General features: G+C 42.3%; 1 protein-coding gene across 2 annotated transcripts; it reads left to right on the top strand.

The window, feature by feature from the left end:
* Positions 1-17,638: 17,638 nt before the first annotated feature.
* GLCE (glucuronic acid epimerase) lies at positions 17,639-55,583 on the top strand. 2 transcript variants are annotated; one of them, XM_078862141.1, is made up of 5 exons: positions 17,639-17,870; positions 43,916-44,559; positions 45,842-46,084; positions 46,712-47,322; positions 48,566-55,583. In XM_078862141.1, exons 2-5 carry the CDS (start codon positions 43,929-43,931, stop codon positions 48,971-48,973), a joined length of 1,893 nt encoding a protein of 630 aa, XP_078718267.1. In that variant the 5' UTR covers positions 17,639-17,870; positions 43,916-43,928; the 3' UTR covers positions 48,974-55,583. The 2 variants fall into 2 exon arrangements, with proteins under 2 accessions (XP_078718267.1, XP_078718268.1); XM_078862142.1 differs by having other exon boundaries at positions 48,581-55,583.
* Positions 55,584-72,089: the final 16,506 nt, after the last annotated feature.

The raw sequence follows: 72,089 nt of genomic DNA on the forward strand, positions 1-72,089 counted from the left end.
TTTCTAAGCCATACACAAGTTTCCCTTTTGATTCGTGGGAGGAATGAGCTTTTTGTGGCAATCTCCTCGCATCGCCACTGTTTTTTTTTAAGGATTGTGTTAAAATCGAACAAAAGACAATTGACGGCGTTGCTCTATTATACGGCCAAATGTCCCCGAGGCACGCTGCGGTGCAGAAGTTGTGACACGCTGGCAGGAGCAGACACATACGGCCCCCGTATGTCACCAGAGCCGAGTGGGCCACAGTAATGCATGCTCGTGGTGGCCGACACAAGAGTGATGATAATGAGGATGCCAATAATTTACAGGCCAGCATTTCTTCACTGGTTGTACCCCGCAATTTCCTTTAATTGCGTGGCTGTTTATGAGCCTAAGATGTCCGTAAAATACTCCGTGCTGGCATATTGCCTATAGAGATTTACAAACTGTATCAGTAAATCATACAACAAGGCTTGATTATTATTCCTCTTGTTACTTGCCCTGAAATATTCCCACACCGTTGGAATTTTAACATGAATTATGCAAAAAAAACCCCTCCTGAATTGATGTGTCGGTACAAATAGTACATTTCAGCCGTTATGGATATTTTATAATATTAACAGAAACGTGTGCTGGTTCAATTAAAAATATATATTTTTTATTGCGAATGCTTTCAAGCATACAGGTAAACAGTTGTTTAAGTTGAAAAAAATAAAACCGCATTGCTTATTTGTTTTTAACTGTGCATTTTGTCTGCAAAGTAACGTAAATGTTTATTTATTTATTTCCGATGTGTTCTATTCGGTGAAGTGACACTTTTATGACAATATTCCCTCCATTATGGCGGTTATGTTATTATGAACTGCCAACATATTTTGTCGTTTCAACAAAATATAAACTTCTTCCTTGTCTGTTGTATAATCGGGAGCAATTAACAACGCACGTGAACTTGCATCACAAAAGCACATTGAACGGATGGTTACTTTGTGGGTAATGCCCATATCCAAGCACGGAGCGGGCACAGCTGAGACATCCGATTCGAATGTGGGCAGCCACCAGATATGATGTGATGAATCGTTCTTTCGATTGAATATTAAAATTGGTCCAGAGTTTGCTTGTAGAAAAGCCATGCTGCTGAAATTATACACTCCCAGGATGCTTTGCGCCCGATGGGATGTCTAAAAAAAAAGATAGGTGAAGGAGGCGAATTGTCTGCTTATTTGTCATCTATTAAAACAATTATGCCCACGATACACGCATACAACTGTGCATTTACACATCTATTATGGTTTATGCAAGTAATATGCTAATGTTACCAGATGGTGGGATGATACTGTTTGGGCATATCTCGGAGGTCACGTGTCTCCAGTGCAGCAGCCGCAGCTGCGGGATCTGGCAGAGAGAGAGGACAGCTTTGGCAGCGATATGCTGGTGGTGACAGCCACAGCGTTGGCCACGATGACGTCTTCATGTTGAACGTTGCGTTTAGGTTAATGGAGCAAACCAGACTACAAATGTGACGTAAAAAGCGAGAGATAAAATAGTATTTAAAAATATGTGTGTCGGTACTACAAATTTTGAGAATAATAAAGCTGGGGGCGGGGGGGTGAGTTACGTTTTTGGAGTAAAGCAAATTGATGGTCTCGGTCTGATGAGCAGCAGTTTTACTAAATATGTGAAATTTAGTTTACCACTCACTTCACGTACTTCAGCATATCCTCCTAGATTTTGAGAATGTTTTAAAATAACAAAAATATAGAGCCTATTACTGTCATACAATAAACATGCTTTACACAACTTGAAGGCTTGACGACATGTCATCTGGTACTGCGTTCTGTGAGATAGGCCCAGAGAATTGTAGTTATTTCCAAGTCTTACTTTGGTGTCATATTCGACAGTGATGTGCTGCTAGCTGTGAGAAATGTTAAAAGGCCATTTTGTGTTACGATACAGATCTAGAAGTACTAAAGAGAATATTGAATGTGCATCTGTCAATATTCGTTAAACGAAAATTAATATTGCATGAGCTGATATGTAATTCTCAGATGCATTTGTTTTGTTTTAAAAAATTGCATTGCTATTAATTTAAATGTCATAATTGTACCTGTATTCCCCAGATAATTTAGGAATCCGTTACATACATCCATGTGTTTTCATTGGCATCCATAATTTTGTGATATTTTTTTATTTCAATGTAGATTATTGATATTGAAAATCCTACATTGGTACGAACTCGGATTACTTCGGTAGAACATCCTGCTCGGAAATCCGACGTAGACGCATTATCGTGGGTGTGTAACACAATAATACATTCGAAGAACAGGCCGTTCGTTAATCATGCATCATGAAGCAGTGCGTACATATTTTGTGATCCTCTTCTGGTCTCCAAATAGCCATCTGGCCTGCACGAATGTAAAAGTGGCTTACCAGGGGTTTTTCCGCGATAAGAATGGGGGATTGGAATGGCGTTGACCGTGAGTGCTCCACTTCAGGCAAACCATTCTCTAATAACCCTTCGCATTTGCAGGGACTGCCCGAGTGTGCGCGCGCGTGCCTCAGCGTGGTGCCATTACGCAGTCACCGTGTGCATTGTCGTTGGATGATGTACAGTGGTAACTCTGACCTTCAGTGACCCAAAACAAATGCATTTAGAACCGACGAATTATGTTTAAAAAAATGTATACAACACAAAGAAGACGATGTATACGGCGTTTGTAAATTCCATACAGTAAGAAACAAAAACGCCCTGGAAAGTAAGAAGCGTCCTGAACCTGTCCGGTGTGAAATAAGATATACAAATCATACACACACCTGTCAGATCATAAGACGCACCCGAAATGTTAAAATGCAAGAGTGAGCAGTGCATCTTATACGGAGAATGCAGGATTTATAATTGAACGGCCATGTGTGCTGCGTATTTCCAAAATGTACAACGTCGGCACGAGTTGGTTTGTGATCATCGTGGTATTTTACCAGGCAGCATCTCGAATTCTCATGGCATGTGGAGAACGATTATACACTTGACATTAAAATGGACATAATTTACTTTTTCTGTTTTTGACGGGTATTCATCTGACATCGCGATACCAAAATAAGTAATTGAGGAATATGTTTTAAGTATTTCAACCATGTAATTAAAAACTTCAAACTGCTATCTTCTTCATTATGAGACCTCCTTTGCCAGTACCAAAATATAAGAATAGGTTTTTCCCCTTTTTTCTGGCAACAAAACTGAAACCTTTTTACATGGAATCATGCCTCCATTAACCACAATAGTTGTGGCAAAATGCAAATGAAAAACATACTTTGATAATATATACATTGTCCTTGAAACTGATTGGTCCACACCAGAGACAACTTTCTCTTGAGCCTCGTCTCAAACGGTGCTAGACCAGAGGACGCCAAAAGGCTTTCAAAAGAAATCTGTCTCTGGTGTGGACCAATCAGTTTCAAGGACAATGCATATATTATCAGAGTATGTTTTTTGTTTGCATTCTGACCACAAGTATTGTGGTTAATGCAGACATGATTCCTCGTAAACGAGGTTTCAGTTTTGTTGCCAGAAAAAAGGGGAAAAACCTATTCTGCTATCTTCTTATAATTCTTTCGTAGTTAATAACACCTTTATGGATACCGTGCATAATTCCGCAATGATCCCGTTAACATTTGGTTGTTAAAATATACTGTTGGTTTAATTTCATCTTTAAATGTTTAAAAATGCGGATTTGACCTTTCCTCTCATTTCCTCTGGTAGCCAATACAATTTTGTTAACTTTATTTCTGTCAAATCTAAACTGCATGAGAACTGGAAGCACTACCACTGGATTTTTCATACCAAATTCTATAATGCTGTCCTATACCAGGTTGTCTTGTCAAAATGTTGATTAGAGGATCATATATGTTGGCAAAAAAATATGACATGAATGTGGATGACTGTACCTCAAATATCACTCCATTGTGAACAAACTCTCTATCCCCTCGAGCTAATAACCGTGGTGGTGTTGGTCCATCGCCCAAAGTGGATTATATTGTGGGGGTTCCCCTCCCCTCTTTCAATTTACAAACTACTAATGAGAAAAGAGAAGAGATAGACAAGCGATAGAGATGTAGTGAGATGTGAGAAAATCAGACAAAACTTGGAGATGGTAGTCAGATTCGTTCGTTTCTCAGTCCGCTTGTCCTGGTGAGGGTCGCGGCGGCTGCGTGTTGAGTCGGGTGGTCCAGACCTCCTTTTGCCTAGCGACGGATGCCAGCTCTTCCTGTGGAATTCCCAGGCGTTGTTCCCAGGCCAGCCAAGGGACATAGTCCTGCCAGCGTGTCCTGGGCCGGTCCCCGGGGTCTTCGCCCAGTGGGACGTGCTGCCCAGTAGAGTTCCAGGGGGAGCCTAGCGGGGGGGGCATCCTTACCAGGTGCCCGAACCACCTCATCAGTCAGCTGAAAAGGATTAATTGGCAGTGTTTATTAACATGTGAATTGAAACTGATATATGATGCAACCCTAGATTGCTTTCATTCATCCAGGTCCTTTTCACATGCTTGGGGGCGAAATATTTTGCTGGGTTTTTGTTGTGCCAAACGCCACCACGAAACCAGATGTTATAATGGGTTCGTGGATAAAATACACGAAGACCTGCACCTCAAATCAGTCAAAAGATAGCTTTCGTCTACGTCTGTGATCACTGAATAACTCCATATTACCATAACTAAACGGCCATACCCCCATCACGGTCTTCACAAGCCAGTACAGCATATCTGCAATTATATTTTGGGAGAAAAAAAAACCTGTCGCAAATAAAAAACAACAACAACATGTTTTAACGTCGCATGAAGTAATGTATTTGTACAAGTGATGTATACAGTCAAACGTGATCAATGCCACATGGACGTATGTCACACGGAAGTTATGGCTGTAGAAAAAAATTGACATTGAGATATGTATGGTTTTTTTCCCCCCACCCTGAACTCGAGGAGAGACGGGTTTCATAGCATATTGCACGTGCATGAAAGTAAGCATCCTTATTTACACAGTATGCACTTTTAGGAATTGTCGCTTAATTCATCTGTCATCGTCCATGTTTCTAGATTTGAAGCTTTCGTGACTGCAAGGATTCATATTCATGGGTGTTTTCAGTAACGTCACGTCGGTAAAAAATAAAAATAAAAATTAATAAAAGTAAAATAAAATAAAAATCACGACGTTTCGGAGGCAACACAAGCTTCCGTCTTCAGGTGGAACCGTCACAGCACGCTTGCTGTATCAAGTAAATGATTTTATTTTAAGTAATTTATTTTATTTTACTTTTATTAATTAAAATTTTTTACCTACGTGACTTTACCGAAAAAACCCCAAGAATATCGTCTATGTTCTATCCACTGCCGGATGAATTCCTCCCCACATAGTCGCCATTCCTCAAGGTCCTGCTCACGGCCGTGTCGTCTCCTTTGGCAGCTATTCTGTGCGTCCCCTAGAGTGGCGTGTCCCGCCGAGGCACGCTTCTTAATGGTGAATATGAGGTTTCTAATTTGCACGTGTTCTTCAATTCATACGTTGCTCTTAGCGTGTCTCAGCATAATACCAGGGCATGCATCTCTCCGTGCAGCTTTGCACACAACTTCCAGTCGTTCCATCATCTTTGTAATTGTCCATATTTATGAACCACGTGTCAAGGCCGGTAATATGCATTCATTGAAAACGTTCTTATTGAGTCGCTATGTTAGGTTCTATTGAAGACAGGTGAACATTAGGATGTGCCACATGCTGTAAAAAATAATGAGAGTGCTGATTAATGGAATAAATTCACGCTTCCGCTCAGGACCTACACATCTATATTCTTAAAAAAAAAGAACTACGGCTCGTGTGTATATTAACCACTGTACTTATATAGCAGGACTACCGCATTGCTGACTTTCACCTGTTTGGCTGATACTGCAATTGCAAAAATGGTATTTGAGAAGAGCTAACGCAGTCGTTATCCTAATCAAAAAGTAACGCTTGGCTGTAATTGCCGTGCATTATCGGTGCACGTGCGTGTGCACGTAACTTAAAAAAAGACACACATTTAATTGAGGTTTTATAAGTCGTGTGTATTGGTTTCACAAACTCTTGACCTCTGGGCCTCTCTCACCTAACTGACCTGTGAGTCTGAAATATTGCCAGTTCAAGAGCGTACAGCTCGAGCCCTTTGTGCCATCAATTTCCTCTGCATTGCATTGAGCTCACTTCAGAAGTGCCAGAAAATGGCCTTGCCTAAGATAAACGAACCAAATCCCATCTTATGCTTGCACATGCGTCAACTGTCAAGGCATACACCACTGCTAATTTTCCTCTCCGGGTGAATAATAATGTTCACGAAATTGAATGCCAGCACTTGAAAGCTCTGCCTTAGCACTTGCTAAAACCTCTGTTTAATCGCCCATGCTGCTAATGGCAGCCTTACTTAACAGCTTTCACAATTAGCTGAATAGAGGTATGGACCTGTGCACTTGTGCTTGAAAGCAAAGCTTTAATTCAGAACGCAGCTAATTTATGCCATTTCTTGCAGCCATTTATCTTGCTCCTGTAAGTAGCTGCCATCTCTAGGATTTAAGGTAATGAGGGCGTTATTTATTTATTTGTGCGTTCACAAATAAATAAATAACGCCCTCATTTATGTTACATGTTACACACGTGCCACGTGTCACGCGGCACGTGTGTAACATGCAAGCACAGTCGGAACATTAGAGAGCACATTTCGATTTAAAGCTTTCGTAACTGCAAGGATTCATCTTCTTGGTTCTTTCGGTAAAGTCACGTAGAATGGAAGTAATAAAATAATAATACAAATAAAAACGTCATAAAATTATTCTCACGACGTTTCGGCCACAACGCAAGCAGCCGTCCTCAGGTCGAGAAGACAGAGTACTCTGTTTTCTCGACAGACCTGTTCTCCACCTGAGGACGGCTGCTTGCGTTGTGGCCGAAACGTCGTGAGAATTATTTTATTACGTTTTTATTTGTATTGTTATTTTATTATTTCCATTCTACGTGACTTTACCGAAAGAACCAAGAAGATGATTAGAGAGCACCTTGCGTTCATGCCACCTTTTGTGGAGGCCCTTGCGAGGGGTGGGGGGGAGTGCTTTTCCGAATAATTTGAGGATGAACAATGCAAGAGAGCCTCGCTCGCCGGCAAGGAGAGTGCCGGTTAAAATTTTACGAATGACGGGTATTTTCGCACAAGCTCATAAATGTTGCAACCATGTACAGTACGATGTGACGTTGTAGTTACTTGCAAAAAAAATGAGCCGCCGCTGATTAATTTGCAACCACACGTTGAGATGGAAATGGATGACAATTGTTTTTTAAAAGCAAGCGGATTTTTAAGCACCGTACTTACAGATGATCATTTTTTTTATTTTTCTACATTTTAAAACGGATTTTTCAGTAGTGTGCCTGGAGCTGGCAGGGAAATGAGACACTGTGGGATGTATATGAAGAACAAAGTTGAAACATTTGCAGGCACTTCCGTGTGTTTGGAGTATTTATTCTCTCACAGCTTTTGCGAAGTGGTATTAAAGAGCAGATTATTTAAATGCGTTCCTTCTCAAATCTTTTTAAAAGCATGTCCTTGACGATTTGAAATACTCCCCCACCTGCAATGAAAAACAAAATTGCTTTTTCTTGAACCCTTTAGCCTGTGCTATGATAAGCGAGTGCTAATGTGAACGACAAACATAATCCGCATGAGCTATACAATGTGTTTACTTTAATCACACCGAATCAAACCAATTGATTCCGCTCTTGATGTTGTTTTAGAGTATTAAACTGTTGTGCGTTTATAAAATACCTCAAGCATTCGGACTTAATGAGGCTAATGTTTAGGACATCTTTGAAGTGCATGATGTATGAATAATTAAGCACCCGCCACGAACTGTTCCTCGGCATATAAAGCCCATGTTTTCCATTTCTTTCTCGCACTGTAATTAAGAAATACAAGCTGTCGAAGGACATTCTGTGAATATATGTGTCGTCTAAATCTTTGTTTACTTTAAATAAATTCTAAAATGTGTACACAAAAAATTGCATGCATGCCATTTCTCACTTTTGCCGACATAAATGAAGGTGTAAATGTTGTGGATTTGCTGTCCAACACACCGGGGTGCTGTACTGGTAACGAATTGGCCACGTTCTGTTTGCGTGACAAATCTTTCTAATTGGCTGTGTCGGGTGGTAACGGGTTTAACGACACTTTTATATTTACGCGATATAACCCAACAAAAACCTATATTATGGATAAATGATGCTGCTTTGTCGGACAGAATCGTACAAATTAGCACCGCTTCATGTTTTTTAGACTCTGATACTTTGCCATATTTGAATGCATAGCCTGCATGTATTCCAGCAACACCTACACATCCATTTGGCTACATCATTAAGATTCACGTTTGTCCTCGATATGACCACAATTTTACGGCAGAGGATAAAGGGAAATTATGAATTATGCTTCGTCTGTGAATATGATCAAGATTGAAATAGGCAATTATGTACAGATGCACACGGCTTAATCAGCAAGTTACAAGTACCCATTACATTAATTAAAAGCTGAGGTAGTCGCTCTTGGCCATTCATATTATTTCAACACATTGTAGGCCCCGGATGATCTCGTGTGCTTTCATTAACTATAATAGTCATCACTCACCAATGATTTTAATGAACTCGCAGAGAAAATGTAGCCGATTTCAGCACTTACTGCTCTATTTTGTAAATGAAAAAGAAAGACTAAAATTGGTATACAATCTTGCATCATTCGAGCGTGTTAGTGTAAATGTGGGCAGATGGAATATCGTATGGGTTTGCAGAATTATTCTAACACTGATTAGACACAATGCTGCATTGCCACGACTGTATAAAGGGCATGCATTTCTTGTAAGAGAAAAAAAATCCATTGCCATGCCAAGGCTAAATATATGAAAATGGCTTTGCAAAAGCTAGAGGCAAGCTGGATTTAATGTGTTTGTGATGAAATAATTCCCCTGATTGCAAGTACATTACTGTTAATGAGAAAAGAATGGTCTCACGTGCACGCTCTAACAGAGCACACTGCTCCGTTCGGGGCACGTAATCATTTACAGCCCTAAACATCCATTTTTAATATAAATTAAAAACCAAACTTTTTAAATTCTTGCAGCGGAGACTTCTAAGCCTTTTTCTTATTCTTCATTACAATAGAGTAATTATTTTTTGCCGTGGTCCGAAGTACGAAAGAATGGCGACGTGGTTATATTTAGTAGACGATCGCCGTTTCTTATACACTTCATTGGGTAGAGCCAGGGGGCTAAATGAGGTCACGTAAAGTGTCCATCAAAGGACACTGACAGGGTCGGCCATTAAACAGTCACCGATTGCACTGGAAATAATACCACACACTTCTAAAGAAAGGGCAGTTCATCTTCTTGGTTCTTTCCGTAAAGTCACGTAGAAGGGAAGTAATAAAATAATAAAAATAAAACATAATAAAACAATTCTCACGACGTTTCGGGCAGTTGTTCACCATTTTTTTCGTGAGTTCGTTTTCAAACTCTGGACTCTCTGAGGGAGGGGGGGGGGTGGTGGAATCTTCATTTAATGTTCTTTTGAAAGGTCACAGAGCTCCCAATTGCGCGCGCATCGTAATGCAGAATAAAACTGACCTTGCAAATGGTGTTGAGAAATAAAGATATTTAGAGTGTCGGATTCTTCAACAAATCTGACTTGTATAATGTACTCTGATTGTAATGCGACAAAATCTCTTAAAAGCTTTTAGCAACAAAAAAAACCTGCAGTTTTCCAATGTGTTCCTCAGTAAGTCTTTGCTCTATGAGGTTGTTTCATGTTATATAATTCGTGCACTTGGGGACTCTTTGTGAGAATGCGTGACACCACATTTCCCAACAACTGTCAAGTGTTCAAAAGTCAGCTGATATATTTCCTTAATTTTTGCCTTTACTCGGATAAAAACAAAACACTAGTATCGAGCTCTCATGCTTTATCCTCAGACGTTATTTGTGTAACATTTAATGAGATTAGTGCAACAACAGCTTTCTAGTTCACGTCGTTACAAAAACTACTTGTATTATTAATGGTGAATGCAGCTTAATTGTGTAATTTTTTCAGAGTTCTTCATGCCCTGTGTGTTATTCCACAGTGTTTGACAAACTCGCACAACAAAAGCTGGTGCGGTTTTAAAAACATAATTATTATAAACTCATTATGCCTCCTCAAATTAAATTTCTTACACATTTGAAAAATGTAATACGCTATTTTTTCATTAAAATGCAGTTCTATGAGCCGGCACTTTCAACCCCACCCTCCCATTGTTCATGATTTTTCGCAAATTGGTGATAATGTGGTCAGTCGGATATCGGGATTGAACACACACACTCACACATGCACGAGCACGCGTGATGCCAACACTGCCATTATGGTACAAGGGCAGAAAGAATTTACGGCAGGATGGTAAGGTCATGTTTTCTAAGGTTGGTTAAGGACGGTGAAGCGAGTGAAGAATTTAAAGTTGTTTTTCCCTGTGGGTTGAAATGGGACTGGTCCAGAAAGATGAATGGATTTATCCTGAAGCCACTGAACAGAGGATGTGAACCAGCTATTCATCATGGATGTGACCAGACAAAAGCACACTGCATAAGTGAAGCGGTGTGCATTACTGTCACGGAGAAGACAAGCATTGCTTAAACACAGAAGTACCTTTTTAAGGATGTGGTCATTTTGGAAATTGGAGGTGAGCAAACCAATCAATGGGGACGATAGGCAATTTCCACACCAGAAGTTGATTGATGTTGCTGCCACCTATGGAAAGGAGTAAGAAAAATTAGAAAGATGAAGGTGGCATGGGCATACCAAGGATGGCTGTTCCCATTGCCTCGAAATGAGGCAATTTCTTTAACCAATTGGTCGCATGGACTGTGTTGTTATTCACGTGTGCACGTATGCATACTAGTGTGTTTGTGAGAGTGAGTTGAAAATAATACTGGGGAAAAAATAAATAATGCTTGCGTAATGCGATGCTTATTCTCAAACCCCTTCATGGATTAGCATAAAATACTGCATATTTGATGTTAGCAGAGACCGTATTGAAAAATGAAGTAATTATTGCACCATGCGCCTGTATTTAATTTGAAAATCTCATCCGTATTTTCTCGCGTAATAGTATATGTGCATGCATGTAAGATACTGTATTAAAATACTTTGCATAAAAGCGCATAGCATAACATTGTTGCTTACACTGCCATGGATTAAAACATCCACATGACGGCAAAGTAATACAAATAACACGATTTCTTTGTATTGCATATTTTAAAAAAACACGTCAGTTGACAATAGTGTTAGTATAGTACGTAAAATACGGTACAGCAATGTCAAAGAAATGTTCTTAGAGCAATAATTGTATTGTAAACATCATCCTGACGAAAAAAATCGTTCTCAATAATCAAAGTTTGTTGAGATAACATGCCAGGCAGATCGATACAGCCAAGCACCGGTGCCCATGAGAAAGAATAATAATAATGTTGGCCGTTGCTTGTAAATTTGTACAGGGATTAATTTACCCCCCTCCCCCCCATCGGTGAGCCAAACCAGTTTTCACGGTCCTACTTAGGAATCAGCAGCTATTTTCACCGTTCTGCAGAAATAACTAAAATCCGATTCATTATAAGTCAGGTCATGTTGTGTGTGTGTGTGTGTTACTTTTCTGCATACAGCTGGTGTTTTATTACAAAAAATGTTGAACAGCATGCCCATTTATTTATTTACACCACGCATGACCCGCGCTTAGCTTAGGCAGTGCTACGGTTGGATAGCCATGTGTGTAGAATGGGTGGAAGAGAGAGGTCTTTTCATGAAAGGTTATGGATTCATAAATGTTATGAGAAATAGCAAAATGTACAGATTGAAGTGGTCTGTTCAAACATTCGGAAAATAAAGGTTAAGATGTGACATGGCCCAGAAAAAGCGGTATCACAGAACTGCTTGGAATGATCACATTGTGTCTGGGTTGCATTTTTAAGCTTTGGTCACCATTTTACGAACGCATTATTGAGGTATAGATAGGCGGTATGTTGCAATAAAGCAAATATCTTTACCAATTTTTTTCCCTCCAAATTATTAGGTGTATGAAGCCAAAGCTAGCGATTACGATTGTCGTCGTCTGCCATGATCGATACAATTCATCATCAGCCCCACAATCGATCTGACCTCTGCACATGAGCTGATCTCGTCGCTCAATCTCCACGATGGGTGCCCTCTTGGGCGCGTTCCCTCCTTTGGCTGCCACTCCGTTCTTCGTCTCGGACACCGGCCATCGTCCCTTCTGGCGAGGCGTCATGCCCAACGCGTCATGCCCAAGTCCACTTGTAAGGGTCAATATGATGTATCTGACTTGTATTTCGATTTAAAGCTTTCGTGACTGCAGGGATTCATCTTCTTGGTTCTTTCGGTAAAGTCACGTAGAAGGGAAGTAGTAAAATAATAAAAATAAAACATTATAAAATAATTCTCACGAATATAGAATTGTAATGTATTACTTACTGTTAGTAGCTCAGCTTATTGGAGAGTATATTTAGTATACTGATGATACTATGTAGTTTATACTTTAGTTTTTTACGTGGTTGTTTAGTTACTGCAGCTACATACTATTAACATTCCCTTTATTAATGCTACCCCTATCCCCTCCCTTTGATGCTGCTAATCCTGCATAATGCACGGGAATAATATGACTTTGAAACCCCCCCACCTCCTACGCATTTCACAAGTAGTACTAATCACATACCTGCATTTCCCATAAATATGCTAAATTCCTCTTGATATGCAAATTATTTTGTCAAGGCGCCCTTCCCCTCTTCCAACCCAGCTTAAATATACGCTCCAAGCGTGGTGGTGTTTCATTCAGACGCTGTCTCCCCGACAGACCTGGTCTTCACCTGAGGACGGCTGCTTGCGTTGTGGCCGAAACGTCGTGAGAATTATTTTATTATGTTTTATTTTTTTATTATTTTATTACTTCCCTTCTACGTGACTATCTGACTTGAGTTTGTTTTATACATCTCCGATTAGCACGGTTGGCTACGTATGTATGTATGTTGAACTTATTTTGCACCGTACGTAGCCACTTAACTAAATACAAACATCAGTTCAGTACAGTGCGAAATAAGTTCAACAGTGTAATTGCAAACATGCACCTATCCACATGTCTTTACACACTTTTCAGCTTTTGTACCATTTTTCTCTATTTTGTATCCATGTTTCCAATCCCATTCTCATCGCAGCTAATATGCGCTGACTTAAAACTGTATTCTTAAAGGCACATTTGCATGTCACTTTTCCTTATCACATTCTTTGTAACATTTCCAGAAGCACTCCAACCTTGGATGCCACGATGGCGAAATCGAATGCTGTAATGGAGTGAGATATGGCCTAGTGCCCTAGTACATGGTGCGATTTCCCCCCTGAAATATTTCAGGCAAAGAAACAAATAATCCCTCTGTGAGCATTGTAATTATAGTAATTTATGGTGCATTACAACACATAATACACAAAAGGTATTAAACTTGATTTGAAGCTTTTGTGACTGCAGGAATTACTCTTTGGTTCTTTCGGTAAAGTCACGTAGAAAAAAATAATAGAATACGACATTTCGGTTGCAACACAAGCAACTGTCATTAGGTATGAATGCAAGCTCGGAGAAAGACACACATACACAGAGAGAGAGACAAACACAGACAAAGGTATTGTTTAAAGTTTGTTTTGCAACGTACAATGCATTCCACCAAATGAATGCGTCACCACCGTCTCAATAAATATATTTCACAAGACTATACATTTCAACTGAAGGTTAGGCTGACTCATCAAAATCTGTTCAGGTAAGCACGAACATTACAAATGCGGAGCTTTTGAGGTTTTGCTGGATGGATCTCTTTGTATTTTAGGGTCATTCCATATACCATGATGTCCGACGTTTCGCGCCACATGCTAGGAATTCTTGAAGAAGCTCCCAGCTCATGGTGTCACACTTTGGATATAATTCCAGATGTTTACCTAAAAAAATCCTCACCGAGTCTCATGGCTCCTTTACAGGAGGGTCCTGCAAGGTTTTCGTCGGAGGGCGCGATGATGCAATGTTTATTGCAATTGAGTACGGTAATTTGCGGAAAATGTTTCAATGTTGGCAAATTTGGACCGTGACGCAGGCACACAATGGGCGACTCTCGCAATGGCGTCACTGGATCTTTAACGTCCTCTGCGAAGCAGATGGCGCGCATTTTTACGGTTAAAACACCCGCAGGATTAATCGGGACAGCACAACTGTTAAAAACCCACGCCGTTGCTCTACGACCTCTGGCACACAAACCGTGTGAACCCAGAAAGTTTCTCCATGCACACAAAGTGGCTCCACACGTCACCTTTAAACCAGCAGCACCACGACTTCTGGTGTGCCACCCTGGATGGCCGCACCGTTTTCTCTAATCCAGTGTTTCTCAAACCTTTTAGGTCCGCGGACCACCCAGCCCCCCCCCTCGCTGGTGACAAAACGCATTTACTTATCTCTAAATACCAGAAATACTAAATTATTAATATTACGGGAGAATCAACACTTTTTTTAATGCAGCTATGTGTTTTTTTTATTGGAGGGGGGGCATTTAAGTCTTAGGGTAGCTTAATCAGGGTAGTTAATCTAACTTCATTTTAAATTTAAATATCACAAGTAACATTTTAATTCCCGAAACAAAACGTATAATAAACATTGTCATTTTTTCCCGGATCAACCTGCATTTGCATCACAGCCCCGCGGATCATTTGGAGGGCCGTCGCAGACCACTGGCGGTCCCCCACTCACACTCTGAGAGCCACTGCTTTCATATAATCCTCACAGGGGGCAACTACCGTATTGCAATACCCAACAATGACCTTACTCTTCCTGTCCACGTTTCACTGTTTCACTTTGGGGCATCAGATATTATTCCCAGAAATACGCGGTACAACGCAAAAAAAAAAATCACACAAACATGAGTGTAAGCACGTACTAAGAGGGTAAAGCAAGTGCTTGATCAGGACCGATTTGGCACATGTTGGGTTAGAAGTCTTATTTTTTTTTTACCAAACATCACTTTGTCACACCTTCACACCCTGGTGTCTGCAAATGCCAGGGCAGCTGGCATGCATTTCAGATCCTCAATTTGTACCTGGGAGAGCTACATGTGAAAAACGACACTGGCTTGTAATAATACTTCCAAAGTCTCAAAGGTCAGACTTGGGCATGGTGTATTAGCATATTTGTAGTCGTAAATGCATCAATTGTAACGGATTATAGTGTTGTGCATGTACTGCCATTTTCGTAAATCCACTGCTGGATGAGGGCCTCCCCCATGCTGTGGTGGGTCATTGAGTATGTTTTAGCATACTTCACCATGCTGGTCAGTTCGGGTTGATAAATGTCGATATTATTGATTCGAATTATCATCATAAATTACCCACGGTATCGCCCTACATCCTTGTATATTATCTCCATGGGTCTCAATGCCCAACATTTGAAGGGTGCCAGAGCTGATTGAGCAAAACGAGGATGAGCACAGTTGGCTACGTACGGTGTGAAAGAAGTTCAACGTACATAATAACATTACCGTACATGGTGTATTCACCAGATGCAGTGCTGTACAGTTGACACGTATATGTTAATTCAGAAGGAACTTCGCAAGAGACATTTTACAGTGAGAAATTAGATATAGATACAATGGTGCGCTGCTCATTGTTTCTTTTCAGTTTTAATAATGTTTGCCTTTCAAGGATGCGTTAAAAAGACTACTACAGCACTAATTACCAGTGGCAACCAATGTCTTGGGATACAAAAAAGAGAGTTTAAAATGTCATATTTTTATTCTTAGGTTTTTTCGTTAAAGTCACGTAGGTAAAAAATGTAAATTAATAAAAGTAAAATAAAACAAAATAAAAAATCACGACGTTTCGGAAGCAACACAAGCCTCCGTCTTCAGGTGGACCGTCACAGCCACGACAGCTGTATCAAGTAAATGAGAGATCACAAAATGAGAGATCACATGTCATATGTTGCACGTTGTTTAACTTCGTCATGCTGCTTTGCTCGTATTCTGGTTTGTTGATTTTATTAAGACAAATCGCAGGAGTGCAATAGACAACACTACACATGCAACTTATTTATAGCATAGATCTCTTCCCCCCCCGAACCCAATAGACGAATAAACCATCTCGCTACTAACGTGGATGATTGTAGTGTCAAACAACATCCAGGAGTATTACATGGCATCATTATTTTAAAATTGAACACAAGTAATTTATGTAGCAAATGGAGTGCGTCACTCTATGCCAACATTTATCTATGTTGAGCTGTATGGTTTTTGTTTGAAACACAATCAATACTTTATTTAAAGGGCATCAGTCAACCAATAAATCATGTAAGCTGGAGAGAGTTCATTGAGACTACATGTTGTATCTTGTGCAGGGAAGCCTCGTTCTAAGGCACATGGATTAGAATTGCAATGTGCAAAAAAAAAAGAAACTGGACGACAAAAAAAACAAGCCAACAATTGAAACGTAACATAAAAAAAACAATGTAAGTCTAATATATCGTATATGAAAACACTTAACAAATGCTAAATTACATTAAAAACCTACTCACCGTATTAAAAATAAGCCATCACAACAAGTTATGCTGTGGCTCAACATATGCTATCCAAAGCAATACAATCAAAATGTTAAATATAAACCCACAAAATGTCATGAACAGAACACAAATACAGAAAACCTAAGCAGTAATTAATTACTGTCGTTTAATACAGAACAACACAACATATGTACACAACACGCACGTTATACTTCATCACGATTGATGAGATATAAAATGATACTTATGTTTTTGAAGACCCAGTAATCTAGCTACAATGGCTGCTTTGCCTGGGGAAGTTCTTCCGTTATGCTTTAAAAAATAAAAACTTTTTTAAAAAACACGCTTTAATGAAATGTACCCTACTATTAATGGAAGAACTCCACGACTCCAGGAATAGTATTGTCATCAGTATGACATAAGTATACCAAGTTTGCAGTCGATACCACATTGGGAAGTGGGTTAAAATTGAGTTACAATATTTGAGGATACAACAACGACAACAATAGACAGAGCGAGTTAATAAAAAGCGTGTACAAATAATTAGCTCATATTTGATCATCATTACGAGAGCTACAGTGACCCCCTCCCCTCCCCACCGTGTTACAGACAGAAATGCTGCCAGACAGAGATCATGGCACCAACGCTTTCCAACTCGGGGAGCGAAATGAATGGGAAGCACGTGTGGGTAGCACCCAACCTGGGGTCACACGAGGGGGGCGGGTGGGAGGAGGGTGGGGGCGGGTGGGAGGAGGAGGGGGGTAACTCTTAGCCCCGCCCCTCAAGCCCGGTAAGGGGGGAGGGGAAAGACGAGGTGGGCGTGTCCTATCACACACCTCCCTCTCTTTCTCCCTCTCTCATTGGCCCATGGCGTCGTCACGCCTCCGCATTCGTGCAAGTCGCCGCGCCATTGGCTGTGACCGCCCCGGCTCGCGCCAGTGATCCGCTCCGCTATTGGTGGAGAGCGGCATTCGGAGTGGTGGTGAGGTTGGGGGGGCGGGGCGGGGCGGTAGTGGTGGTGGGCTGTGGAGGCTGAGGCGGTGGTGGTGGCGGTGGTCACTGACGACGCGGGGTCGGGACGGGGTCCCCACCGCCTCCGCCTCCTCCTCCTCTTCTTCTTCTTCCTCCTCCGCCTGCTCCTGCTCCTCCTCCTCCACGCTGACCGAAGGCACCGGCATGCTCGGCGAGAGAGACCCGGCCGAGCAGAGACGCGTGCGGCTTCCTGGAGGTGAGTGTCGCCCCGTGCCTTGCGCGATGTTTACGTGGGGGGCGTGGGGGGGTGGCTGGCTGCTGCTGCTGCTGGTGTTGTTGTTGTTGTGGTTGTGAAGTGGTCAAGCGAGGTTGCTTGCCCTGCCGACCTGGCCTCAACGGTAGTGTGGTGTTGGGTATTTTGTGTCTTTGTTTTGTAAGTGTGCACGCCGGTGTGAGCGGGCGAGACGGCCTGTCAAGTGTTGTGGGAACAACCCAAGTCTCCCACAATTGACAATTTCTTTTTAAAAGCCCGACAACCCTGACACCCCACAACCTGCGTCCCGCAAGCCCATGTGGCCATGTAACAACTTCACCCATCACGGAGCATTAATTACTGTGGTTTAGGCTAGGCTCACGTTTCGGGGGCGAAAGTGGTCCTCATTTGCAGAGCGGAGAATTGTTTTGATGTGTTGCGTATGTTGACCGGGCTCACGGTGGAAGATGTGCACTTTGCAAACGCTGCGGGAATTTGACGGAAGTAAGTTGACGACATGAACAGATTATAACTGAGAGTGGTGGTGGCAGTGGTGCTTCTGACCTCGGCAACACAAACCAGGGGGACATCGGCCCCGAAATGTTATCGCGCGACGCGTTTTCACTTCTTACAAGCCATAGAATTCATCGCAAAGTGGATGTGGCTGTAATGTTTTACGTGCGATTTGTGCGTGACTGTCATTTGTTCTTTCAGTATCCAACGCATTTTGGTGATTTAAAAACAGCCCTTGGTGTGATGATTTATGTCTGACAATTATCATGATAATTTACGTTTGTAAGGCGCGCTCCATCCGTAGTGGATCACGCAGATCAGGTTATATCCGTATAAGACACTCCAAGCAAAAGCATTGGGTTCCGGAGGGAGACATTACAGCAAATACACTTCTGACGGGACCGTCTGTGGCGACTTTTGTGTCCGCTTGTAGTGTGTGTGTGGCTTGATATACACAAATTTGATAATTGGTTTTTTACCCTTTTATCTGGCAACAAAACTGACAGATAAAAGCGTAAAAAAACAATTATCATATTTTTCTACTGGCAAATGAGGTTCCAATAATACACAAATTTGGGCCAAATGTCCCCAAAACAAGGCTCTTAAAAAAGGGGGTTTTGAAGTCTTCGAGTGTAAAAATATGAAGGCAAAAATATTTTCTGAATTGCTTTGGGTTCCTCGCTAGGTCAACGTAACCCAAGATGAGAAAGTGGCGAGTGCAGCGTGCTGGTTAAAAAGGCACTGGCTTTGAGAAGGCATCTCTCTTGAGCGTGGTGCTGGCATCATCAGACATTCGTACTTGTTGTGCCGACACCTTTGTCAGGGGCCATCCATTTAGTAGGTACGCAAAAATCTGTCAACTTGACCCTCCCCCCCCCCCTCTCTGTACGCACGCTCACTTTCTACCCCCCCCCCCCCCGAATCATATAGAACGGCCGATATTTAATCCACGCAGAAACGATCAAGGATTAATAATATTAACGTGTTTAAACAAACAGATAGTCCACCGCCGGACTGTCTAACTCATTTGAAGGCCAATGTAGACAAATTATTATCGAGGCTTCACCCCCCCCCCCCCGTTTCCAATGCGTACGTACTAAATGGATGGCCCCTAAGTGCTTTGCGAACAGCACTTGGCCACCCGGTGCTAAATGGGGAAACTTTGTCTTTGGGTTCGGGTCAAATGAGAAGTGTCCGCTTTTGGAGGGTGACAGGTGATAACTTTTAATTATAGCCACAATGGGAAAAAACTGCAAAACAAACTTAAGGCTATAAGCAAACAAAACTATAAAAAGCAGTCTGCAGTGAAGAAATGGCCAACCATATATGGTTGGAGGCTGTGTTCAAAAGTGGATTTGCAGACCATTTAAAATGAATGTCTTTATTTAACCAGATTACATGTTGAGATCGTGTTGCAAAGAGAAGAGTTTCACACTGATAACACAGCTATTTCCAAATGCTTAATTACTTACATTACTCCACAGTTTGTAACTACCCGCAGAAATTACCCAGACTCAAAATTTTTCCGCACTGTGCAAAATGCCTCAGTGGTCCAGGGCACGATAACGCATGATTATAATTATAAAGAGTCATCCTTTTCGAACTACATTTCTCTTACTGCTTCTATTTTACAGCTGATTCACACAGCGTCCGTGAATACGCATTGTGCGACACAGTAATTTCTCAAAAGCTGTACCCTGTACACTTATGTATGTTATACCAGAAGGGACATGTAGTTAAATGGACTCTTGCATAGTTATCAGTCAGGTAATGATTAATTTAATTCACTAAATTGCTTGCGGCTTTCGATGATCAATTTAGCACAGAAGGCCCAACACTGGTGGTCGTGGATAATAACAGAGGTCCACTGTTTGCATCATGTGTGTTCTCATTGTGCCTTCGTTTCCTGTATGTTGTTAATATCGAGAAGTTATCGGAAAGGGCTGACTTGGAGTTGTCCCTTTTCACATCCAGAGCTCGCTCATGTGCATCGGTTTTATGGCCGTGCAACTACTGCAGTATACTCTGATGACGCTTGTGTGTTTTGTAGGTCTGTGTCATTGGGGATTTTACGGGGGTGGGTGGGGTGGAACCAAAGTTTGCTTTGAGTTGAACTTGCGTACTTTTTTCTGAGCTTTCACCAGCTTATAAATACTGTAAACGAAACCTACTTACCCTACCTATTTGGGTGAGTGACGGTCAATGCTTACGTGATATAATCTGGCGTGGTTGCTAAGATGCTCTTGTGCAGAGTTGTTGGCAATGTTCCAGGTATGCATATTCAGTGTTGCCTTTACGCTTATCTGATTTCCTCTGTTGTAGTTTAAAAAAAACAGTATTATCTCTACTTTTCATTTTGCTTCTTATTGAAAATCGCCAGGAGTGGAGAAACATAGAAAGGTCTTTCAGGCTCCGGCAGCCAATTTTTCACTTCATTCGCAAATATCAAATTGTAACTGTTATTGGTTTAGTAATCTATGCTTAGGAAAAAAAACCTGTACTTGAATGTATGATTTTGCATGCGACTTGGATATATGCAAGTCAACAATATTACAATCGTTAATATGTAAAATGCTTTGCAGAAGTGAATCTTATACCCGTGCTTATCATTAGGAATGCCATTTTTGAGAATCATGTTACATTCTAAGTTTTGTGTTATCTTACATTTTCTATGGCATCATAAAAAAATACATATTTTGAATGTTGGACAATGAGCGTTCAAAGTAATTGACAGGCCTATAGGATTTCTAGTACTGCATTGATTTCCAATGACAATTATAGTTGCGTTTGTTTCTATAGTGTTCGGAATAATAATTGCTAAACTTGTTTTAAATGCCGAATTCTATTTCATTATATGGTTGTAAATATCCAAAGAATACATGTTTTAACCCAAAATTTACGATGCAAAAAAAGCAATCCCAGCTTTGCTATTGAAACTCGAGGCAAGATAATAGCGACCACATCAACAATTGTTTCTCTTTTGTAATGTATTAATTGTACCATTCTGCCTCGACGACTCTAGTATTGTCCATGTTTACTGGTATTCTTTAAAAATCAACAGATTTGCAGCTTTTTATAAATCAATAAAAAAAATGTCAGGACAGTACACAACACGGTTATTAAAATACTATTGCTATAATCTCCACATTTGTTTTGTTTTTATATTCTTTATATATAAATTATAATGTTCATTACGAAATATAATGCTTCCGTTTGCTGTAATTATTATTGTAAATCACAAATGTTGATTGAAATCAGGGGATTTTCATATATGTTAACACATAATCTCACCCTGGAATTTAAATTGGGATTATTTTTGCTCATGTTAAAAGCAAATGCTTTGTAATTCAACGATTGGTCGCAATATGACACCACCTACATAGCATACCTTATGCAGCAATACTCACAATGGTTTGTCAGCTGAGACTTTGGCAGACTTGTATTTTTCATTATTCATGCCATTTGAATTCCTTTTATAGCTAGCTTGCCTTTTTAATCTACAAGTAGAATATTCATGTGTCTGCACTACAACTGCTTTGTGCTATTAAGTACTTAAAATGCTATGCTGGAAAGACATTGCTTTGTATTTTGTCCCATAGTATCCAAAACAATTGTTTAAAAAACGCAAGTATCCTACGTCGTAATTCACCTTTTCACAAATTGACTCCATTCATATTTTAACTGACTCCTGGATGCACACTGATCACTAGTGAAGTATTAACTTAGACTTCTGCATGCAACGACAATGATTATATGTTTTAGCAGAATTTAACACCTCTCTCAGTTTACAGGGCCTGAACTTTCAATTGTAATGTCTGCAATGTTTATGAATTTGGTTAAAATGGATTTGTTCATGACAAAAAATATGGATACACTTTCCACAATTACTGTCGACATTTTGTACAGTGTTTTGTGATATTTCAGGTTAATTAAATTTATGACAGCTGCAATATTGTAATCTCTGCCAGGTTTTTAAAGTGGTGCATCTGTTGCAATATGGTAAAATAATTTCCAGGGATTGAAACGTTTTAACTATTCAAATATCATCCACATTTTAATACTTTTTCATTAAAAGTGGCAATTATCAAGTCAGGAAGACTAAGGTTAGTTTCATTGCTTTTAAAGCTGTGTCGGCTGCCCTCGGCAGATGCTTGCCAAGAATGGGTGCATTATTCCACATGCAGTTGAAAGAAAAAAAGATTGACAGGTATGGCGTCACAATCTCTTTTCTTGTTTCATACAGTGCTTAAAAACACCTTCGTAGCACTTTCACCATGGTCCTTATGGAATGTCCGTGTTTCATTAATAAACTTTAACATGCTACCATTTGTTCCATTTGTTAAGGCTAAAGTACAAAATATGCCTTAATTGATTTTTAAAGTAAAAAATTGTGTTCATCTTGTCACTCGGGGTCTTTAATAATGTTCATTTGCTAATAGCAGCATTTTGTGAATGGCAGTCGGCAGGTGGTGTATTTAAATATGCTTTAAAGTAAGCCGTATTTAACAATTGCCAATGCTCACACCTGGGTCGTCATGCAGGTGGTGTTTTCTTACTGGGCCTCCACAGATCCCAGTGGACCTAGTGACACGGCCTCCAGTGTACGGGATATGCAATGCAGCTGCTTCTGAGAAAGTGAGCTGATTCCATTGCTCGTTTGAGGTTCACTGACTCTGTGTACACTTCAGTAAACTGGGAGCACCGTCTGCTATCTGTCACTGTCATGCCATTTGTTTTGCCTTTTTTTAAGAGCCTGCGTCTCAAAGAGGTCCATTCTGCCTTTTACTGTAACGAAGGGCAAGCGAAAAATACGTCCCCATTCTCCCATGGTTTTGCTAAGTACTTGCTTATTTAGGCTCAGTCCTTGCCAGCTGTCATCATTTTAGTGTTAAGGGCTATGACAATGATTTCATTCCTGTGATGATGAAAATCTTTTTTTTGTCATGGAAGCTCAAACTTTGTCTTTTATTGTATTCTTCACCTTGTGTGTCTGCTGAAAAGCCTGTGTGTGTACGAGCTGTTGTTATGCGTTCACACGGAAATACACACAGGAATAAACATGCGACACACAATCCACATAGAGGCATGAAACAATGCTGCAGTGACTCCACACGCAATCGATGCTTATGCCCACATATACATTACCTTAAATTGTGCATGCACTGGTGTATGCAAATTACAGGCTAATGCAGTGAAAACACTGAATACACGAGACACCAATATTTGAAACGATACTAATGAGAGAAGTATGTATTCTTTAATCCAATCGTTCCCGAAAATCACGACAATGCATCAATTTACTGCGAGAAATAATTGCTTTGTATTCAAGAACCTACAAAGTGTTTTCGCATAATTTTTTTTTAGATTTTCAAACATGAGTTGGGTTCGGATTGCTTTTAAATTGGAAACGTATTCGATTAGTGCCACAGTGCTGCCAACTGTTGTTGGAGAATTATTACTTGGCTGCATTAAACATACAGGACTGTGTAACGGTTATAACCCATACATAGTACACGTTTCCCATGCTGCAAACTGCCTGATGCCTGAAAAGCCGAAGGTTTGAGCCATATATGTTAGTGAGTGTCAATATTTTTGCTTGTAACAACCTTGCCAAAGCGCAATTTGCATAATTTATGTAGCACACATTTGTGCTCGTGTTAACCATATTTTCTTTTTCTCCAGACTAATGTTATATTTTGAATAAACACGTTTCTCTTCAAAACACCAACAACAACAACCTCATAAGCATTAAAATTCTGTGCACAAGTGACCATAAAGGGAGGTGAGAAGGTCGTGAGTTTGGTCTACTGTCGTGTTAATGATTTATGCTGTGGTGTTTGCTTTATGTGATTCGGTGTACAAAAGTTTGCTTTATGGTGTATTTATAATGTATTGAAAACATACATGGCTCTGCATGTCAATACATGGTTCTGCATATTGTGGTTACACGATGTTTTCATCATATTACTGTTGAATAATTGTATGGTTTTCACGATGACATTATGAATGCAGAATTTGCATCTGATATCGTATAGTTCTACTTTCACATTACTGGACTGTATACACATTGAGCGTATGTATATTGTTCATTCTTTCGATTGTTTAGGATATATATCGGATTTCAGATTCTGCTCGAATAGATAAAAACACTTTAATGTTAAATACACTCCCACTGTAACATTGGATAATACATAACACATCAAGCAAAAAAACACTACTGAGAAAAAACGAAGATTTGGGTGGCTGTACAATAAGAGTAAGAGTCATGTTGGTATCCACCACGTAGGGTTGCTTTTTAGTTTTTTGGTTTGAGAACTTACAGATGTACATGATGACATGTACACTGTGCGGCCCTTCTGTCAATCCACTGCTGGATGAGCTCCCCACACCGTGCGGGTCATTGGTGGTTTGGTGAAGGCGGGAAACGTAGAGATGTGTGACCGTAGAAGTGAAGTGCCATGGGATTTCTGCGCATCCAAACTCTGAACACACAAAACACAATTGGCTATCGTACAAAAATAACATTGGAAAGAATATGATTGCTCACCCGTAGAATTTGGATACGGTCAGGAATAATGTGGTTAATGTTACCGTTTAAAAAAAAATTCAACGAATATTTTCACACATTAAGATTTGATATTCTTTATTTAAACCAGTGGGTTTCTATTGCGATGCATAGCTCTATTGCAAAGGAGACTGGTAAAAAATACAGGGGAAATGGAGGCACATTGGTATATTGAGCACAGCTAACAAAAGTGCTGTAAAGAGCAGCAAATGCAATTGCACTGCAAACGAGTTTATATAGATAGGGCTGAAATGTCTATATACAATCTATGGTACAATGTTTACAGATTTAGTTTTTTACTCTTTGGAGCAAACATGAAATGGAATTTTGGTAATTTGTCCTTGTTTCGAGTCCTATCAAGCTGCATCTTTGGGATTTGGCCCTGTAAGGCTATAAGCTCACAGACAGGCCAAGATGCATGAACTTGCGCCTAGAGACCATGATGATTGCAGTCCCAGTGGAGCACCCTGACCCAGCTCTTAAACTCATATTGCCCGGTAGCGTCACTATCTTGTGAGACCCTTCCTTATGACAGTGAGAGGCTCGATGGAAAAGATGATGTGGATCGTAATTATGATGGTGGCAGATGATTCTCGATGATGCTTCATGCCGTAAAAGCATTGCTACGTGAACGCATTTTTATTTAGACGGTGTATTCTCTGTTTACTTCGAGTGTTTTTGTCGCTTTAAATTAGTACATCAAAATACAAAGGGGGGTGGTTATTTCCCCACTTTTGTCTCACTTGGTAAAATTATTTTCATAATATTCTCTCCATGCTGTTTGTGATTGCACAGAAAAAGGATTGACATTACTGCACATTTCCTTTTGATTGCATATTGCATTTATGCTGCCATTACGTGATAAGTGATGTCAAGCAGAGTGGCTTTATGACCTGCTGTGTTGCTCTTATATAAGGTATGATCACCTTGGCAAAAATAAAAATGTGCCATTTATGACTCTTCTTAGCAGTTCAGGAGATGGTGATGAAAAAGTGCACAATAGAGTTGCCCAGGACTATGAAGATATGTTTTTTTCTTGCATTTTAGAAATATCTGATAAAGGTGGTTGGTGTTGATTTGGCTTGGGGGCACTGAGAGGGATCAGTCGATGGCATTACATTGTGTAACGTGCAGCATTGAGGAAGCTGTTTTCATCCATAAAGGACATAGATGTTGATTGGCTCTCTTACCGAGAACATCTACCAATTGCCGTGTAATGGGGGGTGGTCTCAATCGGGGCTTCTGACAACCGATTTCTAATTAATAATTGACGACCTTAGAAGGAGCCAGCTATTTTTAGAAATACTTCCACGTACATTTATGTATGAACCATAGTTTAAAGATGTATTTTTCAAGGTCGGTTTTGGTTTGCTGAAATAATATTAATCACAGACTACAATAAAATGTTTAATCTTGAATACAGTTGGCTGATACATTTTCGTTTAGAATGTGTTGTGTTTTATTTTATTTAAGCGATGAGCTTTGAGTAATATCATAGTGAGACTAGTTGAGGTGGGGGTTTTTTTGTTCTTACCATTCCGTGTTCAAAATGTAGAGCAAGTCGATGACACGGATGGTCGCTATATTCGAAATTTCATTGTGTTTTGGCATAGTTAACTTATTTAGCTGTTAAGCATATTTCTCCGGTACGAGTGCCAACCCAACCCTGCCAAGCTTATTGAGGACAGGACCTCAATGTCCCTCACAGTCCAGCTCTAGTCATGTCTGTCAGGTTCTTAATTGGATGTTGTAACACGTGGTGCATGTATAATCAAGGTTTGTGTTTCACATCATACCCGCCTTAGGGTACACCAAAAAGCCAAGTTAACATTGGATCAGTTTCAGGTGATCGTAAAATAAATGCATTTTTTGTTCACCGCAGGGGCTGATTGTGTTTGTGTGCCTTATGCCTAGGTAGAGCTGACAGAAATAGCTGCTGATATAAAATGATTGTTAAATTCTGTCCCCATAGGGAGCTGGCCCAAAACAGCAGTGAAATGGGGATGCTATTAATGCACCGCCGTTATTGTGGTAAAGGTTTTTCATTTGTGTAAATTAATGCACTTGGCCGAGATGAACGAAAATCAACAGGCATAATGCACACACGTGCTGTGTTTATGGCCCTTGCTGTGATATTTTTTCTGCCTTATAGTATAGATGACCTGTCAAGCAAGGGTCATAATGATTTTAGGTTTTTTGCCGTGCCGAAAATGCTTTATATTGCTTGTAAAACACGCATTTCATTTAGTTTTTAAATTACCTTTTATCACAGTGCTTTTTATTTATTGCATTTCTCACTTTTCACATGGCTGAGATTTAGTGTTCTGTATCGGACACGTCTGTACGGTTTTAATGGGAAGCATAACAGTCATGGTTCATAAGTCGAGCAGATGTGTAAACCCCCAGAACGTGAATTGATTACTTCACCGCGTCACACCTATGCTAGGTGCTACTATTAATTTTTTGGGGTCAGCGTGTGCAGGAATGTGGCAGCTAGGCACCGGTTGGTGTACGAGGCCTCCACTGCAGGCAGCTCCCCATGCATTGCGTCTTTTCCACTCTCCAACAGTGCCCGCCCCTTTTCAGTGCGTTTGGCTGCATGTGAATTCATGCAAGCAGACCAATCATATCTGTCTCATGCCTTTACGAAATACATGCTACATTATAGATATGAACATTGTTTTAAAGTTTCTTTCTTCTGAAAAGGGAAACAAAAAAAAACATGTGGTTAACTGTAAGCATATGAGCAGGAAAACATCTGCACATAGTTTCTCCTGCCATGGCAACTAAACTCATTAATTAAAAATAACTGCCTCTTGTTATTATTTTAAAGTGACGTGAATTATTCTGTTAGACTGTATTTTAAACAGCGGGGTTTAAAGTGCTAACATCTATTATGGCTGAGTGCATTTTAGTTTTATTCATAATACAAAACACATGTACAAATCCTTCGTGAGCATTACAGCCAGGCCCACAGTAATGTTTAAATGTAATTAAATTGACTGTGTATGCCAGTATTTAAAATATAAAATCAAGAATATGTTCAATATTAACAATCATACTAACATATTTAGTCTATAAAAAACCCCCACAAATACGTTACAAAGAAAATAATACATGTCTGATCTGACATTTTAAAATGAAATATTACTCATTTCATGTACTCCAATGGATATGATATCATAAGTGCGTTTAAAAAGATGATATTCCACTTTTGGATAATAATTTGCCGTGTTATCCAGCTCTTGAGAAGCCATTTACTTCTCTCATTCCTTATTTTCATTGCTAAGACCAACCAAATCAAGAGTAAAAACAGCTGTTTTAGAGGGGATGGAGGTTTCTTGCATTCATTCAGCTGAGACCTTCAATCTCAGAACATAGAAGAGCTCTTTCAGAGAGGCGAAGCGACGTTAATTTTTTGCTTGACCGCCTGGGCTTGAACCCGGGGTCTCTGAGGTTCTGGGAAGTACACTGACATGAGTATTAACCCTTGGAGCCACAGAACGAACCCACTTGTAGACAATGCCTATCTTCGGGATTTAGTGCATAAAAAGCGTTCTACTATCAATTCGGTGCATTCGTTTGATAAGGGAACCCATTTTTTTTAGTCTGAAGTTACTTACCCTTAGAGCTGCACTGATTTTTTTTGTATCTAGTGCTACCGTTAAGATGGCAAATCATGTTTTTTGTTTGCATTGCGGTGTATTGGATTGCATTCAGATGTGGGAATGGGGATAGATTGGTATGTAAAGGGGCTGATATACATATGCACTTACATAAGCACTATGCATTTGATAAGCTAATGCCTCACAAAACTGAAGCCAATTATACAAAAATAACTCTGGCTTCTAATTACTTTTTTATACTTTGTGGTCACGTTTATTTACGTCTATGTTAACAGCAAGGAACCTTCAGGCCATCAGTTGCACAACACAGTTTTGCACAGTTGCCTTTGTGTGGACTTAGTTGAAGCATCTGGATAATTTTGTTGCTTTACTTACTGCTAGCAGCAGGAAGCGCGAAAGAGCATTTCTATTATAATCTTACTGTTTAGCCTGTTGTTTATGGAACAGTGGTCGCATGTGGTGCGCCACTGACGCATTTAAAGTGTTGTTAAGCAAAGGAGTTGAAAAAATCCCACAATCGTTCTTAACTTGAAATTAACAAATTTCTCTCCCTCCATACCATCGCCCACTGGTCACTTAGTTAATCCCAACGATTAGCAATTCCTATTCAGTCCACGGTATATGGTGCAGAGAGAGTTGCTTCCCCCCACCTACTACCCATGAGCATCTCTCTCTTTTCTGAATCTCCTCCATTCAGGCAAACAGGAGAGACCGTGTCGGTTATTGAAATGGCATGGGTGCGAGGCTGCACATATCGCCCAGGAAATTGCTTCGGCTAACGCTTCGGCATCAAGGCTCACTCAGCTTGCTGTACAACACAGGCTGTGATGAGGAATGTGTCCGCAGAAGCACATGCCCTGCGACGCTTTGTGGTTACCGCCAAAAGCCTCCCGTCACGTGGCGGGAAAGGGCAATATGTAGCCCAGCGCCCGGGCAACGCAAGGACCTCCTTTTTTTATATGGGCAATCGCGGCTAACAAATAGACACTGCCAAGCCTTTCTTGGAGTCGCCAAGCCTCGCCAAGGTCCTTCCATCCAGTGCGCATTCTCAGAGTTAGATATGCGCTGGATGAACAGGACACCCCCAAGGCCTTTGCAGCAGTTCCACGTGTGAACGCTGCAATGGCGTCAAAGGTGCTGCCAGGACACCCGACTCTGCAGGAGGAGAGCTCGTAGACTGTACCCGATGTGACGGACCAGACACTGGAAAGGGTATTTAAAAAGAGGCCACCAAGTTTGCGGCCATCTCCACGACCATCACGGCATACGCTGTGTGTTGGGAAGTTCATTATGGAATCGGTGGAGATCCTGAAAACAAATCGAGGAGGAGGACCCAAGAGTTGCACCAGGCTTACATCGACATCCTGGATGCGGATACGTTTATCGTAGATGCAGGAAGTGATCAACTGGTTATTGCCTCAAGGCAGCAGCAGCGGCGGCGGCAATAGTGGGCCGAAGAGTGATTTGGCAAAAATAAACCAAACTGACCTCCAGCTCAAAATCAGTTTTAACCACTCTCCCCTTAGAAGGCCAGGCATTGTTGGCCTATCCCCCTCTTTGTGGACTTCCAAACTGACAATGTTGTACTGAGGATCTCGCCTCAAGTTTCTGCCTAAGGTGGCGTCAACTTTCCATCTGCAACAAGAGCTGCGTTTGCCAACGTTGCATATGGCTCCCTTTAGATCACAGAGCTCTCCAAACGCTGGACGTGGTGAGAGTCTTAACATTGAATCTTTGAGATGGTGAGGATTGCAGAAAGAGGCTTGTTCTGCATGGGAACGACGTCGGGTGCAAATGTCCACCTCCTAAAAGAATGCACCAGGTATTGCTACATTTTGACAAAGATGAATCCCCCTGAGGAGTCGGAGAGCCTATTCTGCCGCAGTGGTGGTGACTTTGTTAGCCAGGGCATTGATAGGGCGGCATCTTGGAAGTCACCGCACACGTTGGTGGCAAGGCACTACAAGCTGGACACATTGGCCTCCCAGGATGACTCCTTCGGGAGGGCAGTTCTGTCCGCTGCCATTTCGGGAGTGGCCTGTTCCTCCTCCGGTTACCAGCTTTGGTAAACCTCCTACGCATTTCACAAGTAGTACTAATCGCATATCTGCATTTACCATAAATATGCTAAATTCCTATTGATGTGCAAATGATTTTGTCAAGGCGCTCTTTCCCCCCTCCATCCCAGCTTAAATAGTCGCTCCAAGCCTGGGGTGTGTCATTCAGACTCTGTCTTCTCGACAGACCTGTTCTCCACCTGAGGACGGCTGCTTGCGTTGTGGCCGAAACGTCGTGAGAATTATTTTATTATGTTTTATTTTTATTATTTTATTATTTCCATTCTACGTGACTTTACCGAAAGAAGCAAGAAGAAACTTTGGTACTGTTGCTAATTGTTAAGATTTACTAAGTGAACACTGGATGGTTGGCATGGATGCAGATATATATTGAAAAAAAAGGTTTTGTTTCATTATATTAAAAAAAAACTTGTTTTGCTGGTCCATGCTGCGGTCTCCCTCACATCCATCCATGCCCTGGCCCACAATGTCGCCAGCGCTCTGGAATGGGCTCTCACACCCTGAGGGGGATCTTTCTCGGTCAACATGTAGCCATGCACCTACATATCTGGGAGTCTTCACTGCTCCTTTTCAATGCCAAGCCATCTCTAATCATCTCCTCTTCTCCACGCGGTTCCTCTCATGCCCATGTGTTGAGGAGTTCCCAGGACGCACTCGGATACGAAGGTAAGTTGAGAGGCGTCCGCCAAAGGTTTATTAAGGATATAACAATACCACAAGGGTATACAACTTCCCAGGGGTTAGGGGTCCTACACTGAGTCCTGCCACACGACCCTACTCTGTCTGGTCTTAGCCCGGCTAGCTCCGGTCTCTCTCTCTCGTGTCGGATCGGGGACTCTGTCAACTCCACCGACCGGAGAGAGAAGCACCTCTACGGCTACCACCGGCTTCTCTTCAGACTCACCTCTCGATCCCTCTACCCCTGGTTCCCTCTTTACCCTTCTACCATTACCCGTTCCCACAGTGACCCCGCTTTCGTCACGGGGTCTCCCTTAAATGCTCTAGGAGACGTGACGTCATCGAGCCGCCCAGCGTGCATGACGTCACGTTCCGTGACGTCATCGCACTGGACGGCACACACGACGCCACGTCCCCATATTACTCCTCTACACATGTAATGATAGTGTGACAATACTTGTGTTTTCCTCTACCTTAAAAATTGTATTTGCTAATGAGTAGTGAGGAATTGCTAATTGTTAAGGTTAACCAAGGGACCAGTGGATGGCATGCGTGGCCTAGAGGAACAAGATTGTATTAAAGTAATACACCTTATTGTTTCATCAAACAGTTAAGTCATCATTTAATTGCACACAATGTTGTGTTGTGTTTCCAAAGCACTCTAGACCAAAATGGTTTGTGAAAGTTCCACAGTGAGCTGCATATTCAGAGTAATAACTCCATATACTTCATGCTGAGATGGGATTTGATTTTTCTATTTGCTCCTTGACAAATGGGTATGCTCCAAATTACACACCACGGTTGCACAACTACTGGAATGGTTGAACAAGGGAGGGACATTTAATGAAGTGTTCCACATTGTGAAGAGGCAGCACAGAGTGTGCAGCACTTTCTCCCCTGGTGATAATGTTCATCGTTAGAATAAAATGACTCCCCAAGAAAAATTAGCAATCCCACATAACTCCAAATCTGTGATCCAGTAATCCATGTATCCCTGTAATACGTGGATTATTGGCGGTTCGCGGCCGCTCCCGTAATCCGCAGCCACTCATCCGACCGATGGAAAACACTTCACGGGCCGGAAACCCACGTACCATAGTCGTGGCCGACACTAAAGCATAGCTCCAAGAGTGGAGCTGCAAGGAAACGCAGATGAAATCTTTTTTAACTTAGTAGTTTTTGTGTTGCATCTGCACAGACTAACCGTGCTGACGCGATTTGTTTAAAGAAAGTATTTTTGCATTTTTGAAGGCTTGGATATCAAGTCTACAAAATGCAAAAACATTTAACGTAGACCTGTATGGCAGATGTATGCCTATAAACGTTTTGTGGAATAACAAAATTGTGCCGCTCTTTTCTCCCATAATCTCCAGCACACCATGGCAGATCAAAATCATTTTCAAAAGCTTATTCAAAATCGCATTCAAAATCGCATTCAAAATCATATTCAAAATCATATTCGTGGATTATAGAACAACTTCCCGTGGTATGGCATGAATTACAGGGTCTATAGTATGGTCCCCCAAACCAACGCAGATTATTAGGTTTAAACTGTAAAACCAAAAATGTGAGTTAACATTAACTTTGCAGATTTGTTAAAGAGATGTGAACTTGTTATCTGTTAAGGTATTGAAGTAAACATCCACTGCTGTTTGTGGCTTATTCATCTCAAAGCTTATTTTCGTAGTTTATATCTTGCGATGTAAAATATAAAATGCCTATTTTGTGAAAAATGCAAATATAGTGTTTTAAGTAGTATACTTAGAATGATATTTTAATTGACCCGTTTTAGAGTAAGGATCATCTTTGTAAATGTTGGGGCTTTTGTTAAAGTGTGGTATTTTCTTACATTTTACTCTTAGCTATTTTCAGTGCCTTGGTTTCAAATAATAGGAATAACAGAAGATGAAAATCCTTCCCATTCACTACCAACTTTAGTGTTCCACTAAACATGGAAAATATATACGAAATATGAGCAAAGCCATTTTATAAACTTCCAACGAAAAAATGCTTATCACTCATCTCCTACATTTTCCATTGCCTGTGCCAGTGATTGAGGTAATAGTACATGTAAGATTTTTGTTTTGCACATGTGGGTGTGCTAGGTTTCGGTTAAGTGTTACATGACAAGCAGGGACCCACGTATTGTAAACATAATGATCTGTCACACTCGTGTCAGATCATACATGCACCCGCATGGTTATAGGTAGTGTCCTGAACCCTGCATGCATAACAGCAGACATGTTTTACACTTCATATTCAATTAGATGACTTGCAGTTCGATAGACTAACACATGGGCTCGCCAGAATATTTTTTCTGGCACCTGTCCAGAAATCCAGCGAGGTGGAGGTGATGGAGTGGTCGGTCTGTTCAAAAGTGGACATCAAAGATTCTGTGACATTAGCATGGGTATGTGGATTGTGCGTGGTGTCGTGGCCCAACTTCAAAGTGTTAAAATTGTTCTCAATTAAATCTTGAAAGCTGTACAGTGGCGTAGTGGTTAGCAAACTGCTGTGAAGTTCAATATTCGGCTGAGGCTAACATAAGTGGAGAGAGATATCTGAAGGAATCCTGTGCCGCCTTTCACCAACCCAAACACTGACCAGAGTGGTGAAGTTGAGATAAGCAAAACCCCATAACTGACGCAGTGAATTGACAAAGGACTTATTTTGTACTCTTATTTTATACACAGGCCACGAATAAGGGCCTTTGCCAGAAACGTTGCTGATTATATATTTTGTATTTAAGGTAGTGTTATTGACGAATATGAGGTTGTGTCTGTTAATTGTGCTTATGCACCACTGCCAATGCAGCATCACCAATTACATTCTCGAGTGGTTAAACAGCTGTCCTTTATAACATACAGTGATACCTCGGTTCACGAACTTAATTCGTGAACTGACTCTGGTCGCGAACCGAATTGGTCATGAACCGAGGCACATTTTCCCATAGGGTTCAATGTAAATCCGGTTAATCCGTTCTGACCTTTTTTTTTGGTTTTTGAAGCACAAAAATATGAAACAAATTACAATACACATTAGTACTGTACAGTATAGTAATGTATAAAGAGAGAACACTAACCTTGCTTGAGATTACTTCAGTAAGCACTGAAACGGGTGAACTGTACAATACAGTAAGTACAGTATTGTACAGTACAGTAGTACAGTACTGTATGTGCTAAAAAGCAAAAAGTCACTGAAAGTGTCTTCACAGTACTCACAGTACTTCTTTCTGTGTCTCTTCTTCTCTCCACGATCTTCCTACAGGAAGTCACGACCATCTGACAGCCTGGAAATAGCATTAAAATGGCCGCGGCTCCTTTTCGTGAACCGGAGCATATTTTTATGAACTTTTCTGTTCATGAACCGAGTTGTTCGTGAACAGAAGCGTTCGTGAACCGAGGTATCACTGTATATTATAGCAGTGGCTTCTCAGTTGTAAAAAAAATGGACTTTGAGAGAATTAAATAGACAAATATGATGCCATATTATTTTGGCTCTTTCGGTAACATCACGTAGATAGGTTCAAAGAAAATAACAAAAAACTACGACGTTTCGATCGCAACACAAGCAGTCGTCATCTGGAAAGGGGGGTTAGCCTCTAAAGGCAAACTGTTTATAAAGGTTTAAAATGGGCGTAGCCCAAGTGTCAGCAGCATGGGCGGGGCAGCTAATGTTAATGTAAGTGATGGGCAGCGATGGCGCTGGTGGTGGGTTTCCACCAATTAAAGGGCTGCCAGGTAAAAATTAGCATGTTAATGTAAGATTGGAGAGGGGCCTCCACGGTGAGCACGCTGAGGTGGCTATGTTAATGTGAGAGATTAGCTTTATGGTGTAGAGTATTGATGGGGGAATTCTGGGATGGATGGTGGTGGGAGTCAGGTTTTAGGTAGGCATCCGTATGGGTTACTTTCCTGTAGACAGTGGCCCATTGAGCCATCTGGTCTCTTTTCGATTAAAACATCCAAGAATGGTAGCTTGCCATCCTTTTCCACCTCCATGGTGAATTTGATGGCTGGGTGTATGGAATTGATGTGGTTGAGGAATTGGTTCAGAGCTGGTCGGCCATGTGGCCAGATGACAAACGTGTTATCTACGTACCTCTTCTACAAGAACGGACTTAGAGTGGATGCCTGGATGGCATCGGTCTCAAAATTTTCCATGAAAATATTGTCTACAACTGGAGATAAGAGAGAACCCATTGGGGTACCTTCAACTTGTTTGTAGAATGTTCCATTCAAGGTGAAGTAAGTGTTGGTGAGGCAGTGTCTCACCAGGGCCGGTACATCAGCATTCGGTCCTTGTTGGACCAAATCTTCAATGATTGCAATGGTGTCAGGCACAGGAACTTTGGTAAACAAAGAGACCATATCGAAACTAACGAGCAAATCACCTGGAGATAGTGAGATGTCCTTAATTAACGATACCAAGTGAGCTGAGGCATTCTTACCAGTGAATGGTTGTAAGGTCTCAGACAGAAATCGGGCCAGTTTGTAGGTGAGTGAGTCAATGGTGGATACGGTGGGACAAAGTGATGTACCTTATGGATTTTTAGTAAGCCATACAATCTGGGTGGTCTAGCAGCAGAGGGTTTTAAGGAAAACCACTTGTATATTTGAAGCTTTCGTGAAAATTATTTTATTATATTTCTATTATTACTTTCAATAATTTTTAATTTAATTTTTTACCTACGTGACTTTACCAAAAAAAAACCTAAGAGTATGAAAACCGCTTGGTTGGTTCGATTAAAGATGTCGAATCGGTGATGATATTGTTGGTTTTCGTAACAAGGCTGTTAGTGGGATCTATTTTTTTTTATTGTATTGCTACCATCATTAAGTAGGTCCTGAATTTTGTTATTGTATGTGTTTGCTCGTAAATTTGTGTTCTTACCGCAACATTTCGGCCTTTTTTCTTTGCCAAATGGAAATGGCGGAAGGAAAAGTCTCAATTTGATAATGATGAAAGTTGATGGTGAGCTTTGGCTTACACTGCCCGCAGATATAAAACCTTTACCAGGTTATATCAAGTAAACGGCAACCAAACACCTCCCTTGTCAGGTTGAATAAGCTTTGCTGGCCCTGGTGTCACCGATGAGCAGGTATTTACTTTGGTTTCCATGGACACGATGTCAGGCGAGATGTTGTCTAGCTTCATATCACTCGGCACCAGTGCAGCCATTGAATCTGCCTGTATATATGCAAATCGTACACCCACTGCCATTGGGAATATCCCGTTTCCAAATTACAACTACGGAAATGCATTTTGAGCCCGGGAAAGACAAAGATGGCTTTGCGTTATTTTATCTAATGTGATTGCTAGGTTTAATTTATGGAGGTTTTTTTGTCAAAATATACTTATACATTCTCCAATTTTTTAAACATATTTTTTGGAAGGAGAGTCTGCAAAGATGAACAGCACTGTTAGTAGGACAGAATCCTGTGATTCACTTAAATTCAGCATGAAACGGGCATTGTTAGTTGAATATAAATTGAAAACAACGAATGCGTTACTAAAATTATTGAACGGTTTGTGTTCACGCTTAAAAAAAAAAGTCTGATTGATTAGGAAAAATTTCTTCTACATTCCTGAATTCCATGATAATAATTATTTCAACCCTTTTATTAATCAATAGCTAGGTAAAAGCCTTCCTGCTACTGTGCCAATCATGATGGTTGTTTGACCATACTTCACCATGCTGGTTGGAATGGGCTGGTGAACGGTGATCCCAGCGCAGGTTCGCATATGACTCGCCGCCGATGTTAGTCATGGCCAGGAATTTAACTCGGATCGTTGAATTCGTAATACGGTCCACTAACCACTGCCACCGTTTTTGCCGGTCCACTGCTAGATGAGGGCCTCCCCCACACCTGGGCCGTGAGGGAAGCCTTGACTATACTTCACCACGGTGGTCAGTGTGGGTTGGTGAACGTGGAGAGGAGTGCACTGCGCCCTACTGCCCACAACGCTTATTGCACCTGTATCCTGAATACTCTGTATGTATGTTGAACTTCTTTCATACCGTACATAGCCAACCGTGATAATCGGAGGTGTAGGGATGGGTGACTGTGGTCAACATGACTCTGGTTATCCATCCTAGCATGATCCCAGCTCAATGCGGCTTAGCGTCCACGATCTAATTATGGGGAACATTCCAGGTGATTGCCACCGTTCGACCCATATGAAAAGAACGTCTCCTGGTATACACTGTACGCGTGCGTTTGGAGCAGGAGTGTAGCGGTTAGCATGTTGTACTACGAGCCCAGCGACCCAAGTTCAATTTCCGCACACAGCCAACACCAGTGACGATTATCTCAACCGGTCCTGGGCCTCCCCTAGGTAGAGTTAGCCTCAAATGAGTACCTGATACGGTGTGTAAACATCGCCACTGAGAATACAAAGGCGGCCAGGTGCGGTACTGGCCACCGACCTCCTCATGTGCCGTGCCGGCCTTCATAAGTGCTCGCCAACAGCACTTGCCCCAACAGTCTGTTGAGGCTATATGGGGATATGTGTATGTGTCTTTGTTTTACGTGTCGGTAAAATATTGTATTTTTATACTTTACATATTTTTAAGCATTGCAATATGACACCCATTTGTGCTAATAAGTCACATTTGTAATTCTATAAATATGTTTTTATATGCCATCTTGTGTTATATTTTATTTGGTAAAGCCTTTTTCTTTTAAATAATGCTTATGCATTGGCAATGGTTAATGCTCTTCTCCAACATGATATTGTTAAAAACAAATCATAACTTGTTTGCAGTTCACAATGGCTGCAGAACTCAGACATGCAGTGGCCCATATTTCCCATTCGGCTTCTTTAGTTCAGCACGGCTTGAGATGCCCCAGAAAGTATCGGTAATGACTGCTATCTGCGTTCGCAGCAGCCCCTGCCATAGAGGCGTTTGGCAGGTTTTTTTCAGTGACCATGCCAAGTAAACACTTCTGATTCTTGCGGTGAAACTGATTCATTTGAGGCGGTGTGCAAGCTTGTTGGATGCTGGCAGGGTGGTGCTCTGTGTGGTACATTTGTGAACACATTTCACACATTTCATTTTCTGCATAGGCAATCATATTTATGTAATATCTACCATGCTGTTGAGTTTTATCAAGCTTGCTAAAAGGTAAGTAATATAGGTCTTCCTTATAAAGCAGTGTGCTTATAGTTTGGTGGCAGATTAAAGCGAATGCAGTAACTTCATTTTCAGAGATATGTAATTTTGGACGTTGTAGGTAGCAGTTATCATTGAGTTGATGTACGCTATCAATGAAGCAAAACAATATCTTAAGACATCGTTGGAGCATTGCATTCAATGTGCCCTCTATTACTGCCAGTTTTACAAGCTTCACTTGTTATGGATTGATATGGCAGGTTCATAAATTGTGCTTTGCACCCTGATATCTGCTCCTCCCTCTCATCTCCTTGTATTTATTTGACTACCTGCGCACGCACGTATTTTGCCGTGATTTACAGCAGTCCCACTGAATGTATGTTCTCCCTCCCACTGAAACAAATGTAATGGCCAGCTCTACTCAAGTACTTGTTTGATAATTTTCTAATTTAATTGTCATAGATATCGATTGACATCGGGATTCATTAGTCTAATTGTTAGTTAGCATTCAAATTATTTCTAAGTGGTCTATATTTTACTTGAATGTTGTGTTTCCTTGATTGAATTTAAACATCTCGGATAAAGAGCTATTTATAATTCCAAAATTATTCTGCTTGTATATCTAAGTACCATGTCAATTGAATTCACAAATACATTTAGACTCCCATTGTATGCAACCTCTGCACGTATAGCTACCTAAAATATTGGATTTCTCCTCCCTAACCGTAGTAGTGAAATTTTAATTACATGTAAAACATTTAAAGTAATAATATGACCATGAGACACACGGGACAAAGTGTTCCCGTTTTGTAGTCACTTAACACCATTGTGCTGTTTGGAAATTCTTAGCACTCACGGATTATTGCACTTGCTGATTATTGTAGGATCTAGGGAGAATCGGTCATAGTTTCTATAATATATGCATTGTGGATTGCCCATGCAGTTCATTGTAGCGTCAGTGACGCGAATAGGTGGCCAGAGGAAAGAGTGATCGGGTGCTGTCAAACTAAATTTATATAATCATTGGAAATGTATTTGCGGTTTCATGTTTTATCTATACACACACACACTTAAAATGTGGGCATGTATCACAGAATGAATTCAGCATTTAATGACGCCAGTGTATATTGGCGTTGAGTGTTAATTTGCCTCGGTGGGATTCCTGAGGACAAAAAAACAGTTGAAACTTAGACCGAATATAATTTTGTCGAAACATTACACATCAGTGCCTGCAGCTCGTGCTTGTTAAACTGAGACTCTCCCGGATTTTGTTGTTGTTGTGAATCTAAAATTTGTATCTGCATATTTTTGACATTTGTTTTGCTTTGATGTGCTTTTATTCATGTGCATCAGTTTCTTTTTTGTGTTCAAGCCATCTTTGCACCATTACGTTCAGTTGATTAGCTTTTGCCATCTGCCATTGTTATCGAGCTGATTTCTGTTTTGGGCTTGGGGAAATGGCACGGATTTATCATCTTTGCTCAAAGGTATGCTTCTTCAATACACCTGTTTTACGTGGTTTGTGTTCGCTCCCCCACCCCCAATTTTCACCTTGTCACAACATTATTCTCTGGAGTCTCCATGCAGTGATTACGAGCCACTCGGGAGGCGATTGCGCTTAGTTAAATATCTTTGCTAGACATAAAACAATTGTTCGTGGTGTGCGTGTGTTGAAACAAAATACCAGACTGGAATTATAATTTACGTTTGTCTTTGGGGGTGTTTGGACAGTCGTTCACATGAGCCACTGTAGTTTTTAGGTAATATTTGTTGAACTCGGTACCATGGCGCATTGCTGGTAAAATATGTCCATTACTGTTTCGTTATTGGATCATGCATTAACTTTTTCGTGCCTTTTATTTCACAATGGCCCACTTTAATTATTAATTTTAATGTGCACGAGATTAAATGGCGCTAGTAACACAGAAAATGGGCTGCAAGGCATCGCGATTAATGTCACGCGATTCCTTCCGCTGAGCATGCACTAGAGAGCAGAGCTTTTCGCGAGCGATCCATCACGGTAGGAGCCATCGGGACGCCTGGGTATTAAATATCGCATACAACCCGACATTCTGCCTGATCAGCCATTCCAAGGTAATGTACGATGAGACAAATGCCAGTTGGCAGTGCTGTGACAGTATCACATTAAAATGAACGTTGCTGAAAAATGTATATGACGCTCCGCCAGTCCGACCGTGCATCACCACATACGAAATACATCTCGGTCGCGGCATTGTTTGGTCTCAGAAATATGCTGAGAGATTAGGCGTCTTTATGCTTGTGCAGGAATGCTTTAGTTTGGAAAGATCTGCGGTTTTTTTGGGGGGGTGAAAATATTGCATGGAAGGAATTGTTGCATGCTTAATACCATTTTTTTACAGGATGCAAATTCGTTTTGTGTTGACAGCTTGCTACGACACTGAGTGATGTCTCGAACATCAAGTGTCTCTTTGACATCCGAATTTTGCGGTAACTTTGCGCCGTGGTCTATAAGCTTAGTTTATTTTTGTGAGTATAATGTCTTAATATGTGGTACATGCAATGTGTATATGCAGAGTACTATATATATGTGTGAAACAGGCATAGATAAACACCCTTTGTGCTTTCAGCTGAGTTGGTACTTTAGGATTATGTGTGGGAACGTGTATTCTTTTTTACTGTAAGTGCTTCGAAGCTTGTATGCGCTTCGGGGCATATGGGCTTATTCAACCTTGTGCTCATGCGGGGCTGTGTGTGAGTGCATGTGTTTGTGTGCAAGCATATGGAAGCATTTGAATATTTTATTGTCTATGCACTCGAGTGCCAGAACTATGAGTGTGCACGCATTGTCGGCGTTTATCAGCGTGTGCTCGTCGTACATACGTGTGCGCAAGTGTGGACGGTTGTGTGTCTTGCACTTCTGTATGCGTGTTTATGTTGGCATGCTGCTACATGTCCCAATGCGTGCTTGTGTCTGCAACCAATTTTCTGTTGAAAGCCTTCTTAATTATCTGCAAGCAGTTGTGACAGTAGGTTCTCATCCTCGGCAAAGAGTAGTTCACTCTTTGCTGAATGCACGGTTTTCGTGTGTGCCTTTTCACAAGGGAATTCTTGTGTTTAGAGCACTTTTGCTCTAAGGTAGAAAATGCAGCATCATGCACAGTTTGATATGTTTAAGTTTCAGGGCTTTTTTCTGTTTTTAAAACCACCGTGTGTATGTTGATGGAAATGACGGTGGTTTTACATTTAACACGTGTAGGCAAAAAAAAACATTTCGATCTTGTTTTCCCTCTTTTAACCACCTTTTGAATTTGGGTTTACAGAGACGTAACAGGTGTTTTAGTGAATGCCGTTGGAATGATTGTGCAGCACATTCAAAATTTGATTACACTCGCAAGGGTAAGCGGATTGTGTGCATTACTGCTATGAATCTAAATGTGGACCGTGCGTGCAGATGCCTAATATCTCCTACTTCGCAGGAGGAGCATATTTTGTAAGCACCCATGAGTGTAATAGCAATGGATTGTATGTGGATAGGAAATTGACTGAAAAGCAATTTGTGTCAGAGATCATCACAAAGGCATTGGAAAGCCTAAGGTCAACCAAAGTAAATAATTGTAAAGCACGATGATATCGCAAAAAAAAATTGTCAGTGTTTTCAGCTATAAAGACATTTGTAGGGTAAAGAAATATGAAGGGTTTAGATCTGCTCTCATACCTACTCCGGTTTTTGTGTGCGATAAATTTAGATGTTGTTCCTTTATGCCGTGATGAAATGAACATTTGAAAGAAAAAAAAATCACTGGAGTAGCTTACATGGTCATTTAATACTTAGGATTTTCTTGCACAACTGAAAGAGCATTAAAGTACATGCGATGCTTTGCTATAATCCATTTAAGACTTATTGAATAATGGCTTGTGCTCACGTATTGTCGGGGTGAAGTCTTGTGCCGCAAAGGCAGTATGGCACGCACGGCCCTATGGGGAGTGGGGGGGGTGCTTTTACCACCCGGCGCCGACGGACTACGGAGCTTCACTCGGCGTCCGACGTTTCGTCTCGCTGAGCCAGCTCGCATCTTGGCCGCGCTCGCTGCTCACTGCACACTCGATGGCGAGCACTTCCCAGTACCTCCAGGAGATCCGCCGTGGCCGATATGGATTTTATTTGGGGACTCATTAACTCGACCATCATTGATCCCGTCTTCCCGTAATGCTCAATTTAAATGTTATTCTTGCTATGAGTGCTTGCTCTAGCACATGGTAAGGCATCCAAATGGAATCTCGGAACCTTGACAAGCATTTTATAATCAGCTTGGCTTCATTTGCACACACACACACAAACCCCCTTTGATGTATTTTCTCTTAATGTGGAATATTTGTGCCTGAAAATATTTGAGCATTTTTTACATTCTGTGTCCGTGTTTTCAGTGCCAAGCCATTGCCCCCTGCAGTGTTAATCATTAGCTTTTACACATTCCAGCTTTTGATTTATTATCTTGCTTGACTGTCCATTGGACTAGTGGACTGTCCAACAGATGATCAGCCCCGAAGTTCTTTCGCTATAGTGGCAGAGCCCAGTACGTTATGCCACGTGAAATACAATTAGATACAACCATTTATTTTTCTTATATTTAAAATGTAATTTTTGATTCTTGCTGTCATTTTGCATTTCGTGAAACTGTCACACATTTGTACTTTTCATTTGCCAAGTCTCCATGTAATGCAAACATTTGAAAAAATAACACTATGCTGTCGTACGTTTTTGCAAACAAAAATGTTGAGAAAGAGCAATGTTTTGTTTTTGTTAGACATAAATAACATTCTTTATGTGTACATACTGTTTGCACAGACATATGTGTACTGGAGCCCAAGGTTAAATCTTGACAGATTTGGGCTGTTGTGGATGAAAGCCAAACTGTATGTGGAACGCAAGTGAATATGAGCAAACATGTTTTCTATAATAGCACATTGATGGCATTCAGATTTTGGCAGTTTGCTGCATGAAAACCATGCATTGATATTCGTATAATTTTTAATTATATAACTCTGAATTTCCATAATTGGTAATGAGGGCAATAAAAAATAATATTTAATGTTATAATTGTCTGGAAATGATTATGCTTGCTTTTATGTGGCTTGGCAGAGTGTTTTCTTAAGGTGCCTTGCAAGACAATACGTGCCTGTAACAGGAGTGGTATGCTGTACTGTTTAGTGTTAGAGTAACAGGCAAGCCAATACTTGCTTTAGCATGGCAGATGCGAACACTTTCATAAGTGTTGCTGGTATTTTGGCATACTTTTTCACAGGCGCTGGAGAATGTTATGTTTTATGTAACATTCATAATTTAAAATAATAATACTACACAAAACAGTTAAGTTAATCTGAAAACAATACAGCATGCGAATTTCACCGAATCAGTGTTAAGGCAGTGTAGTGCGGGCTTATTTTGGGGTGGGGACATTGATCGCGGTGTTTTTACTTTTGCCTTTCAGATACAGTCCCAACATGCGCTGCTTGGCGGCACGCGTTAACTATCGGTCCCTGATCGTCATCTGCGCTCTCTTCTCCTTGGTGACCATCCTGCTGTGGAACAAATGTGGCACAGAGAGCACGCACGTCTTGGAGGGCCTAGGCACGGGCAAGGAGCCCGACAGACACCACCGCTCTGTGCTGGGAGATGCGGTGGCCCACGCCGACCCCAATGACATTCCTCAGGGTATGATGCAGCCGGCTGTCGTCGTGGATGGCGGACCCGGCCAAGGGAATGGTGACATGCGCCACCAGCCCCCAGCTGCACCGGTGGTGTCGCCCGTCCCATTGCTCAAACCCGCGAACGCAGGCAAGCCCCTCGGCATCAAGTACGAAGAGATCGATTGTGTTGTCAATGATGATTACACTGTCAAGGGCCGTCGAGAAGGCAGCGATGTCTATCTGCCCTTCAGCTGGGTGGAGAAGTATTTTGAGGTTTATGGGAAGATCGTCCCGTACGATGGCTTTGAGAGGTTTGAGTTCTCACACTCTTACTCGAAGGTGTACAACCAGCAGGACCTGTACAAGCCAGATGGCGTCTTCATGTCCTTTGAGGGCTACAATGTGGAAGTTCGTGACCGTGTCAAGTGCATCAGTGGAGTGGAAGGTCTGTATGACTTTTAAAAAATTGTGTGCACTGCTATGTCAAATATCATTAGCCGCATTATGAGTTTTATATTTCGGTTCAATCTGAGTAAATTATTCGTGAAAGCTAAGAATGTCGAGAAGTGAGTTTAAAACACATGTCAAGCGTATAAATGTAATCTAATTTGGATGTCAGAAAACATTTACATGCCAATTTTTTGTTAGAAAAACTGCATAATATGTAAAATATGTCTGTTGCGTTGATTTACCGACTTCAAGGCTTATTAAAAAGTAAAAAGATGAATGTTTAAAAGTTTGTACGAGCACATTTAATCATTTAAGTAGTCCTGCGACGTGTACTCTATTCTGTTATGGACCAAGAGGTTTTTCTTATTGATTTTACTGCTTTTTTAACCTTGTGGAAAATAAAGCACAGCATTCTAAAGCTGTCATGAGCTCTACTCGACATCCATTAAGGTTACAAAATAGCATTACTATCGATTCAACTTAAACTGTGCATGTCATCAAGGTATGATGTAGAATACATTAAAAAGGTCTCTAGGAAATCTAATTTAACGTTGCTGTAATATTTCCCTGGGGTGTTTTGGGGGAAAAAAATGGACAAAAAACGTTTGATTTTTCACAACAAGAGGTAACCTTTTTAAGATTCTAGTCCTTACGTTTGAAGATATTGATTTGTGTTGAGGTCTGGTTTGTAGGTGTAGTTGAGCCTGATGTATATTGCTGATGGAACGCTTAACAAAGTGCTGAAAATAAAACGTGGTTAATGTTTCTTAGCAATTCATCATGACCACATCTGTGGGGGGGGGGGGGGGGGGAATCGTCTTTAAGCGAGAAAATATTTTCAGAAAGTCACTTTGATAAGTACATACACATGTATGGTATAATGTCTATTTTATTTCGATTTAAAACTTTCGTGACTGCAGGGATTCATCTTCTTGGTTCTTTCGGTAAAGTCACGTAGAATGGAAATAATAAAATAATAAAAATAAAACATAATAAAATAATTCTCACGACGTTTCGGCCACAACGCAATCAGCCGTCCTCAGGTGAAGAATAGGTCTGTCGAGAAGACAGTCTGAATTTTTGTTTTTGTTTCAGACTCTGTCTTCTCGACAGACCTATTCTTTACCTGAGGACGGCTGCTTGCGTTGTGGCCGAAACGTCGTGAGAATTATTTTATAAAATTGTATTTTTATTATTTTATTATTTCCATTCTACGTCGAGTTTCGTTTGCCTGCTTCTTCATATCAAAAGTACATCTTCTCACACTTGTCGTGCAGGTGTGCCAATATCAACGCAGTGGGGTCCACAGGGCTACTTCTACCCAATCCAGATAGCCCAGTATGGCCTGAGCCACTTCAGCAAAAACCTGACGGAGAAAGCTCCTCGCGTGGAGGTCTACGAGACCGGAGAGGGTGGTGGGCCCTCCTCACACTGGGACGTCCCTGGTGGCTGCTCACTTATCAGCGTAATGGACCGGGAGAGAGCAAACTACGTCAAGCAGTTTGCCACAGCAGCAGCAGGTAAGCGTTTACTGCTGTCCTTACTCCGCAATCCTTGAGGTCATTTATTAAGCAGGGATTGTGAGGATGGCCCATCTGCTTCTCCTGAAAGCTTATGGAGTCTTGCCTGCTGGCATTGCGTCAAATCCCTTGGTTAATTTTATTTCAATCCCCTTGTCAACAAGTTGCCAAGCTTGGAGAAATCACCCGTTATTTTGTACGCGTCTGGTTACTGTGCACTCTTTGCGGGAGCTTGGAGTATTTTGCTTGCCTTTAGGCACTATATTTATTTAACATGCATGTAAATCCATGCTTGCATTTTAATTACAATGCAGGCTTACCTAGAACTGCGAGATCTGTAAAAGGAGCAACTGAATGTTTTTTTTACGTCAGAGCTCTGCGGGTTTACGTTTGAATCGCATTACATTACAAAAGAGATGTTTGCCTCAATGGGTTCTCACCCGGTGAAATTATTTCATTCGATGAATTATCTTCTTATTATTATGAGATAATGTAACGTACATATGAAGCCTGGGTATACCGTTGTTTTTTTTCATAACTTTCACCTCCTCGTTGCGTAAATGTTGCAGCCATCTTTTTAAGTGACCAATGCATATCAGTTGAGTGACATTCTGTCGTCTACTGCAGAGTCGTCAAAAGGGGTTTCCCGTGCACTCGAGAACACCAAGGACTTCATGCTGTCTTTGAACGTCAAGTTTCAGTCAAACGGCAGCATTTCCGTTGAGCTGGAGACCACCGAGAAGCGGTACACGATACACTATGTCACGAACAAGCAGCTCCTGCACGTCAAAGAGCGAGACATTTACTACGGCATCGGAGAGCGAACCGTGTGGAGCACCCTCACCCGCGACCTCCTCACAGACCTCAAGAAAGGGGTGGGCCTCTCCAACACCAAAGCCGTGAAGCCCACCAAGATACTGATCCGCAAAGTCAGCAGAGTGACGCTGCGTGGGAAAGGGGCGGTCGACAATGTGACCCTGGCCACCACCGCGCACATGGCGGCCTTTTTCGCGGCCAGCGAGTGGCTCATCCGCAACCAGGACGGCAAGGGAGGCTGGCCCATCGGCGTCACGCGCCGGCTCGGGGAGGGCTTTCGGCCGCTGGAACCCGGCTGGTACTCAGCGATGGCACAGGGTCAGGCGATGTCCATACTTGTCCGGGCCTACCGCCTCACGAGGGACGAGCGATACCTGCGTGCTGCTCTCAGAGCAACAGGTCCCTTCACGATTGCATCGCAGGTGAATCTTCTTTGCTGGGCTATAACTTGGGCATCGGTGCTTCGTGAATGTGGGTGCTGTGGTGTTTTATAAACAGTCCCTCCAGAAAAACGCGGAGTTTTTTGGTGATTGTTGCGGGCAAAAATCGTTGATTATGCGGCACGTTTTCTTAAAAAATGCGATGGAATATGCGGGATATTTATGCAATTTTATGCGATTAAATTGCGGGAACTTGCAAAAATTGCGGGAACTTGCAAAAACTGCGGTTTGATGAAAAAGAGAAAAAAAAGTGATTCCCCCAACACCCTATTCACTAGGCTACTACTTTAATGTAAAGAGTCATTTCTTATTACTTCCTATGATAAGCAAGCATACTACATCACAGAAAGTGCTGGGAATATTTAAGTTCTCATCTTGTTTTATTTCAGACCTTAACAAACAGATGGCTCAAACTTACAAAACATTGAGTCGAACAAGTTCTGTAGCTTTACAAAATGAATATGCTACAACTTCTGTAAAAATGAATAAATAAAATATTAAAAAATAAAATGTGTGCTTCCTGTTTTACAGAGGTAGCTATGCAAAATAATTTGCCCCCACTGTCATGTAACACACTGGGGAACTGCTTTGCGCGGTCTTTTGCGCTTATGTTTGTTGGCAAATGAGAAAGATTTGCGGGCTTCATCATGGTTTCATTGGCATCGCGGGGTTTGCAGCTTTTCAATGATGTCGCGTAATGAGTGACGTCACTTCATAACGTTCCCATGGCAACAGGGGAAATGGCTGCGCTTGTGTGAAGTAAACGCAACATTTTTCAACTTTCTGCTAAGATATATGTGACTTTTTGCAACGAAAATGCGGGGATTATGAAATCATGCAAGCCCGCATATTTTGCGCGCGGAAATCTGCAATTTATGCGGCGAAAGTGCGGCGTATTTGAAAAAACGCGTCCCCCGCATAAATATGCGGACTTTGGCTGATTTTGCGTGAAATCTTGCGATCGCATAATCGCGTTTTTCTGGAGGGACTTTATAAAGAAAGAAATAATTAGGTCGTAATGTTTAATTCGATTTCTGGTATTGCGTGTGCACTCTGCAGCTAAAAGTAATCTCGGCTGTTATGTAAGTCTATTTTAATTGCTCCTCGAGGTATATTTTTTATGTACTTTGCAATCTCATTAAAAGTGTGTCCATCCCAAAATGTTTATTTTCAAAGCAGCGCCTTAATTCTTTGAAATGCTGCGCTGTTTTTTTTTCATTGGCAGGACGGCGGGGTGAAGGCAGTCTTCATGAACCGCTACGACTGGTACGAGGAGTACCCCACTTCGCCAAGCTCTTTCGTCCTCAACGGCTTTATCTACTCCCTCATCGGCCTGTATGACCTCAGCCAAACGGCCGGCGAGGCGGAGGGCGAGGATGCGCGACGGCTCTTCCAGCGCGGCATGGAGTCGCTGCGCGCCCTGTTGCCCCTCTACGACTCCGGCGCGGGCACCATCTATGACCTGCGGCACTTCGTGCTGGGCATCGCGCCCAACCTGGCGCGCTGGGACTACCACACGACGCACATTAACCAGTTGCAGTTGCTGGCCTCCATCGACCCTGCGCCGATCTTCAAGGAGACCGTCCGCCGATGGCTGGGCTACATGAAAGGACAAAAAGCTAAACACAACTGAGGCTGGTGTCGTTCCATGTGGAGCTTCTTGGAAGATCTTGAATATAGATGATTATGTAGAGGTTATGTTTTAAATTTAGAGTTTTTTTTTAATAGACATTTGCATAACTTATGTCATTAACGGTCCAAAACCAATTCAAGATGGTACCAAAGAAAGCATGAGATATAGTAAAGGTGATATGCATTCAATGATTGCTATAATGATAGTTTGGCCAGATGTTATATTACACCTCCCACATCCAAAATATCCAAAAGTCCTGCCATGCTGTTTTGTGTAAATATCCTTCACTGTTTTAACCACATTTATCATTTCCACAACTCTTTAAGCGAGCAGGAATAGGCTGAGCATTTGGCACTTTCAGAATTTTACATTGTGGGAATACTTGAAAATGTTTCTTTTCTGTTAAAGTGATAAACATTGATTTTTACATTCCATTTATTACTAACTATATTTCTACGATAATACAGCATGGTCGCGGTTTGGCTACTTTGGACTTATAAGCACAAGTCTAGTTTTTATCTGTTGGAACGGTAAAGGCATGTAATGGCAAAATAAGCCACGGGCTGTTCTTTGTGTGTTAATGCACATTTGCGCTTGTAGGGGATTTTTTTTTGGGTTGAACATCCAGTCAGGTTTGCTTTAAGGTGTGAATTTATATTGCTGCTTCCAATGTTATATTTTTCAAAGGCTTTTTGTTAAAAGATTATATTTGATACTGTGGGTTTTTTTGTACATCCAAGGCGCCGAGACCATTTTTTCCACACCAATAGGAGCTGGTCACTCTCTCTCTCCCACTAAGGATCTGCGGATTAAGACTGTGGAGGAGAATCGCACGACAAAGGCACTCGTTCGCATGGTTCCCGCACCTTGCATTCAGTAGGGGATGCCACTGTTTTATTTGCTGTGGCACGGTGGTTAATTTTTTGGATTTAATTAGATTAGGAAATATTGCGCAACTCTGTTTTTAATTCTGCATTTAACAAACGACGACTTGTAAACTATAAACTATGTTTTATTTTACCAGGTAAGACCCACTTAGCTATATAGCTCTTTTTCAGAAGCGACCTGGCCACAAATAATTTCTCTATGAAGTGGCTTATCGCGTGGACATTTAGAGCGGCCAAATACTCTAAACGCACGTTTCTAAATGTGGAGGGAAAAAGCGGAGGACCTGGAGAAAAATCCACGCAATCACGGAGAGAACACGCAAACTCCAAATATACAGGCGTCAGGGTCAGGATCGAACCACGATCTCCTGCATACCAGGCAAGGTAGTTAACATCTCGCCAGCGTGATGTAATAATTCAGTTTACTTATTTACCATGGAATTTGTCAACTGAGATGTTTGGCCAGTTATTTTAAATTAGTACCTTTCATCCATTTTCATTCTAGGGTTTCCTGTTCATATACACATCTGTGCTTTCCTCTTTGTGTTTGATGCATACAAAGGGTCTTACACAGAATGCCACAGGATATCTTCAAGAACGTTGATCTAGCCGAATGTAGTCCAAAGGCAACCTCGGAGAGATGTCATCTGTACACCTCCACATAGTGAGTCATGGGCATTGTCTTGAATAAGATGTTTTACTTTGGCTAAAGCATCTTGCAAAACTCGTGGAGCCCCAAAAACGCAACGGCGGTGGGGGTGGGAACAGGCACACGGTAGCTTCGTGGCCTGTGCAGGCTCCGTAACGGATGAGACTACTCACAAGGAATTGGCACAGCAAGGCTGTAGGTGAATTTTCAGTGTCAAGAGAGTGTGCTCTGTTGACTCTTGCTATAAAAACACTCTTCTTGAGAAGCACTTGTATGCCCCGAGATCGGGCATCACCACTCAATACCTGGCATTTTGGACAGCTTTTCAAGCTTTCATTTGTAGTGCTGCGAATCCCACAAAATTGGATGTGCTCGACTACAAAGGGTAATACAGTATGCACGTGTCAGAGCATGCCTGCGCTTGGGCAACAAATGACTTGATGAATTGTCATGGCAGAAAAATAATGTTTTGAATTTAAATTATTGTATGGGTGCATGCTACCTACTCAAAATTGATTATTATTATCTAGTTAAATCAATGTTAGTGGTAACTGCAGAAATGATTACGGTGGCCCCTAGTGGCATAGCACAGTAGTTGCTTTTTTGGGACTACTTTACTGCAGTGTCTGATCTCGTTACCTTCCCAACGCATTAATGCATTTCATATAATTGATGAAACCACGGTGCTTTCAACAAATTGTGAAATATGAATGATGGTCATTAGCTTAAGGCACTGTCAATTGGCACGGGGAGGTCAACATCCTGAAAAATATGAAAGGTGTCAGGCTTGTCAGCATGTCGCCAGTGAGTCAAGCTTCAGTCAAAGGACACATCATCATCACGCATCGATTCTTGTAATAAGGTGGATGGCTGAAAATTTCCCGAGTCATGCAGTCTAATGAGTGACTGCACATGTGTCAGTGTTTCTAAATTTCTGCAGCTGATGGTGACGGGTCTTGTGCGAGAGTCGGCACAACCAAAGAGCCATTGCAAGGTGCTCTGGAAGGTGCCATTCATATGACAGATTAAATCGCATGCATTTTAATATTTTGACATTTGCAAGTGAAAAAATTACTTCCAAAATTTGCAGATCACACTGCCGTTAAGCAATGATAGACTGGGTCACTTTCCTGTGAATTTGCATCGTCCTGTTTATGACGGTCTACTCCCTCCTCTCCATTTTAGTTAAAAAGGCCCATTTACAAAATAGTCATAGTAATTTATCTTTGCCTTAGTTGGTAATTCTGACATTCAGGCTTTAGATGTAGTGTGAGATTGAGAATAGATATTTCCATGAATGAAATTGTATCCAACCTATTGTTTTGAAATAGAGGCTGTTCATATGAATAATTTAACCTAGAAATTGGCCCAACATCTTTGCATTCGAGAGTACGCCTACCAAGGAGATGGAGTGCTGAAATCAGCTCGTTGTGTGCAATAATTAGGTGGATTGTTACATAGCAGGATAGTGAGAATTGGCTGTGGTTTGGTCAGCTCTTCATCCAGCAGTGGATTGACTAAAGCCAATGATGATGACCTGCGATGCTCCAAGCATCTTGTTTTCCTTGGACTGGTCTCGGGAAAGAGATTCAAATGTCTTTTTTCTCACCGAGGATCTTAAAGAAAGGAATATTTTCCTCCCAAGACCAGCACATTCAACAAGCGTGAAATGACACATTACATATCGACCTGCATCCAACTTGAGCAGGGTGCATTCAATGAGAGCCTTTAGTTTGTCATGGGAGAAAGAGAAGATGTTTCCATTAGAGAGATTTTGAAGGTGGCAAATTGAAAGGAAGCAAATACATCCATCCACCATTACCAGTTGAATAGCGTCACATCATTGGCAAATGCCAGCTTGAGATGAAGCAGTTCGGAAGAATCAATAGCCCATTTTGAATCCAGACCACAGTTTCTTCTTTGTGTGCAATATGCTTGTCCACTGCCTGTGATGCATAAAAAAAATGTGGTCCACATTTTGTAAACTCCGCATTTGTGTTCCTGACATCTTTCTGTCCCATTCTTTTAGTTGCCATGGACTAAGACATTGCATGTGTGTGTGTGTTTAAATTGCGTTCTCATTAAATTGTGGCTTAGTATGCAGAATGGGTTGTGCAGTTAAAATTTCACAAAGGACATGGACTAAAGTTACAGAGAAAATTAATATAAAACAGACATGCACGCATTATACAATCGCTCTTTGCTGTGGTTATATATAGAGAGCTGTTAATTTGTTTTGACTGACGCAGTTTTGAGTTGAATACCCGATGGAGTGCCACGACAGGAATTGCTTGTGTGCGATTCACCTCCAGAGTATTTGTTTCCATCAAATTCTGGCAGGGGAGAGAGAGATCCGATTTGTATGGAAAGCGTGGCCCTTCCTGGACCACGAAAACAGGGTTAATGTAACTGACTAAACCCTTCTATTTCCGTACGAAAAGGTTTCCGCCTTGCAGTATTTGTGATTTAAAATAAATTATATGGTACGAGAAGAAGTTGATAATGTATGGGTTGTTTGTAATTAAGGAGTGGAATGTGTTTTTTTGTGATTTTCATTATAAGCTACACTTTAAGCATATACTGTAATGTATAAAAGCCATACAATGTATTATACGATCGGACGATTTTTTCTTTTGAAAGCTGCCATTGCTGGAATAGGCGGTGTGCAACCTTGCATCGATCATCGGTTTGTCTGCAGGTTTTCATGTGGTAATTAGCCATAATTGCACAGTTTAATGTAATGGATTCCGGTTGTTGTTCGAGTACACACGATGTGTTGTATAACCAGACTGGGAAGCTACGGACAAAGTCACGTGGCATAATAGGTCATCCTGACTTCACTTTGTAGAATAACGCAGCCTTATCGCTTTTAAACCAGACACATGGCTATTGTGGGAGTACAGAGAATTTTCGTTGCTGCGAAAAAAATTATGGGGGAAAGCACAATGTTATGGCAGATGCGGCTACAGCACATTAGCATTGAGCCTATTTGGCTGGCACTGCGTACGAAATTATTATCAATGGTTTCACAGCAGTCATTCGCCACGCTTTTGAATTGCTTTAAGTTGGGCAACGCAGTACTTGCATTTAATGGTAGATTATGCGTAAACATGAGCAGTTCTATGAAGTTAGGCAGATGCAATCACTAAATCTATGCAAGGCGTATTCGTTGATCTCCAAAATCGTGTAAAAATAAGGGTACATTAGACTCGTGTGTGCTTCGAGCCTGTTGAGATGCTTTTTAAAACGTATAATGATGGTCCCACTTCATAGCCAAGTTTGGTGGTGAGTTTTTTTGCTATATATATATTTTTCAATCTAATGACATGATTGGTTTGTGGTGTTATAAATGTAGTCTATTTTTATTTTTGAGGTTTTTGTCACCCCAAGTGTGTTGCATTATATGCGAGTGGATTGCATTGTATGTGTACATATAGCTCTACGGTTTGTTTTGTATACAAGGGAATAAAACATTACGGTACAGAAATACGACAGTGAAGTGCTTTGCACAGTAATACCCGTATTGGGACTTACAATTGAAAAAAAACCTAAACAATAGATTTTCCAAGTTCTGAGAATTATTGTTGAGTTGTGTAGCCAAAAAATATATATACCAGATGTTACATTTTTGTTTTCCCAGTACAGATTCAATTCCCTTGTATTTTATTCTCATACAGTTATATAGCCCAAAGGAATATTTTGTATACCATGATTATGAATGGAATTTTCTTTCAAGATGTTCACTTAAAATTGTAAAAAAAAATGTATAAATATTTTACACTCAATTTATTTTGCCACCAATTGTAAAAAAATGGATTGTATATTGAAAATATACACTGTATATGCAATGAAATTGGGCCTTCCATTGTTATCCAGTACAACCACTTAACTATGTAACCCCATTTAATTAAACATGCTATTAGTCGGAAGTAATATTTCTTACCTTAAACAATCACCCCATTACTGGTTTATAATACAATTTCCAATTGAAGTGGGCATTCCCTTTAATTCCTATGTGAACAAAGGAAGGTCCAACCCATAATTTATATTGGATAACAATGCATCTTCCCTTTCCCAGATATAGTATTGCATGGCACAATTACACCAATCGACATGTAGCAGGATAACCACACATTTAAAATGCTCAGTTATGTACCACATGTATACAGTATGTGGGGCCACCTTGTGGCCAAAATGATCCGTATACATGCACAATGCTACGTAACAAAATATATCGAGTCGGAAGCCCTGTAGCAGCAGGGTGTACATAGCTTCTGCCCCTACCAAGGTAAACCACCCTATGTCTCTTTCTTCAATATTACAACACCTATTGCAATTATAGCCTACAGATATAGACCGTACAGAGGGTTACGTGGGGGTTCCTGTCAAGGAGCCATAGTAGTGTGATGGGGAGTTAACACTCAATTCTCCCTCGCCTGCTCGCAGACTGCGACAAACCAAGTTGATTTATTTTCTTGTATCGCTGTTAGATGTGTGCGCAATGCCATTATTTATATATACTATTGGAACCACATTTCACTAAATTACATGATTTAGTTTTGCTTGTAAATCTTTACAGGATGAGCATTAGTTATTTCAATGTTACACAATCACGAACAAAACGCATAAATGAAATTATCACAGACACCAGCACACTTGAATATTTATCGGTGGTTGATCAGTTTTGTTCAATGGATTTTCCCCAAACTGGATAATGAGTTATGAAAAGTTGTATCAATGAAGCACAATGTTTATTATTATAATAATTATTTCAAACGTTCATTGTAAGCGATTCTTGACAGTTATTTTACGGTACCTCTGGTCAGTGTGTATGCACAATTAGAAAACATAACATTGCACAGTGCTTGTGAATATATCATACACCTCGGTATTTTTGCCCACATTTGGTGCGTGCACTATTCAAGCACAACACGCATTAGAATATTTCTGCCGCTGGTATATCACACATTTTCGTTCAAAGCAAACTGCATCGCCGTTTTTTTTTTATTTTGTGAAAATTTGCGGTCCCCGTGTATGTACATTTAAATGTGCTTATATTAAAAGCTGCTCTGAAAATGCCCAATGACATCTGATGTATTTGTCATTGAAGTTGTGCTTTGTTATTCATTTCCAACCGAGCTCCCGTGAAATTGGCACCCTTTTAGTTGCCGTGTTTATTATTTGGTGCACTCGACGTCCCGCCAGCTTTGAAAAGAAGAAGAAAATACGCTACTTTGTTATTGTGTGTGTACAAACACGCAAGCAGGCGTCTGACTTTAAAGCATGCACATGAGTATAGTAACGGTTAAAAGGTAATTTTATCCATTGTTAAAATTTGTACTGTCAAAATCACAACTGCTGGTGGTATGCTGGCACTTAAATGTGACATTCTACGTCCGACAATTATCTTTATGAAGGTTAGACGGTGCTGATCGTATGTTTGGACTCGAATTCGATCCTTTCAACTGATATATACGGAAAAAAAAATACAAAAATCAGCAGTTTCACATTTTGCCTGAGCTGGGAATCAATATGGGGAGCAATTACAACTGCGTGGGTTTTCGCAGTTGTGCTGCATAGCCATCCGATGTTTTTGGTTTGCACTTAAGGCGATGAACTCAATTCGTTTCCTGAAGAAGCTCCCTGCACGTGGAGCGAAACACATGGGACATCGTGCCGAACAACACGCGGGACCACCCGAAATCGCTTTTAAGAGGTCGTGGAGCAATTCATGAATCGGTATTAGCCACGTGTGACTTCAACTTGCTGGTCGTCATCTCACTGGGGTTTACTACTTACACCAGTGCGTCCTCCACGAGGTGTTCCTGCTAAATTTTGACTTAAAACTTTCGTGACTGCAGGAATTCTTATTCTTTGGTTCTTTTGGTAAAGGCACGTAGAAAAATAATAAATGAAGTGAATAAAAATAAAACAAACCACGACGTTTCGATCGCAACCGCTTGTGTTGCGATCGAAACGTGGTTTTTGTTATTATTTTTTCTGAGTGACTTTACCGAAAGAACCAAAGAACGTGTTGCCTGATCATTAATTTGAGCTAACAGTTGTGTGGGTGACGTTTGCGAATTGCGGATTTCAAGGCAGTAATAATGGGTTACAAAAAAAAGGAATCGAAATACGTCCATGCTTAAAAGAGTCGGATGCTCTACATGACCTTTTTTTAGAATCCCTTGAGGTAGGGTTATGTGGGCATGGAATCCGTCCCTGGTTTTGCCCCCCCCCCTGCCCACACTCGCCCCTCGCAATCCGGAGTCCAATTGTGAATCGTGGTGTTAAGCAGCACTTGACATTCACGATAACCTCAAATAACTACCAGCCGTCGAGTGAAATTAATTGATCATTTATTTACCTTAATGTGACGTCAATGATCTTTAATTACAATAATGTTAATAACTAAGCATCTTCGATATATTACAATTACACAACTGTTTCCACCTTATACAATTATACAAAATTATATATTAGGCTATACTCGCTTTTAGGTGATTCTATAAACGGTTAAACTTTGTAACAGCTAACACCAATTAAAGCAACAGAAATCAACAGAATATAATTTAGGATAGGTCATTTTCACAAATAAAGAGAGTTACCCTGTTACTTTTTTTTGCCCGTAATTTACAACCCGTCAACCAGCAATCAACTTTAATAATTATTAAACCGGTTCTGCATGTATGTGCTAATGACGGCATTGTACCGCCTTGAGAACCCAGATCACTCAACATCTGAGCTCTTGCGAATGCCTGATGATGCTGGGGTGCAATCCCAGGGGAGCATCCTACAAAATTATCTTTTGTTTTCTCTTGCGCTTCAACGCAATCGTTTTTTTGAAAATCGGAATCATTTGGCACATTTGCCCACGTGACAAGTTGATTTGTCGTTGGCTTTGTCGGGCGGTGGAGGGCTATAGCTCCAATTGACACACCCACACGAATTTACCCAACATAAACCAATTATGAATACCAAGCAAATGTAGAAATTCCACTTACCTATGGTAGGGACAAGCAGTGCGCACCCAACCTTAAACGTTTGGGAGGAGCAACATTTTTCCTACCGAGAGGACGAAGAATAATTGTATTTAGAAAGATAAAAAAAGTGTTATTTTTTGGACAAATTATATAGGACGACCGCTTGTTGACTTATCACACCGTGGTACTCATATTATTGACCATCGAAGGATGAAGAGACGAGAAACAAGTATAACCTGTAAAAACTAAGTTTTTCACTATAAATCCTTTATATGCGTGGCGGCTAGAGTCCTCTCGTCCTCTGGCTTGAGATGGCTACCACATATGGGTCAGATGATTGTCTGCCAGCATTAAGCAATTGGTAATTAAATATAATATTTTTGTCCTAAAAAGTGTAAAATTTTGGAAAAAAATGTTCACGAACATTAATTGTCACGCACAACGAGTCTGTGTGCAAAATGTCAGCTCGATTGGATCACGGGAAGTGGGTTAAAAAACGACCGAAAGATTTGCACGGTCCTAAGCAAGCTAGCAAGTGAACTTAATATAAAGGATTTAAAAAAGATGAGGATTTTAATGCACCAGCCTCCAAATGTGAGTCACAGTCACAGGGCGATCCAGTCAACTAATAGCGGGACACTGGCACAAATCATGGCAAGCATGAAACACTTAGTCATCCGGATTACCACAATGTCAAGGTCAACATCAAACGATCAAGTTATTGATTGCTGAAAAAGTGTGCCGGGTGTCATTGCTTTTGTGTGAATTCGTCCTCTGCATTGGTTATCGCGACAGTCGGTGATAGTTTTTGACAGCCCACTCGACAGAGCCAATGGCTTTCTCATATGTTTGTGAGTAATGGTATATTGGGCACAGTGATGCCAGTTAAAATTGGGTGGTGGAAGAAGATATATCGTCTTTTTTTGCCAACAACTGCTCCGAACATATTCATCATAAGAGTAGAAGGTGCAGCCCCTAAAATTGCTCACTCACGACTTCTGCGAGCAGGAAGGCCTCTGCTGGAGGCAATCATAGAGACCCCCCTCTGGAGCGAATTTGCAGTGCCGGATTATCCTCGTAGCAAAAGTAGCTACATATGTAGTAGCTACGGGGCCCGCACTTTCAAGGGCCCCGCGCTAAATGCTTTTAAGCTGTCAATTCCGGTTCAGTGAATCTGCACTTGCTCTATTACTATAGTACTAGACTGCCTTCAACTTTTATGAACGACTGGGTGTTAAGGTTAGCGATTTGTCGTATTATCTGGCTATATAGCGAATGAAAAAATACAATAACTTTACTATGCAAGTTAAAAATGCGTGTTTTAATATTTGTGTTTTTTAAATTTACAGGCCCCGCACTAGCTTGATCCAGGCACTGGGTATTTGGCTTCCAATCCCACGATGGCCAAACATCTTGGAAGAGGTAGGAGTACCCACAATTTCCCCCCCACCATACGCGATCTGCTGATGAACGAACTGTTGGCGAACCGGTTTATCCCGCTGGATTTAGGAAACATGCTCATTGTTTCAACTGCCGTGCCGGGAATCAGATTCAATGGGTGACCTCTGCATTGGAAGTCCAGCGTGTTAACCGTGACACGACAGAGGTATCCCAGATTCATCATACTCGTCCATATTTTACATTCACCAATCGCGAGGTGCGTGAAATGATTCCTATTACCGTATAATTTAAGTACTGTGGTATTAAAAAAAAAAAATCCCTTTGAATCCATAGCTTGGTGAAGGAAGTGGAATCCCGTGCAGGCGAAGCGAGCCCCAGCAATCGAACTCTAACGAAATGTGCTGACCACTGTATTACCCACTCCACCCCATGATTACGTACACGTATATTATTCACAGATATATTTTGTTATAAACAGGCTAATGACTCGCATACAACCACAAACATGCCTCGGCATGCACAAAGCATACGCCTATTTACATTAACATTAAATAGCCCAAAACTCAATTTGTGGCGAGTGAGTCAGACTGTTGATTGTAATGTTCTGACCCGCTCCTACTGGGCATCTGTGAAGAATTAAAAAAACGCTTTATAGTTCATCGGACTCCTGCAGTATGAATATATATTCTGATTGCGATTATGATTGCGTTTGAGCAAGGCCGCATTAACGCAAGGGCTTTTAGGGGCTCCGTGGTCTTTAATTTTGAGGGTCTCCCACGCCCCCAATATAAATACCGCTTTATAATTATTGAAACAATTCTGTTGTACGATAAGGAATGCTATAGGCAACTTGGAAATTAGAGCCATGTCATCACTTTGTGTATTTACTGCAAGTAACTTGCCAAAAAAAACAAATTAGTTAATTTTAACTTTTATTTAACTTTATGGTTCCTGCATCACATTTCAACACTAGATTTGAAATAAATAACAATGCAGTGTTTGACATAGGGCATGGGTGGTGGGAAAACAATGAGGGAAAGGAATTAAGTATGCAAAGAGGGCACCCCCAAACAATAACAGCCCTGAAGCCCACTTTTAACTTAATCTCGCCCTGAAAATGAGAGTGGTTTGACAAAGTCATGGACCTGGTGTCGGTAGTAAACCCACGTGTTTGGATTGAGCACATTTGAGGCGTTTTACCTGTTGTAAACAATAAAATGTGCAGGACAATTTGCTATTGGGGTCCTGAGCTTATGAAGTAAAGCAGTGGTATTAATAATCAAATTCGCCACCTCGTATGGGAATATTGTAAATACTGTACGCTGCTGCATGAGAGATAGCTTCATTGTGCAATGGTAAAGAATAGCGTTAATGGAATTGAGGTAAATAGTGCAGACTTTTTGGTGGCTGACCTGCCATCTGTATCCTTGCACACATTACAGGCTTAATTAAAGTGTCATATAATGCATATATTAAACAGCTTCCAGGCAAAGCCTTACATCAAACCCATTAGTTTATTGCTTTACAAAAGAGACATTAATGGGAATTGCATTGGATTCTTTTGTAAATAAATTTTGCATGAAGGAATGTTCCAACGCTGTTCCTAATTGAATCCTTAAATTAAATTCGAAATATTAGCTCGACCGAGACTTTACGCTGCGCAAGCTACGAGCGTAACATCTTGTGAAGACCATTTGATGAATTGTGATGAAGTCATGTGTCTTCGTGTCTTTGCTAATTAAAAGTCAGCGGACTGAGCAGAGTTACTGGTGCGCAGGTAATTCAGTAAAGAATCTGGAAAAACACTTACAAATTAATCCGTAGGTTAACAAGACCCCTGCTGGTGGCTTTATGAATGCAGTCAACCTGACCATGCAAAAAGCGAGCTCGAGTTTGAGGTTGCTTATTGAATGGCATGATGCGAGCTTTGGTAGACAGTCTCTGTGTACGCGCATGGACGTATACACACACAAAAATTGATATGGTAAGATCGCCACAATAAATGCTGCTTGCGTTGTGGCCGAAACGTCGTGAGAATTTTATTATGTTTTATTTTTATTATTTTATAATTTCCCTTCTACGAAATATGTGTATTACTAACATGGTAATTGTAGGATGCTGCATTGGTGTAATGATGAGTGCACTGGACCAGCAATAGAGAGCTCGTCGGTTGAATTCGATCTCTGGCGCGGCAGGCGAAACAATGGATGTGTCTTAAATCACCCCGCCGCTTTCCACCGAGCAGTGTAAGTAAGTAAGTACGCCGCAGTTCGTCGGTAAGCAAGTTTCACGTGGTCGGGTAAAGTGTGCGTGCTCACACCCCTTTCACGACGTCTGGCCAATGTTGAAGAGTAGGCCAAATTCAGCCAGCAGTGGAGCGAGCACGACATTGCAGGGCTGCGCCACTGAATGGCACGATGCAAGCTTGACAGCGTGTGCGTGCTCGGATAAACATTCAAAATTGCCCACGGTTAAAATTACTGACCGTTTACTGAATTGTGTCTAATATGGTAATTGTGTTGTGCCCATGCCGATGTCAATCCACTGCCGAATGAGGGCCTCCCCCCAGAGTTTGTTAGTCATGGGAGTTGATTGACCATACTTGACCATGCTGGTCAGTGCGAGATAACCAATGTAATGACTTTGTGTACAATTAATTGGGCTCTGCGTGTGATCCATTAAACAAATTAAAATGTGGATTAGCAAAATATAATACGGGCATTCGCTAGGGTCATTTGTTGCCCCAAATCATTCCACTTTACATTTCACCATCTGCTCGGGGTTAGAGAGAGACATCTTGCGCATCGTGTTGAATGCTGCTCAGCCCTCTCTACCCAACTCGTGTTTGTTATCTCATTGTTTATTGATTTCGTCTTGATGTTTTGCTCATGTGGTCGAGACTAATGACGGAGTGGCAGCCAAAAGAGAGAACGACGACCCGATAGGGTGTCGACCACGAAAGTTGGATCTCGTTGGGGTGAGCGAGATTCATCTTTTCATCGCAAGGCCATGCGATTGTGACTGCTTTGGCGGATGGATTGATCATGGCTGTTGATTTATTCACGATGATCTGCTATTTATGTTGATATGGCTGTCCTGTACATCATCTTGATATGCTTTTAGTAGTTACACGCTGTATAAAAGGTAAACGTGCAGCCGTGCAATTCCTTGCGCATGCCACTGCTGGCGACAGGGCCTCCTGTAGAGGGAGATTATCTCGCCTACGCTTCCATACCGTATATGTATATTCAAAGTATTAGTAAATTATGACAGATGAGCATACTGTGGTTATGAACACATTTTTGAAGTCACAGCGATCAATGAGATGGTGTGTTGATAGATGTGCATAAACACCCTACGATCCCAGCATTATTGCATCTTTTTTTAACACCATATCCAATTAAAGCAATTGATAATTAAAGAGATAAATTGGGCACAAAGACTTGAAACTCCCTGCAGAAAAAAAGAGTTTAATATAGAACAAAGGCAGTGTTCTTACCCGCAGGGTGTTTAAATACATGTATGGTGCAATTAAGGCTTAGTTGGCAGATGTAATGCATACATTAACTCGTGATTGATGCTGACTGTGAGACAAAGTAAAATATAATCACTTATACACAACACGAATGTTTAAATTTTTTTTTATAAAGTTGAAGATGTATTGGACACCAGCATAGCAACGCAGTTGCATGACAATGATTGTGAATATATTTTCCATTGCATTTTCGGAAATGTATTGGTATAACCAAGCCGCAAGATTAATCATATGCAGGAATAATTCTGTACATTCGTAAATTAATGGCATTCGGTCTCATGCTCATCACGTGTGCATTCCTTCAGTTGCCGTATTGATAATCTGATGGGTGGTGAGTGATGAAAGACTTCAGCGTACGAGCAGATGCAGTGGCTTCCTCATCACAGAGCAGCCCCCACTCAGCTCAGCCACTGCATTCCCGGGCCACGGAGATCTCATGAATCACAAAACAATCACAAATACTCACGGATATATTAGCAGCACTCTGGTCGGTGTCACCACATCATCATTATCTTTAGCCATGGTCAATCCACTGCTGGACGAAGGCTTGCCCAAGCCTCATTTCTCTATAACAGCCTTTTGTGTTGAGTTTGTTGTCCTTCCAACGCACCTCCGATTAGCATGGTTGGCGACGTACGGTGCGAAAGAAGTTCAACATGCACGCCGATCCCGTGCTGTAATATTCCCCTCGGACGCGTCCCATTTTTTGGCTGGCACTCTATTATTGATTATTGATCATCGACCGTATTTCCTTGTAATGACGCGTCCGATACCGAAACCCGCTTACTTTGATCGTTTACCACCTCGTTTGTAAGGTGTGCAAAATTATGTAAGGACCACGTAACTCGTTCTCTGCATTATTGATGTTTTTGTCTTTTGTTTCCGTTGCTGTGTTTACGCGCCACGGATCTTTCTTGTAAAATATGCAGGAAATTGGCTATACGAGTTCATCCGTGTAATGCATCAAATACATTGAAATAAACGCATACAGTTCCGTACATTTGTACGAGGTCATACGGGTAATTGAGCACACAAAAGCTATTAACAGTAATAACCCAAGAATTCCTGCATTGCGACGTTTGGCCAATTCCATTGGTGAGTGTTTAGTTTGGCGAAAGAAACCAGACGACCCAGAGAAAATCCAAGCATTTGAGGAGGGGGGAAGGATGCTTTTCTTCAAACCAGAAAATTGTAGAAACTTTGAATTAAGCGGATGAAGCTGTCTTCACTGGCGTTCCTCAAAATGATGCAAATATTCAAAGGTAATACCGCACGCAGTTACAGTAACTCATCACATTAAATTTCGATTTAAAGCTTTCGTGACTGCAGGGATTCATCTTCTTGGTTTTTTCGGTAAAGTCACGTAGAAGGGAAGTAATAAAATAATAAAAATAAAACATAATAAAATGAAACAATTCTCACGACGTTTCGGCCACAACGCAAGCAGCCGTCCTCAGGTGAAGAATGAGACACTTCAAGCTAGGAACTTACATATAAGCTGGGTTGGGGGTGGTAGAAGAGCGCCTTAACAAAAAGAATGTGCATATCAAGATGAGTTTAGCATATACATGGGAAATGCGCAGGGGGCGGGGGGGCTTCAAAGTCATACCATGCCCACGCACTATGCAGGATCAAGAGCACCAAGGGGGGGTGCAGGGATTAGCATTAACAAAGGAAAGGAATGCCAATGATATGTAGCTGCAGTAACCAAACAACACCGTAGAAAACTAAGGTATAAACTACATACAAAGACTAAAATATAAACTGCATAGCACCATCAGTATACCTACCATACTCCACAATAAGCTGAGCCACCAACGGCAAGCAATACATTACAATACTGCGTCGTAAAAGTTTTATAATATGCTTCCATCTATACTTTACTCTCCTACATCAACCGAGCATATACCGTACTATATACTGCCATAGACAAACCCAACACTAAATTATATACTGTATTGCAATAAACTACATTTCAACATAACACTATGTATTATTCTACCCACCCTAATGTGTATCAAAATGGTTTATTACGTCCTTCCAATGATTGCTAAGCCAGAATCCATCTTCTCGATTAAAATTGTCTCTGTGTTTGTATATGTGGATCGCCTCATGAACGAATCTCTCATGATAGCCAGGTGGCTTGCAGATAACCTCTGTCTTGGAGAAGTCAATGTCATGTGAGCCCACTGAGTTGTAACAGTGATCTGCCACGGCTGAGGTGTTTGTCCTACCGTGTTTCAGGTCAGCTTTATGTTCACGGATGCGGTCCGAGACATGTCGTTTGGTTTGTCCAATGTAACTGCTACCACAGAGGCAACTTAGTTTGTAGACACCAGGGTGCTGTATGTCTGGAACCACATCTTTTACAGACGGTACCAGATCACGGATTTTATGTACTGTGTTGAATCGGACCTGGATCTTGTGTTTAATCAGGATTTTGGAGATCTTTTTTGTGACCCCAGCAATGTAAGGTAAGGTGATGGTCTTGAAAGGCTCCTCAACATGAGCCTTTCAAGACCATCACCTTACCTTACATTTGTAATGCGGGCGTAAGCGACCTTCCGGATGTGACGTCACGGGGAGGCGGAGCCAGGTGACGTGGGTGAAAGGTTGGGGTCCTTAAGTGGGTAAACCGGAAAGAGAAGTCAGTCGGGGTGTGAATGGAAAAGAGTGGGGCCGCGCGGGCGAACGTGAGGAGGGGGCACGGTTGGCCAGCGGGAGCCAACCCCGGAGAATAGCAGGGAGCTAAAGGGTGGTGAGAAGCTGCGGAGAGTACAGCCAGGAAGGCTGTGTGTTAGAGGCAGCGGTGTGGCTGCAGAGAGTCGCAGGAGCGACGGAGAGAGAGAGAGAGACAGCACGAGGCTGTCAGCGCTGCGGAGGTGGCTGCAGAGAGTCGCAGGAGCGACGAAGAGAGAGAGAGAGACAGCACGAGGCTGTCAGCGCTGCGGAGTAAGCAAGAGGGAGAGAGACAGCACGAGGCTGTCAGCGCTGCGGAGTAAGCAAGAGGGAGAAGAGCAGCAGCGGTTACAGCCAGGGGGGCTGAGAGTGAGTAACAGCAGCGGAGCTGCTGTGGGGGCTACAGGAGCGACAGAGGCCAACAGAGGGGCTGCTGGTGGAGAAGAGAGAGACATCGGAGTCAGTACTGTGGGGACTGAGCAAAGAGGAGACAGCCGTGTGGGTAATACAGTACGGACCAAATAAAGGACACTGAGCCAGAGATCGTGGTCAAGTCTTTTATTACACTGGTGTCAGAAGTGAAACGGCTTGTCAAGACGGCTCGGAAGAAAGAATATTCCTGTGCCATCATCTGCTACATCATCCGACTTACGATTGAGACAGATGGCGCAGCTGGAGACCTGGAAAATCGTGCTGGCGAAACCGTGTGAGCTCACCACGCCGACGACGGCAGTGGGGAGAGCCGATGGTGGTCTGCAGGCCGACGCCTTGCCTGCGCTGCCAGCGCCATCTGCCACGCGGCACGAAGACGCCATCTTGGGCGTGGCAGGGGAGAAACGGCGGGAAGCCGCCATCTTGTCTTCACCGCGGCGGGGAGACGCCGCCATCTTCAACATCGCGGCGGAGAGGCAGCCTTGCGCTGCCATCTGGAGGTGCCGCGGGGAGAGCAGCCTGCTGTGAGCTGCTGTTTTGCGAGGGGGAGCTGCGAGGAGAGGACGACGACGCTACAGCTGCTGGGGCGGGAGCTCTCCCGTCCTGGCTCGGGTGCGTGACAACGGAGCAGTCAAGTCGCCGAACGAGTTCTGCGAGACGACTCAAGTTGCCGCCCTGCCGTCCTCTTCTTGCTGCAGCCCCGGGCGAGTCGTAACGATACGCACCCGGCCTTTACACACACCTCACCCATCTTTCGAGGGCCGGGGGGGGGCGATTTTGTTTTCTCTCATGACTCGATTGTGCGGAGCGCGGTTCGGACTGTGGGTATGTGTGTGTAATAACGATGAACGCGCTATCTGCTTGTTGCTCGGTGTCAATTAAAGTGTGTACGTGTGTTGAGAATGGACGGAGAGTATGCTGTGCTTGCTGAGTGTTAAATTGTGTGTGTGCGCTGCGGTGTGGAGTTGTTATATTGATGGCGAAGTTAATTATTAACTCGGGAGCGTCGGGTATCTTGCGCTGTATCATCTCGTGGGTTACCTTGTGCGATGGGCTTAATTGAAAAATATATATATTTTTTTTGGTGTATTGTGCTGCGAGGTGCTATGTGCGATGTGGTTGTTGCAAGAGAGAGAATATTTGTGTTGTTGCTGCAATGTTACGACTGGATTAATGGTGTGTTGGTTACCTGCAGATCGGCTTGCTATTGTGCTTAAATGTGCGCGTGTGATCGCGATATGCTGACTGTATGTGCTGTTACACCGTTCTGTACGGTTATGGGGTGCGATGCATTGATTGACTATTGGGGTTGGGATGTTATTAATTGTGCGTACCTGTTTGGAAATTGGTAACAAATTCGAGGGGGACCCTATTATTTGGTCGTATGGATGTTATGTACACGCGATTTTGTGTATATTATGGGTAACGGCGCTTTGTGAGAGAGAGAGCGCGCTTTGAGGGTGCGTGATGACGCCGTTGTGGGTGTCTCAAAGGTTAATGCTAATGGGACCGTAAATTGGCGCCAAGTTGCGTCGCGTATTCGGTTGATCGCATGCAGCCACGAGTTGCTTTGCGAGTTGGGTTGTGTAACCAATGTGGTTGGTAAAATATTGGTTAAAAATTCCCCCATATGACTGCTGCGCGCAGCAAGCTGGGGCTGTGCGTCTATCGTTGTTGGGATTGTTACAATAAGACGGGGGATGCAATTTGTGACCCCCAGCAAAGGGAAGCTGGGGTGCACGAATGGAGAAAACTGGCCACGTGTTCGCACGTTGGGCCGCCATTTTGCGCACACGCGGGGTATGGCGTCGAAGCGCTTTGCGGAAAGGGCCGCCATTTTGAGTGCGCGCGAGATATTGCGCGAACGCGCTGGGCGAAGGGGGCCGCCATTTTGAGCGCGCGGGAAAAACCTCGGTGGGGCAAATATTCCATCTGTTATGCCTGCCATTGTTGATTGGGTGATGCATGAGTGGTGGTCACGTCGGCCTATGGCTGATGGCTGACCTGACAGCCCGGAGGCGAAACCTCCGTGGTATGTCTTTAACTAATGGGCCGTGTGCTCATATGGCTCGGGGAGTCATGGTTCAGTTGTGCGGTGGCAGACTGAACCTGGTGTGCCGGGGGCTCACGGGTTTTGGGTTAGGGCGTTATTGTCTCTATAAGAGAACATTACCCCGTGGGGGGGTTGTTGATATCTGGCCTTGCCGAGGGATTGATCTTCCCTTGGCTATGAAGCGCATTTCAAAGATTGATGGAGCTCATTTGACGGGGTTGCAGTGGGAGACGTGTCTTATATATTTGGACGATATCATTGTCTTCAGCCGCACATTTGAGGAACATTTAACACGGCTGGAGACAGTGTTCACGAGGATGCGCTCTGCGAATTTAAAATTTAAACCAAAGAAATGCCACCTACTGCAACGGTCCGTCCGTTATCTGGGGCACATTGTGAGTGCTGAGGGGGTGTCCACGGATCCGGAAAAGACGGCGTGCGTCCGGGATTGGCCGACTCCGGCCACCGTGGGGGATGTTCGGCGGTTTTTGGGATTTGCCTCGTATTACCGAAGATTTGTGCCGGGGTCTGTTGCTGCCGACTCTCCCCTGCCTGCGTCCACTGATCTTGCTCGAGCGCCTGTCGTACCTGTTCCAGACAGGTCGGCCGTGACACCGAGGGGGACGAGGGGCCCTGCTCGGAGGGCGCCTGCCAGGTCTGCGAGACCTTCGAGCCCTGTAGCCCTTCCGACCCCGCCGCAGGCACATTCAAAGGACACGGCCAAGACTGATTCTTCGGGAACACGGGACGTTGGTGGACTTCCAACCGCAACAGGAGAATTACCCCCTGTCATTCATCGAGTTCCATCGCGTTCCCGTTCTGCGCGCGGGCCGCCGACCGTCCGGGACGGGCCGGCGACGCGCACACGCTCTAAATCACTTACGTTTCGTTGATTGTATGTTGTGTTGTTGTTCTTGTTCTTACCCTTGTATTTATTGCATGCTTTCTGTACGTCCGTGATGTTCTTGTTGTTATTGTTCTGTTGTTATATTGCATGCTTGGTGTCCTTTAGCGCGGAAGGTCGGTTCACCGCATTACGCTTTGGTATTGTTCAGCCGAGGTCGGCTGGGTTTTTTCTACGGGGGAGGGTGGTGTAATGCGGGCGTAAGCGACCTTCCGGATGTGACGTCACGGGGAGGCGGAGCCAGGTGACGTGGGTGAAAGGTTGGGGTCCTTAAGTGGGTAAACCGGAAAGAGAAGTCAGTCGGGGTGTGAATGGAAAAGAGTGGGGCCGCGCGGGCGAACGTGAGGAGGGGGCACGGTTGGCCAGCGGGAGCCAACCCCGGAGAATAGCAGGGAGCTAAAGGGTGGTGAGAAGCTGCGGAGAGTACAGCCAGGAAGGCTGTGTGTTAGAGGCAGCGGTGTGGCTGCAGAGAGTCGCAGGAGCGACGGAGAGAGAGAGAGAGACAGCACGAGGCTGTCAGCGCTGCGGAGGTGGCTGCAGAGAGTCGCAGGAGCGACGAAGAGAGAGAGAGAGACAGCACGAGGCTGTCAGCGCTGCGGAGTAAGCAAGAGGGAGAGAGACAGCACGAGGCTGTCAGCGCTGCGGAGTAAGCAAGAGGGAGAAGAGCAGCAGCGGTTACAGCCAGGGGGGCTGAGAGTGAGTAACAGCAGCGGAGCTGCTGTGGGGGCTACAGGAGCGACAGAGGCCAACAGAGGGGCTGCTGGTGGAGAAGAGAGAGACATTGGAGTCAGTACTGTGGGGACTGAGCAAAGAGGAGACAGCCGTGTGGGTAATACAGTACGGACCAAATAAAGGACACTGAGCCAGAGATCGTGGTCAAGTCTTTTATTACACATTGCTGGGGTCACAAAAAAGATCTCCAAAATCCTGATTAAACACAAGATCCAGGTCCGATTCAACACAGTACATAAAATCCGTGATCTGGTACCGTCTGTAAAAGATGTGGTTCCAGACATACAGCACCCTGGTGTCTACAAACTAAGTTGCCTCTGTGGTAGCAGTTACATTGGACAAACCAAACGACATGTCTCGGACCGCATCCGTGAACATAAAGCTGACCTGAAACACGGTAGGACAAACACCTCAGCCGTGGCAGATCACTGTTACAACTCAGTGGGCTCACATGACATTGACTTCTCCAAGACAGAGGTTATCTGCAAGCCACCTGGCTATCATGAGAGATTCGTTCATGAGGCGATCCACATATACAAACACAGAGACAATTTTAATCGAGAAGATGGATTCTGGCTTAGCAATCATTGGAAGGACGTAATAAACCATTTTGATACACATTAGGGTGGGTAGAATAATACATAGTGTTATGTTGAAATGTAGTTTATTGCAATACAGTATATAATTTAGTGTTGGGTTTGTCTATGGCAGTATATAGTACGGTATATGCTCGGTTGATGTAGGAGAGTAAAGTTTAGATGGAAGCATATTATAAAACTTTTACGACGTAGTATTGTAATGTATTGCTTGCCGTTGGTGGCTCAGCTTATTGTGGAGTATGGTAGGTATACTGATGGTGCTATGCAGTTTATATTTTAGTCTTTATATGTAGTTTATACCTTAGTTTTCTACGGTGTTGTTTGGTTACTGCAGCTACATATCATTGGCATTCCTTTCCTTTGTTAATGCTAATCCCTGCACCCCCCCTTGGTGCTCTTGATCCTGCATAGTGCGTGGGCATGGTATGACTTTGAAGCCCCCCCGCCCCCTGCGCATTTCCCATGTATATGCTAAACTCATCTTGATATGCACATTCTTTTTGTTAAGGCGCTCTTCTACCACCCCCAACCCAGCTTATATGTAAGTTCCTAGCTTGAAGTGTCTCATTCTTCACCTGAGGACGGCTGCTTGCGTTGTGGCCGAAACGTCGTGAGAATTGTTTCATTTTATTATGTTTTATTTTTATTATTTTATTACTTCCCTTCTACGTGACTTTACCGAAAAAACCAAGAAGATCATCACATTAAGTCACTTAAAGCTACGTTGACTCATTAACCCTCCCCCACTTTGCGCAAGAGCGCTGAAGCGTGGTCACCACATCTACGCCTCTATATAAGGAACGAAACAGGTGGACATCTCCACAAATCTGGCTGTCGCCTGATGAAGCTAGTTATAATGATTGGCGAAACGTCGTACTCAGATTGTAAATGTTGTGGCTCTCCAACACACCGGTGTGCTGTACTAGTGACGAATTGGCCACGTTCTGTTTACGTGACAACCCTTACTAGTTGGCTGTGTCGGGTGGTGGTGGGTTTTGACGACACATTTGTATATTTACACGATCTAACCCAAAAAAAAACCTCTTATGGATTTCGTAACGCTCAAAAGCTCCGCACAGACACAGTCGTACAATCCATTACGTTACTACCATCCTCCTGGCCATCTTAAAGCCCAAGCATATCGCACCCAGTATTCCCACACAAAGTATTTACCAGGCTCAACCCCGCTAAAATGTATGCTTTTTTTCTAGTTAGCCTTTACCAGCATATACAAGGGAAACACAGAGCACTGCCGATCATGTATATCCCGATCAATGCTTATTTTAGTTGAGGCCAACTCTTCTTCCCCCAACAAATAAACCATTCATTGAGAGAGTGTTTCTTCTTCTTGGTTCTTCCGGTAAAGTAACGTAGAAGGGAAATAATAAAATAATAAAAATAAAACGTAATAAAATACAATTTTCACGACGTTTCGGCCACAACGCAAGCAGCCGTGCTCAGGTGAAGGTGTTTCTTCTTCTTTTGAACACAACAACACATTTGCATGGGATCCGCAAAACACGAAAGACAACCAACTGTGTCGTAGAACACGTTCCTTCGGAGTGGACAGGTAGGAACTTGGTTGGACAGCGCATTCGTGCACGACAGACAGACAAATAATCCCTGGTGGGGAGTGTGGAACCTGTTGTTCCTACCTGTGTACAAGATAACTTGACTTGAGGTAGCCAGGCAGCCAGCCAGGTAGCCAGCCCCCTTAACTATCGGCCCCTCCCCCTTGCTTAAGCACCTCCCCTTACCCCCCCCCTCCCTTAGGCCCCTCCCCTGGCCACCCCCCCATATCCTCAGGCCCCTCCCCTGACCCCCCTTCCCTTAGGCCCCTCCCCTGGCCACCCCCCATATCCTTAGGCCCCTCCCCTGATCCCCCCTCCCTTAGGCCCCTCCTCTGATCCCCCCCTCAGGCCCCTCTCCTGACTCCCCCCTTCCTTAGGCCCCTCCCCTGACCTCCTCTCTTAGGCACCTCCCCTCTCCATACCCGGCAGTAAGTCTTCACCAATCAAAGAGTTGTTTGTAAGGTCTCCACCAATCAAAGAGCTGTGTGTATTATATGTTTATTTATGCACGACAGACAGACAGACAGCTAAATAATCCCTGGTGGGCAGTGTGGAACATTGTTCCTCCCTGTATTATTTAATTTCTCCTGTATACCGCGTGTGTGTGTGTGTACACCCTCTGAAACAATATACCCACTGCGGTGGCTTGGCTGGAATGTTTCATTTGCTAGGCGCGCTAAGTTCCACCGCC

This window comes from Lampetra fluviatilis, chromosome 13 (genome assembly GCF_964198595.1).
Source record: "Lampetra fluviatilis chromosome 13, kcLamFluv1.1, whole genome shotgun sequence".
NCBI lineage: Eukaryota > Metazoa > Chordata > Hyperoartia > Petromyzontiformes > Petromyzontidae > Lampetra > Lampetra fluviatilis.

What these genes read in the sequence shown, in the direction of transcription:
- GLCE (XM_078862141.1), top strand. Translation starts at nt 43,929, where the DNA reads ATGCGCTGCTTGGCGGCACGCGTTAACTATCGGTCCCTGATCGTCATC. An exon ending in GTGCATCAGTGGAGTGGAAG is followed by an intron (nt 44,560 to 45,841) that starts GTCTGTATGACT and finishes CTTGTCGTGCAG; the next exon opens with GTGTGCCAATATCAACGCAG. An exon ending in GTTTGCCACAGCAGCAGCAG is followed by an intron (nt 46,085 to 46,711) that starts GTAAGCGTTTAC and finishes CGTCTACTGCAG; the next exon opens with AGTCGTCAAAAGGGGTTTCC.